Here is a 70,951-nt window from a genome sequence, read left to right as displayed (position 1 = left end):
ACATACAAGTTCTTTCTCTCATCTGTGTTCCTTCCCTCCCCAGCCTCTCCTCCCACCCGCAGGTCATGTGTGGGGTGAAGTGTTCTAATAACTAACATACGTGGATAGCTTATTATTATTACGCCAGGCTCTTCTAAGACCTTTACATATGTTACCTTGTTTTATCCTTACAAAAACTCTAAGAGGTAGGCACTATTATTATCTCTATTTTAAGATGAAAAAGACCTAGGCACAGAGAGGTGAAATAACTTTCCAAAGGTCACACAGCAAGTAAAAAGTGGAGTTGGGATTCCAACTCAGGAAGCTTGTCTTCAGAGCCTATGCTCTTAATCAGTGTTTTATAGTGACTAATAGCTCTCAAAGAAAGAGAAAATAGAAGAAAAATTTTGTCATGTTATTACTCAAAATATATGTCTTGCTTTTGGAATTGTTCATGTTGTTAGTTTATCTCCTTTATACTAGCTGGAAATTCCTAGAGAGGAGGGACTCTGGGTCTCATGGACTGGTGTCTCAGTTACTATCAGTGAGTTTCGGGCCTAGGTAATGTTACTGAGCCATCATCCTTTGGAGGCCTCCTGATTGTGAATTGGCCATAACCAAGCCCACCTTTCACTAGTATTTCTCCTAACTAAATACACCACTTGGCCAAACCCTGGTGCAGGATCAGGCCAACTGTTTCACATGGACTCCAAGAAACCTATGCTTAGCTTTATGATTCAGATTGTGGCTGAGAGTTTTCATTTATCTTCTGCATAACAGAGGAGACGTGTATGTGATTTCTCCCTTTTAGAATTGGAGAAACTAACGTGCCTGAGGTTATTCACCCAGAGTCAACAGGCAGGTCTGTGGTGGAGCTTAGGTGAGACTAACTCGAACTCACTCTCCAGGAGCCCAGTCCAGGACTCTGGACAACCCTGCAGTGATTCTCCCCTAATGCCATGTACTAAGGATCAGTAGATGGACGATGTCATTAACTGACCAGAAAATTCTGGAACACTCTTCCCCTATATTTTTACCTTGACACAAAATAAAATTATGACATTATGATGGGAACACAGGACTTCTCTATTTGTATTTTTAGAACTTGGCTAGATTTTTCCAAGGGTGGACTGGTCAGGCCTCATGTTGAAAAAAAAAAAAGCATTGTGGTGAACCACAATTCATTTTTCGTCTCATTGTAACGTGCATAACAACTGTGTTTGTTCTAGAATCTAGAAAACAAAATAGATGCTGGCTTTAGTGAAGAACCAATAACTTTGTACCTAGACACAATTCCTTTGTATCTAGACAGATTAGCAGCCAAAAACTTAGGAACTTTTAGAACCCCCTTTTTCTTTCTTCGGGGTTAGAATTGACAGATGCTGGGCCGGCCTGTGGCTTAGCGGTTAAGTGCGCACGTTCTGCTACTGGCGGCCAGGGTTTGGTTCCCAGGCGCACACCCGACACACTGCTTCTCTGGCCATGCTGAGGCCATGTCCCACTAACAGCAACTAGAAGGATGTGCAACTATGACATAAGCTATCTGCTGGGGTTTTGGGGAGAAAAAAGGAGGAGGATTGGCAATGGATGTTAGCTCAGAGCTGGTCTTCCTCAGCAAAAAGAAGAGGATTAGCATGGATGTTAGCTTAGGGCTGATCTTCCTCACAAAAAAAAAAAAAAGAATTGACAGATGCTAAGAGTGTGTGTGACTCAAGGGGGCAAGGGATTCATCCAAAATTAATATCTGCTAAATATTTTGTAGTAATACCATTTGTTATCCAGCGGTATCCTTTGCCGCGTTTTGCCATCATCTCCGTTTAAGCCAGGATTGGCCAGGAGCTTACAGGTGTGTGCAGCTTTGGACATGGTGGCGGGGGAGGGGAGCGGGCTGATCAGGGAAGGATGGGGACTTTACTCCGGAGCAAAGTCCACCACCATACTAGGATGAAAGTTCGAATGATTTAGTTCTCTTTGGTTCCAGCAAGCCAGCACACAAGCCACAAAATTTAACTACGAACAACACTGTGGCTACGCTCCCTCCCCATCACCTGCCTTCTGACCACAAGTCCCAACCCACCTGCCACCCCACACACCGTCGCCCCCTTTAAGAGCCTGCTCCGCGGGACTGATGTTCGAACTGCCCTGGCGGCCCTCCTCGGTCTCCGATTGGCCGCGCGAGGCGCACGAGGGCGCGCCGGCCGGCCCGGAACGGTTGGCGGCCCTCCGCGATTGGCGGGCGAGCGGCCTATATAAGGCGTGGGGCGGCGCGGCTGCCCTCAGTTAGCGACCGGATCCGAAGCTGGGTTTTTGTGTGTTGTGGTCGGGACGCGGGCGGCCGTGAGCGCGTCACCGTGAGTCGTTTTTCTTTAGTCTGCTGTTCCGAGGGTCTACCCCCGGGCCGACTTGTGGACGCCTCTCGTCCCCTCCCAGCTTCCGAACGTGCGCCAGGGCTCGCCCCTCACCTCCGCGCCAGCCCGTGAGGGAGGCAGGATGGAGTTCAAGCTGGAGGCTCACCGCATCGTCAGCATCTCCCTGGGCAAGATCTACAACTCGCGGGGCCAGCGCGGCGGCATCAAGCTGCACAAGAACCTGCTGGTCTCGCTGGTGCTGCGCAGCGCCCGCCAGGTCTACCTGAGCGACCCGTGCCCCGGCCTCTACCTGGCGGGGTCCCCGGCGCCGCCGCAGCCCGGGGAGCCGGCGGCCGGGCCACCCGCGGGCTGGGGGGAGCCGCCCCCGCCGGCCGCCGGCGCCGCCTGGCCCGAGACGGAGACGCCGCCGGAGCGCCCCGCTGTCCCGGACGCGCCGCGGGCGGGTGACGCGGAGCCTGCGGCCGCGGCGCCGGGCGCCGGGGACAGTCTTCAGGGCGGAGAGGCGGAAGCTGCTTGGCGCCGCGTGGAGGGCCCGCGCGAGGCGGCGGCCGGGGGAGCCGGGAGCCCCGCCGTGGTCGCGGACCTCTGTCCCGAGGGGCCCCGGGCGGCGCGCCGCCCCTGCGGCTGCCCCGCGGGAGGGGAGGACCCGCTGGGGGCGCTGAGCGCGCCGCCCCGCGTGGACTGCCGCTGCGCGCCGCGGCCCGCCGAGGACGAGCGCTCCGCGCCGCCCGCCGTCGGCCCCAGGAAGCGCGGCGCGGCGGGGGTGGGCGGCGGCCCCGCGGGCTGCCAGGCGCTCGGCGCGAGCCCGCTGAAGAAGCCCCGGCGGCACTTGGAGGAGCAGCCGGCCGGGGCGGCGGCGGAGGAGGAGGAGGAGATGGAGACCGGTAACGTGGCCAACCTCATTAGCATCTTCGGTTCCAGCTTCTCGGGACTCTTACGGAAAAGCCCCGGGGGCGGCCGGGAGGAAGCCGAGGGAGAGGAGAGCGGCCCGGAAGCCGCCGAGCCCGGGCAGATCTGCTGCGACAAGGCGGTGCTGAGAGACATGAACCCGTGGAGCACAGCCATCGTGGCCTTCTGAGCCCGGGGGCCCCGTGCGGGAAGCAGGTTGAGCAGCGGGCGACTCCGACGTGAGGGCTGGGCCTCTCCCGGCTGCGAGGCCGCCGCAGAGACGAAGGCGCCGGGCGCGGTGCGGAGACTGTGGGTGCTGCTGGGCAGCACGGACTCACTGCCCTCGGCCTCGGCGGCCCTGCGGGGACTCGGGGGCGTGAGGCTTATTGGAAGAGGACGATCGTTAACTTTTGTGTCTGTGTATGTGTGTGTCAGTTTGTCTTGTTGAATTAAGACTATTTTGTCCTTCTGGAATGCGTCGCCCTTGCCCCGGGGCTCAGGAGGTTGGGGGCGACAGGGACTTTCCTCTGCCGGCAGCACCGAGAAGGAAGCGGCTAAAAGGGCCGGGGCCGGGGAGTTCCCCATTCGTTCTCGGGGGAGGAAGGGACTTTACACACACCCCTTACATGAAAGCCAGAACCGCACCCGGGCCAGGAGTGGCGTTTCCTCCCAGGATTTCCTAAATCTAGAGGGATTTAGTCTGGAGTAGAGACTTGTGTCCTTTTCTCTCCCTGCCCACCTTTCTCTCTGACTGAAGAAACGTCTGTACCCTGTGATTACTCTGGGAAAGGGGAATGTTAGCGGCCCATGTCTTCCCCACAGGGAAAAAAAGCTTGATAAACTTCACAGGAAAGTTCAAGCTTGGAAATATGGAGTTTATAGAGAAGAGATATATTTTCAAAAGCTCTAGATCAGAACTACTACACAGTGCTTTTAAAAAGTGTTTAATGAAACAAAGTTTACAGACAGAAGCCCTAAGTGGAATGACCTTCTGGGTTTGTATATATGGTGACTCCAGTCTTTGTTGTATAAAGGTTGGGGGAGCTGACAAGGTTTTTGTACAGTTATTTTCTCCGTTGTATTGATTTTTGTATAAAAATGTAACTTTACGTGTCTAACACGTATTAAATATTTTGAAGGAACTTCACTGCCTCCTTGTGTGTAATCACCTGTCTGGGCTGGGAGGGAAACAGGAGGGAGATCTATGGTCTGGGCTGGAAAATTGAAGGTGTGGTTTTTAATATCAGTCATGCACAGACTGGGGACATTGTTTGCTGACTTCACTAAGTATCAAGAGAAACACATTTAAGGTTTCTCCCCCCAGATCAGGGGACTGCTTTTAGATACTAATATCAGTGCCCTGCCAGTTTCTTGAGACCTGCTACTACAACTGTCTTTTCTCAAGTCAATTTAGACCAGTTTGGTTTTCTACAGCCCAATCTGATGGTGTCTAGTGTTAAATAACTTAAGTGCTAACTTTTGAAGCCACAAAAATGGTTCCCAGCCACAAAAATTGTTTTCTCTAAAACTACGTTTTCTGTTAAACTATATAACATAGGTCATTTTTCAGCTTTCTTATTGAAAAAAATCTGACATATGAGGGAAGGTGAGACTGATTTGCCCAGCTGGTCAGGTCCACCTCTGCATTCCAGTGGATAGCAGGATGGAATTTTCAATGCTTTTTTTCTTTTATTGTTATATCTGTAGAAAGTAAATGTATCAGTGAAAGGAAATTGTGTGACACTAGCTAAGGAAGGAGGGCTAGGCAAATTTGACTTATTTAGCAAAACTTCCTGATGTGCTTTTCTCACCCAAATGGTGACATCAGTGTTTGGGTCATGGTAAACATTTAGGTGATGACAGCTAAGTCATCCGTTGATCTTACTACAATTACTACGTTTTAAGAGAGCTTTTGTCTAAGGCAAAATGTTCAATATTTGAAAGGTATTCAATAATCTATTTCAGAAGCAAATCAATTAGAAAATGGTATCTTAAAATATGGTTGCTAGTACTTTAAAAAATGGTATTGGTCTATAACAGCTTATGAGTAAATAGGGTGTTTTAAGAGATGGGAGAAATTGAGGGAAGATTAGACAAAGCTTTAAGTAAAGATTATGAACTTTGAGTGAAAGGAGCATATGAATGGTGCTTTGGCCTTCCTAAAGTCCTGATTATATGAACTGTCATAGCTGAGTAGGCCAATGCTTGGATATTTTTGCAACTGTATTAGTGATTCATTAAGCATAAGGAACTGGCTACTTTATGCTCCCTCACCATAATAATATATTCGTAGAATTAAACATTCTGTAATCAGAGTCTTGTTAAAATTGGTTTTCTTTCAGAGATTATCTCCTTAAGTTCCGTTACAGCCACAAGAGATCCATTGAGTGCTGACTACTTAAACTGAAAAAGGTGTCCAGGGCCTTAATTTTGCTAACATTTCATGTTGCTAGAAAGTAATTATTATGCTTTAACAGCTACCTCAGTGTGTTTTTATATTTGAAAAGGGGTAACATTTGGTGTGTTTAAGAGAGTTGATAGGTTTTGGATGAGACTAAAGTTCTGTTGATCGTTGTTTTCACATTAAGATGAACCATGGGGCCATGTGTCTGCTTAGAGAATGTAAATGGACGTATCTGATAGGGAAATACAGCTTTGTAGGAAATCAGAAAAGATCATTTTTGTTGCAGAATTGTTGCAGAAGCAGTATAGTGTAATGGTTAGAGCTTGGGCACTGGAGCCAGACTTGCTTGTTTTGTATCTTGGCTCTGCCCCTTATTTGCCAAGGGACCCTGGACAAGTTACTTCATCTCTCTGTGCCTCAGTTTTTTCAAATGTGAAATTGAGATAATTGTACCTACTTCATAGGGTTGTGAAAATTAATGAGTTACTGCCCTTAAAGTTCTTAGAGAAGGTACCTCATACATAGTAAGCACTCAATTGTCAGTTATTGTTGATGTAGAAGTGAATTCTGTTTATAAATCAGATATATTATGGTCAAAGAATTGTGTATATTTGTAAGAAAGGAGGGGAAGGGAGAATACATTTTTAAATTATCCTATCTGTGAATGCTGGGTTCTTTTATTCTTCTCTGGACACTTGGCAGTCACAAAACTTAGTTCCATCAGCATAGTTTTGCTGTTCTGTATGTCTTACACCAACCCTGTGACTTTCCTGATTGTATCAAACAACTCTATTTTCAGGGAGGAGTAAGTAGGAGTGAAAACACTCAAGGAGCAAAGATCTTGTTGACATACAGATGCTTTCTGTGGATGAGTAAAAGAAAAAAAATAGCACACAGTTATTTTTAGCCTGAATTGCTTGGGCATAGAATGTTTCTTAAGCTGTGTTAATTGATAGGTCCTGGAAAAGAGCCTTCCCAGTGCCAAGATGGGGTTATCACAAACAACTAAATCAGATTCAGTGTGACTACAAATGAAGCCGTAGTTGTAGCACCTGACCACTCGGAGGGACCTGTTCACTTGAGCAAATTAACCTTAGCTCTGGTCTGGAAAAACAAATTTGACTGCCATGTAAAAAACATATTTAAAGTACTTTTTGACAAGTACTCCAAGAAGACCACATTAATAGTGAATAAAGGTAATAAGTTTTAGTACAGCGCTTCTCAACCATGTCGCTTTAAAGCTGTCTTTCCTCTCAGAAACCATTGATTATACTTGGGGAAAGGACCTAATGATGGAAAGCTTGAACTGCATGAAGGGACTGGATTTTCTCTAAGGCACCTAATGAAGTAGTAATAACCCTTCCATTCCTACCATTCATCACTGATTGGATTTTGGGATAAGAAGTGGAAGGGAATGGGCCATTTAACAACTTTGGTAGAATGCTTCTCAGAATAAAGATGTAGTAAATATTGGGAACAGAATTAATAATGACAAAACTGCTCCATTTTATCACTGCATTAGTCTGAGTCGCTTACTTCAACTTGCTAGGCTTGACAACTCAGCTTAGAGCCTGTGAGATGGGGTCGAAAGGCTAATACCCACTATGACAGAGTTTGATGGACATTTATTTCCTTATACTTTTTTTTTAAGTAGAGTTAGTTCAGTTCACTGAATAACCAAAGAACTTCTGATCTCTTGCCCTAAATATTTTATTCTTGTCCTGTTTGTGAATTTTTTATTCTCCTAGGCTTGCTTTTATCCCAGCAGTTACTGAAAGAAGATAAGAATGAAAAGAAACAGTGATCCAACCCTCCTGTGACTATGAAAGAAGCCATTACTCTTAGGTGCAGAACTCCGGTGGGGAGTGAGGTCTGCTTCCCAGGATTCCTGGCACTCTTTCCAGTAATGAGCAGTTTGTCTCTCGGCCTTTGAACCATTGTTCAAATTTAAAATTCTACCCAGCGGAAAGCCTTGGGAGGAAAAACATAGTAGAAGCAGAGTTGATGTTAGGAATCATTGTGATCTTAACTCACGCCCTGGGAATTTTTCAGTAACAATTCTTGAGAATACAATAGAGAAGAGAATATGTGAGAGCAGAAAGTGTAAAAGATACACACATCTAGTAGAATGCTTCCTTCCTGATCCAAACACAGTTTTTCCCAATGCCTGCCACAACCCCCTCCCCCAGCAGGAATGAGGGTTTTAAAAATAAAATCTCTCTCTAGCCATTGCCCTCTCCCAGAAGAATATAGCCCAAAGTGTCTTTGCTGGACTATATCCTGGGGTTTATCTCAGACCTTTGGAATCCTACAAGCAGGGAGGGAGAAGCCTCCAGGGACTGCATTCCTAAAAGGGCCTTTCTCTCCTCTCCTGACCAGCAGTGGCCTCCACCACTGGATGCTGCCCACTTATGGGCAGAAAGATGCTGCCCACTTATGGGCAGGTGAGAAAGAATATTGGCTATCAGCTTTTGAAAGCTGCAGGAAGAAAGGCTGGTCCCTATCACTATTACTGAGCATCTCTAGCAGGTGATTCTCTTAGGGGATTGGCATAAATAAAGTAGGCCTGTGGTATTTGTTGGTAAATACTTATTTTATATAAAAAGTTTTCTGGGACATGGTCACAAGAAGCCCTTATGACTGTGTGATAATCCCTAACTTAAAAGGATTGAGGCGAGACTCAGCTGCCCCTTTTCCACCCATTTAGCACCAAGTCAGCCCTGGTCCCAGCCTTCTGCTTTCTTGCTATGAACTGGGCCTCTGCCAGACTTCCCCAGCCCAATTATTCCACTAGATGCCAAGGCAAGCCTCCTTTCAGTTTTTCTAGAATTCAGGGATATGCCAAAAGCCATGTGTTCCCTCTTGTTCTTTGACTCGTTCCATCTATCAAGTCTTGGGGCAGGGCAGCTGCTGGAAACTCCCTTTCTCTGAGGTAAAGGAGAACCATTCTATTCCCTCTGCTCAAAGCACTGAAGTTATTGCTGAGATGCAGGATTTCCTTTGGCTATTCCCCGTACTTGATCCCTTTCCTGAATCCGGGATACTACCCATGAGATTTTTTCTCCAAATTGATTCACATCTGCTTGGCTATTTCTTTCTAGACAGTCACAGCATCATCTTTCCCTTTGCGGCATAGATTCTTCCATCAGTGCTGGAGTTGTTTTGTCTTTCCGTCTCTCTGTCTGGGTCTTTCTAAAACTCCCCTCCTTCCACTCTCTCCTGAAGACACATTCATTGTTTGCCTGGGAAAGAGTCTGAGTGCTCAGGGAAGAGCTGTGGTTGAGAATGCTACTGCTGGCTAAGAAGGAGCAGAGTTGCATTTCTTGACCTTGAGACTTGCAGAGTCTCTAGAACCTCTGCGCCCTGGAGATCGAGCCATAGCTGTGGTAGCTGGTTGTCCAATTCTGATGCCTCACCAGACTCCCAATTCCGTCATAATAGTAGGGGTGGATATGGGAGTATCCATCCTAGAATCAGGAGCAGCCACTGAAAACCAGCTTGGCTTGTGGCCAGATGGAGGAAAGGAGAGGCAAAGCCGGGGGAGCCCAAACGTGGGCTACACAGCATTTCCGCTCCTGCTTCCCTTTGCTAGAACTGTGTGTGCCACTTGCTAGAACAGAAAATGAATCACAGAGCTGCTCTGACGGAGAAATCCAAAATCACGTCTTTGCCTTGTCTCCCCCGTCTAGACTTTGATTGATTAATAGAAATTTTTTACAGTGAGTTACCAGAAGTGGGAGTGGGGGAGTAATCACCCACTGGAATCATGCAACAGAGGTGACCAGCAGGAAGTGAGCTAGAGGGTGTGAAGAGATACTGTGGGGTAGGGGGCAGTCATCAGGAGGAATTGCCACTGAGTCAAGTTCTCCTGCTCAAGAAGGTCTGCTGTGGGCTGAGTAAATCCAGGGCAGGAGCGCCCCACCCACTTTTTTTTCAAGTTGCTCCAAAGCTCCCATTTTTTTCAGACAATTTCCAAGTTTTATTTTTGGCTTGGAAAAGGGTGAAAGTGCCTTGGCATCTGCATTTATCTGCTGTCTCTCTCTGTGTGACCTACTTTAGAGACTGAAGTTGCTTTTATTTTTATGGCCACGGGAGAAGTCTCTAAAAGCAAAGATTCAGTTTCAGAAGCTGAACTTAAGGCACATGGGACGCTATGCTGAGGTTATTACTCTATGATTTCTGTGGTTTTCTCCCCCCACCCCACTCCCTTTTCAAAATGTCTTTTAAAAGGCACTCCTAGTCTGCACTGCTGAGAGCAGCTGTACAGATGCGGTGTGTGGGCGATTCTGGCGTGTGGGTTGGCCCAGCTGTCTGCTTCCCAACCTTTTAGTCACCTCGGCATCAGGCATCTGGCCTCCTAACATGGAGCTTGTAGCTCCTTAAGACTTTTGAACTCGTCTATGAGAAAGGGAGACGGAGAGGGGAGAGTCTCCTACTTATCAGTCAGGAAAGAGTAAAGGAGGTCCAGAGAGTGAGTAGGTCATCTTGAAAGGTCAGGTGAAGACCCAAGCAGAGGCAGTGTTAGAATTCACCGTGGACTAGTTCCTTGGGACCCCTCTGAGCAAGGGACTTGTGGACCAGAATGTGAAAATGTGACTCACTACTTGGAGAGTCATTCATCTTTCTTGGTTTCTATTTACAGTAAAAAGAAAAAAAAAAAGTATCCACTTGCCTCACAATTGTGATTTAAAGATAAATTAGTGTTTGTAAAGCAAAGCTAGAAGATATAAACAGCTCAGCCTTGGGTGCTGTCAATTAAGTATTTACAGGAACACTCAGAAGGAACTCATCAATAGTGAATACATAGATGCAAACAACAGGCTCCTGGCCCTCAAGTCAGATTACATTCCAAATAAGACACAAAAACAACACAGAAAACCCCTAGAAAATCTGACAGTAGATAAGTAAGTGTGATTTAGCCCTTTGCTTCTCTAAGTACGGTCCATGGACCAGCAACATGGGTATCATCTGGGAGCTTATTGGAAATGCAGAATCTCAGGCCCCACCCCAGACCTACTGAATCTGCATTTTAACAAGATCCCCAGGTGATCTGTATTCACATTAAAGTTTAAAAAGCAGATATTTCCACTGATCTCAGGGTCAAGTGGGAACTTCTCAGGTTGAGGTCAATCAAGGCCTAGCTCCCTCTTGCCATTTCTTTCCTCACATGCTGCCTCTACCCATATGGTACCACCTGCAAGCTTCTGGGCCTTTTCATATGCTGTTCCCCAGGGGGTCATGACCAACTTTTAGAGACCGTCCTTAAAGCTGAGAGCATAGAGAAACTCTCTAGGCAAGAGAGCCTTAGGGCAGAAGCTAAGGACCTAGTGAAGGGTAAGCGTAGAGGTAGGGGCTGGAGTAGGGAGAGGGCGCTGTCAGCAGGAACGCAGTTTGTGAAGAGGTGAGAGTAGAGCCAAGGGAGATGGGCAACAGAAAAGTCAAGGAGAACAAGAACAAAGAAAATGTCATTGAACTGAAGATTGTCAGCAGTGACTTTTGAGAGAGGTTCGGGTAGAAGATGGGAGAGAAAACCCGATTATAAAGGGAGTGAAGGGAAGGATGTGGAGGCTCTGGCTGTAGCCCCCTCCCCAAGAAATTTGGCATAAAAGGCAAAAGAGAATCAGGATGATAGCTCGAGAAGACACTGGGTCAATTGAAAGGGCCTGTGCATGTCTGAAGACAGAACCAATGGGTGCAGAAACAGCTATATTGACGTGAATGAGGTTTAAATATGTAAAATGCTAAGTATGAGTCTCTTATCAGAAGGAATAAACACTTTCTTTTCTTTCTCTTTTCAAATAAAAGGAGACTGGAGACACTAATAAATCACTCCAGAGACCTTGTTAGCATCAGCAGCCCTCATTCTCTTCCTCACTCCCAGCCCACGAAGACTCTTGCAGCTTAAACTCTGGCATACCAGTTGGCAAGGTAACAAACTGCGAGAAGATCCTGGAGGATAAAGGATTGCTTCCCCAAACGCTAGTGCTGCCTGCTACTAATCTAAAGATATATATTTCTGATGCTTCGTCCTCTTTATATATTAGGAGTTTAAACATATCGGAATGCAGGCATGTGCTATGAGGAAAGCCGGATTTGGGGTTCTTGTTGGCAGAAACACACACACACACACACACACTCTTGTACTCTGTTCTCATTCGGAAAGCCAGTTATGAATGAGTGTGTTTTCCTGGGTAAGAAATTCTCTCTTCCTTCCCTCCCAAGCAAGTCTGACCTCATCTGTCATTTTCAGTATTATGGAGGATTAGTCTGAGGCTGAGAACAGGTTGAGACATGTCCAACAAAGAGGCTCCGGATACTGAGAGAAAAGAGAGAGAAGCTGTGCAGTTTTAGGTCTCTTAAGGCAACTGATGAAAGGTTACGGAGGTGAGAGTAGGAGTGGGAGAGAAGGGTGGACGGATGGAGAAGGCAAGAGAGACAGATGTCTGTGAAGATTTCAAGAGAAACACAAGACTAAAATAAACTCAGAATCAGAAAACAGGAAGAACGTGAGAAGAAGGAAAAGGTAATGGACTGAGCACTGCAGTGTACTTGATAAAACATAGCCCAGTCCAGATGGAGAAATGGCATTATCCCCCAGAAAGTCCTCTGGAACATGGGGGAAAGTGCAAAAGAATTAATAGCTCTACTTGGTAGTGGGATCATTTTGTGCTAAAGCTGGAAGAGAGATTTACAAAGCCATATCATTCCCGGACCTTCATCACAATTTTCTGAAAGGATATGAGGCCCTAACTTGTTAGTCTTTGCATGCCTAGACCACCCAGAGACAAAATTCAACCCAGAGCTCAAAATTCCTCCAGTCTGTTTGCTTTCTGTCCTAATTAGCTGAAGCTATTTCTAAAAACAAACAGATCATCTCCTCTCACGGATTCCCTGGCAGCCCTTTCCCCACTGCTACCTGCATCCAGTGCCTTCTGACTTCTGTCTGCTTCTTCTACTCAAGTTCCTTCTCAGGCACCAGGCCTGCGACCTTGGCCTCACCTGGCCCCCACCTCCCCATCTTGCCAACACATCCAAACACCTGCTCAAGCTTTTGGCATTTCCTCCACAGGGAAGCGCATGTCCATTCCTGCTCTCCAGTTCTGTCACCTTTTTCATTCCTTTCTTCAAGCCCTTATTACTTCAGTCCGTTCTCCCCTTTCCCTCAACCCTCCCTTCCCCCAGCCCTACCTTATAATTAATAGATTACTCATCTTACAATTTAGTTTTGGTGATGTTATCAGTCTCTGACTCAAAAGCCTCTAATGACTTCCCATATTCTCCATGAACTCCTCTGCCTGCCATTGAGCCTTTCATTCAACCTTCATTTATTGTCTACCGTGTGCCACGCACTGGGTACAAAACTGAGCAAGAAACTTTATGTCTAGGGGGGAGAAGAATGAAAAACTCATTACCATTTAGGTGATTAAAAAAATATTGATGAGGGGTGATTAAAAAAATATTGATGAGGGGTGCTTAACAAAGACAGAGTGTCAGGGAAGAGTTCCTGGGAAGAGGAGATTATTTCTGTGTTGAGTCCCAAAAGGCAAATTGTAGTTAGCCAAGTGAGGAGTAAGAGAAAAAGCATTCCAGGCAGCTAGAGCTGCATGTGCAAAGGCCCTGAGGCCAGAGAGCTGGTAGTATCTGGACATTGCAAATGCTTCCTTCTGGTTAGAGCATGGGTGTGGAGTGGGACATGGCCCCAAGGATTAGGAGAGGTCGGACTACAAAAGGCTAGGCATGCCATGCTAGCGATTTGGTTTTCTCTTGAAAGATGTGGAGGAGCCAAGGAAGGCTTTTAAGCAGGGGTGGGACCCAATCAAATTTGTATTTAGATCCATCACTGGCTGTAGTGTGGAGACAGGACGGGGAGTGGAAGAAAAGGAAAGATTGGAGGCAGGGTGAGGCAAGGGCCAGTTAGAGGGTTGTTCAACAATCCAGGTGAGAAATTCCTGGGGCTAATAGCAGCACTGGCACTTCTCCTGAGGCACCTATTGTACATTCCCTTGTATTGTTATTTATGTACATGTTTTTTAATTTCCTTACCTTTCCCTTGGCCACTGGATTGTAAATTCTTTGAAGATAAGTGCTGGACCTTAATCTTATCTATGTAGAAGCCTTTCCATGCCAGGATCTCAGTGATATCAGTTGCACCAGAGAAAGTGAAAAAAATAGGAACTAGCCTATAAGTAGTAGGCAGGAGGGAGCTCACAGCCAAAAGAGAAACGAATGTGAGGTTTCTTTTACTCCGACCCCACACTCCCTGCAGCCCAGCTGGGTTCCCACTCCGGTTTCTGAGAAGCAAATTCTGAGTCACCTCTTTCTTCCTAAATTCTCTTCCCCAAAATGATTTGAAGGCTATAGAGGTATTGGAGTAGGGAAGGTAGCAGCACCATCTGATTCTTTCCCCATCTCACAATACAGGCAAAGAGCAGTGATGTTGACAATGGCCAAGCCAAGAAGAATGTAGCCAGAACAGAGCCATCTGCCTCTCAGCCCTGGGACCTTGCTTCCACTGAGGGTGGAATTTCACTTGGAAAGTAGACAGGGGGTGGTGAAATTAGCCTTGAGAAGCTGGGTGGGAGGGGGGCTTGAGGGAAGGCAAACATCCTCTCAGGCAGTGAGTAGAATCAAATTATTTAGGCCACTTCTCTGGTTACCCTGCTGTCTTGTAGGTAATTGCTTGTTTACTCACTTCCAGTTCTCAGAGGCTGTTGGACTCCTGCTGCTCTGGGAGTTGTGGGCTTACTGACTCCCCTTCTCCCCTCACCTTCTCCACTGTATTGAACCAGCTGGGAAGAAACAGAGACCAGAGTTCAAGTTCTAATGAGGTCTCTAGTGACGGAGGTGATAGTCTTCATTTGGTCCCGGGCAGAGAGATGTTGAAATCCCAGAACCAGCCCTTAAATTAGTTGTTGGCCTGGTGCTCAGAATGAGTACCCCTGGGAGGCAGGCAGGCCTCTGGAATCGGGTTCCTGGGAGAGGGGCTTGAAGCGCAAGTAGCCCTACTGGGCTCATTTCTTCCCCAACCTACAGCCCCTCCCCCAGGGAGGGCATTTGAGTGCTGTGATTTAATAAACCTCTGACAGTCAGAGTGGATTAAAGATGTGATAAACATAAGTATGCAACTGGTACTCATAAAGAAAACAGTAGAAGGTAAGTGAATCCTCTGACTATAACTGGTAAGAACTTGGACTAATGCTCCCCAAAGGGGACAGATAGATATTAGTCCCTTTATTAACTAAGGTCTTCATCTGCATTTCTATTGTGAGGGATGATCATGGATTAGTTTAAGTAAGACTTTTGTGCCTCTGGAGACCAGAATTCTGTGAAAACATTGACACCTTGCTAGTGAAAGCCATAGGTATGCAATTCATATTTTCTCCTAACTAAAGCACATTATTGCTTATTTACAAATGGGTAGGGCTGCAATAAACTAACCCTTAGGCGACCCCCCAGGTCAAACAAAGATAATTGACTGGAGAATGTTAATATGAACCTAACTGAGGAGTTCACCGTTGATTCTCCTAAGGGATATTAGGTCCTTACGGACTCTCAGCCTTGATCTCTGTTCAAGTTCAGTTCTCTTTGGCCACGGCCTTGGGAAGGCAGAGTCCTTGGGTAGGAGGAAGAAGAACAGTATCTCCAATGGCATCTGGGGCATCTCTGCTCCTTCCTTCCCTCCACTGTACCCTGCTCTCAGCAGTACTTGTGGCTCCCCCAAAAGCCATGTTTTCCCAGCATTCCTCTGCCTGGACTGTTTTCCCCATACACTTGCTGGGCCAATTAATCCTTGCAGACACTTCTCCTTGCTGTAATTATTTGTTCACGTGTTTCTTTTCCTGACCAGACTGTGCCCTCCCCACCCCTAAATCACATTCATCTTTCTGTCCCCATAATCTAGACCAGAATCTAGCCCATGGTGAGCATTAGCATTAGTTGACTAGATGTTGTCTGGGGAGACTCAAGGCTTGGTTTGGCTATTCACAATCTGTATGACTTCCAGCAAGTCACTTTGAGCTTTAGCTTCTTCATTTAAAAATAAATCCTGCCAATTCCAACTCACACGGTTACGAATTAAAAATGAGACAACTGTGGAAGTGCTGAACAAAACGCCAGGTGGTAGAGGTGGTAGGAGGGGCGCTCAGCTCCAAGCAAGACATATTTGTCTTAGTCTGCTCGGGCTGCCATAACCAAAAGCCACAGACTGGGTGGCTTAAACAACAGAAATGTATCTTCTCACAGTTTTGGAGGATGGGAGTCTGAGATCAGGGTCCCAGCATGGCTGGGTTCTAGAGAGGGCTCTCTTCCTGGCTTGCAGATGGCTGCCTTCTCATTGTGTCCTCGCCTGGTGGTGGTGGTGGGGAGATCTCTCTTTTCCTCTTCATATAAAGCCACAGTCCTTATGACCTCACTTAACTCTAATTACCTCCTAAAGACCCTATCTCCAGATACAGTCACATGGGAGTTAGGGCTTCAACATATGAATTGGGGGCAGGGGGACACAATTCAGTCCATAGTAATATTAAAAGGGATTCAACAGCATATAGAACCCTTCAGTCCTGCTTCCATGTCCCCCCTTGTAGATCTGCCACCTCCCTGAGTCCAAGCACCCTCTTGTCTTGCTCTCTGAACAAAAGATTGTCATTCTGGTGCTGTGTCAACATTTATTCTAACTCCGTCTCTCTTACTGGGGCTGCTCTTCTGGGCTTGGGTTTTGGTGCCTACATTTGGAGTGTGTAGTAGTTGAAGCTGGCTTTTAGGCTAAGAAGCAAAAAGGAAGTCATCTTGTGTTTTAACGCCAAACTGAGCGAAGGATACAGGAGTGGCCCTGGAAAAACAACTAAATTTCTCTCTGACTGAATTTCTTCCCCCATTCAGAGGAGTCTGGAGAGAGAACCAACAGAGCCTTGGAAAGCGTTTTGCAGCTACAGTATATGAATCATGACTTGTATACCAATTAATAGATGTTCCAATAACCAAAGCATTTGTGTGGCATCTCCTATGGCTTATGAAGATTATTTCCTACATTATCTCATCTTCACAACAATCATTTCACAGACAAGGAAACTTAGGCCTAAATGGCCAGCAAGTCTCATGCCTAAGTCCTCTGACTGTATACCCCTAAACTTTTTCCACCATACCAAGGTAAGCCCGCTACACCACTTCAAAGAAAATATAGGACTCTAAGAACTAACAAAGTCTAACTCTTTATGCTCCTCTACTATGACCATAGATAGCCCAGACTCTTGTTTTATTAGCCCCATATGAATTCTTTCTTCTTGCTCTGGAATTTTATGGAGTTTGAAGTAGAAAAATACGGAATGAGGTGACATTCTTAGAGGAAAGGACTTTACAAACGCAAGGTATTATTTTATGTTCATTTGATTTCCCACCAAATTTCAGAGGACCCTGAATACTTTTTTAGTGTATTTCCTTGAGATGCTCTGCCCACCCAGGACAATTGAATTGATGGAGGCACTGTCTGGTTTTAATCATATCCATTCACTAAACGTTAATTTAGTTCAGAACCTTCTGTGTGCCAGGGGGTCTGCCCTGCAGGAGCTCACATTCCAAATAAGTCAGGGGTAGATTCTGCCCTTAAGAGGGACGGTATAAATGGAGCTCTCTCGCCCCCACCCCCATTTGTTCCGTTGGGAAAGTCTCGATTTTGACCCAATCACGCAGGAAGCTGGAGACACTCTTGAGGATCTGCAATACTCCCTCCTCACCACACCAACAAACAAAACGCTCGAGGGTCATGCACGGTCGAAATCTTCCTCTCAAGGGGGCGGTAATCCCCGCGTGGAGCAACAGAGACTTTTTTCACGGGGTGCAGTGCACTTGGGGAGGGGGCTCCGTGGAACGCACGACCCCTGCTCCCGTGGGCGATTCCCCCTCCAGCCCATTGCCCCCTGGGCCCACACTTCTCGGTTTCTCCGGCCCTCGGGCAGGGGAGGGCTTTATTTTCCGGGTCCCTCTTTTATCTGGCCCCGTAGGCCGGGGACCCTCCGCCAAGGTCTCCTCCCATCCCAGAAGGAAGGGCAGGGTGCTCTGGGAGGATTTCGAGGGGCCAGGAGGTCAGGCGGGGCCGGGGGAGGCTCCGAGGAGACTACAGACCAGCCCGGCGCTCCTGCAGCCTGCGCCGCCGCGGAGCTTCCTCCCCTGCTCCCGCCTTTCCGGGCCGGCCGGCCGAGACGGGGAGGCTTCCTGCGGCCCGGCCCCTCGGCAGCCCGGCCCGAGAGCTGGCCCGGGAGGGGGCCGGGCTGGGGTCGAGCGCGCGGCGCCGCGGGAGGGGCGGGGGAGGGGAGCGAGGCCGAGCTGCGTTCGGAGTCGCCTCCCGCGCGCCGCTGCCGCCGTTGCCAGGGCGACCGGGGGGCGCCCAGGTCGCGGGGGTGGCGGCCGCGGCGGGGGCCCGCGGACCGGCGCAGCGGGCGGGGCGGGGAGGGCCCGGGGCGGACGGGCGGGGGCGGGAGTCGCTGCCTTGTCGCCATGGGAACGTCGCAGCTATTTCCAACCCCCGGGCCGTGCCAGTGGCGCCGTGCCAGGGTGCGAGGGTATTGCAGGACAGCGGCAATCTGCTGCGGCCTGGGACGTAACAATGCGCCCCTTCTGGAGCGCGGGGCCCGCGGGCAAGAGGCCGCCTCATCGCAGGGGCCCTGCGACGTCACGCCTGCTCTCGGGCGCTTCTCGGCGGGGAGCCTGGCGACCCTGGGCGCTCCAGGCTGCACGTGTGCCCCCGCCGCTGCCCTCGCCAGACAAAGCGGCCCCTCCCGGGCGGGTTTCCTTCGCGCCCCCCCTTCACTCGATGGACCCTTTGATTTCTTCCCAGTGTCGTCTTCATCTCTCAAGCGTTCCACCCCTCGCAACTACCTCCTGGAGTGCCTTTTCTTTTCTGCTCGCCACCTCCAGTTTAGCCCTCACGCCAAAGCTTTGCTTTAAAAACGACTGCATTTGACCTTGCCCCTCCCCCGCTCTCATCGCCTCTGGTAGCTTGATACATTTGTTATAAGGGCAACTGCTCCCCTCTTCTATTTTTCAGCTCCGCGTTACCTTTTCGATTGTCCGCTCCCCTTTCTATCAGAACCTATTTTCTGTCCTCAGCCTTTTCAAGACTTCCAGAAACCCTCTTGACACTCTGCCTCTTTCCCGGTTTCCTTTTCATTTTTTCTCTCAGAGGGCTGTGGACAGCGGAGGAGAGATTGCACATGGCTACCCTAGATTGAGTGCCCTTTGTATCTCGCTGACACCACCCTTGTTTTTGCGACCCTGAAATCACATTGTTTGGGTACCGTGGGTGGGGCTGTAGGTGGGAGTGGGAGGATTCTGCTGCTGTTGCTGCCATTAGCAGCCTCTTTGCCTGTGACCTTCAGTAAAGGAAGCTTCTGGGAACTGGCCAAAGACCCTTGAAATGAAACTTGAGGAGTAAACTCGCTTACTCCATCTCTGCTTGGTCACTCTTTGCTTTGGTTCATACACCGTCTGCCTCCTCCCCACCTCTAGACTCCCTTCACCCCTGCCCCGCCCCCCTCAACATCACATTGTTCATCCCTTTGGCACCAACCCTAAAAGAGGAAAGGGCAGGTCCTCCTCCCCAGGAAGGAAGGTGGGGCAGAGTAGCTCCTGCAGGAAGGGAAGGAAAAAGGAGGGAAGGAAGGAAGTGGCCAACAGAAGAAGGTGGAATCCGGTGGGAGTGCTTTGCATTGTTTTAACTTCGTTCCTTTTTTGCTGGGCAAAGTCAAGCCCAAGGCCATCCCAGAATCAAGGTTCTGCTGCCATCTCCCAGAATCCTGGCTGGGACTGCCTGCCTGAGCCTGGAGGGGACAGTCAGAGGTTTTGGTGGACATATTTAAGGGAGGTGGGCAGAGTTCAATGTGTGCTGCAGATTGTAAGCACTTACATTTTTGATGTATCCATTTCCTTTTGTTTCTTTTCTGTCCAACAGAGTCAGCTTTTATTTGGCTTTTTTTTTGGTAAAAAGCCCCAGGGTAGAACTATGCCTCAGGTAAGAAAAATGTATCTAACATTTCCTGAGGATTGTCTACTGGTGAATCTGCTCTTATAGTCTATAATATTTCACATTTACATAGGGCTTCATAGTTTATAAAGATCTGCCACTTAACCTCATCTCAACCATTATTATGACCCCTACTTGGTCCCTTTCACCCACTAACTTGAAAACGCAGCCTTTCAGGGAATAGATATTCATCAATATTGCTCTCTAATATTCCCTCCACTCTTTTTCTGGCCTAGGCCCAAATTGCAGGCCCCAGGCAATGAAGTGCTTTGGTCCATTCTAGGCCTGTGGTCCAGTACCAAAGGTGCTTAGTTATAGACTAAAAGAGGTGTGTCATGTGACTACTGTTTGCAGAGTGTATCTTTGCATCTCCATTCCCTTAATATCCAAATGCCTAGACAACTGCCAGCCAGGTTTCTGGCTCTGTAGGCAGCATCTTGTTCTTTGAAAGCCTCAGAATGAAAAAAATTGTTGCTTTAGAAGAACTTGTCTGAAACCTAGCCCAAAGTTAACCTGCTGTTTGTCTTCTGGATTAGTTAACAGTGTCCTGAACACTGAGCAGAGGGCAGAGGGAGTGGGTATTGGTTTTTCTCAGTCTAGGAAAGCTCATCCTTGCTCTCTCCCGTAAGCGTGTTCTTCTGGGGGGAAAGTGTTATCAACAACATTTTGATGGCCTGAGATGGGGGTGGGGGTCAGGAAGGGAGCCCAACAACTCTAGGATCCTTCTGCGTTTCGTTTGGTTTTAAGTTGCTGTCTTGGTGGTGGAGGAAGGTATGAAGAGGTGGAGACCTGGCTGTGTGGAGTTGGGACAAGTATGGGCAGAGCTGTGGGGCTTGGCTTCCTTTCCTTCTGTCTTACCCAGTGCTTTAGAGGGAATTTGCTACCACCTTCAATTAGCAAACCAATCTGCAAGCCAGTTTGCCCTGGACACTTACTTGGGGCCCTGAGTTAGGGTGCCCCAGGGAACTTACACTCTCACAGAAAACACAAGCCCTGCAAACAGTTCTGTAATCACTGTGTGGAGGGGTGTGGGATGCAGCAGTGGGGAGGGGAGATTTCTGGTAAATAGTAGAAAGGATTTTCTCATAACCAGAGATCTCAACTATGAGAGGGGCTGGGCTTCCTTAGGCATTTGTGGTCAGGGAGATGATCAAGGAGTCTAGGCTAGATGTCCACCTGTCAGAAATCCTGTAGTGCATGTTCTTTTGCTGGTTGGGGAGTGAACTGATGACCCCCGTGGTCCCTTCTAACTCCAAGAGCCTGCAATTTTGAAATACACTAATGATTCTAGGCAGTGTTCAATGAATGGCTTGAGCTTTATAGGGATTCCATTCATCAATTATTTATTGAGTGTGTACTTTGTACTGCTGTTCTGCTGGATGCTGTGGGAGGTTCAGAGATGTGAATGGTGGGATTTAAGATCTTTGTGGTGGCCACTAACACTCAGAGCAAACTGAGGCAGGAAGGATTCCAGGCCAGAGTGAGAGGTTCTGTCTCCCATTACTTCTCAATCAAAGCCCAGAGGTCAGCATCCTCTTACACCATTGCCCTGTGATTTGTTTCTTCCTGAGATGCTGGATTGAAAGATTTCCAGAGCTTTGATCTTTAGGGGAGGGGCAGAAAAGAGAAACCATATTAATCCAGAGAGAAGCACAGAGGAAGTGGGGTCGTGTCTGCAAGGGCAAAGGCTGAGTGAGGATAGAGCCCACCCTATAGGATATGCTGGGATGGAGACAGGAATGAGAACAGGAGGAAAATGAGGTGGAAATGAATGGGCCCCTGTAGGAGGAGGTAATGAGGTGAATCAGAAAAATCTGTCACTGAGATCCAAGAAGAGACCAGGAGGTTTAATCTCTCTTGGTCTTTCTAAAAGATGAGATGTGTCAGTTAGAGGGCCTGGACTTATGAAGACAGATCTGTTTTGTTGGCTCCTACCAGGAGCCTGGGGATGGAGCAGGTGGGGGCTTGCCATGGCTGCTGTGAAAAATGATGATACCCCAGCACTTGGGCAGCCTGGAATCAGCTCTGGGGCCCATCTTTCTTTTCCCATCTTTGGCAGTAGGAGTCCTGCTAAGCGCAAGAGCTCCTTCCCTGGACGGTGCTCGACACCACCGCCACCCCCACCTCCACATCAGCATCACTCTTCTTCAGGAAGAGTCCCAGCATCTGTAGGGACTCTCCGGACCTGTAAGCCAGGGAGAGCGGCCGGGTCAGGGTGGAGATGATCACTTCAGTACGGTGAATGTCTAGGGGAAGGGAGAGCACCCTCCAAGGATTCTGATTTGCTTATCTGTTCAAGGGGAGCAACCCAGGAGTCAGTTGAGAGTCCTTAGCATCCTGGGGAATGGAAACCTCTGCCTTGGTGGTTTATATCTGTGTGTGCCCTGGAATAGCCACCCTCTCCCACAGCCGTGGACACGCTCAGAATCCTATGCCCAGAATGTCCTTCAGGGAGTCATGTCTTGTAGATCCAGAAGAACCTGGGTGTGTGATTCCAAGGGTCTTGTGGGGGTGGGGGGCACTCACATGCCCCTAACCACAACTTCTACTGGCCTGCAGTTTCTGTTGGGACATTGGTCTAGCTTCAGGCATAATCTTCAGGACTCACTAAAATGCAAACGTTGTCTCTGCAGGGATGCAGCTGTGGATCACCATCTGCTTTAAAGAGCAGGCCAGCAGGCACAGAAAAAGGCCTCCTAGCACAGACCAGGAGCCTGAGGGAATGGGATCTAGGACGAGGGAATTTTGCTGGGGGTAGGGACAGGTCAAGGGAGAAAAAAGTCCAAGCACCAGGGCCAGGGTTAGGAGCCATTTTTGCTGTCTTCACTCCATCCCTGTGAGCTGAAGGACTCTGGAGCTGACCCCAGGTCCTGGCTGCAGGCTCAAGGTGCTCGACCACCTCTGAACTATAGGGCCTGCGGACCCTTGACTGTGGTCTGGGTCATCTCAGAACCTCTCTGGGATAGGAGGATGCTGGAATGGGATTTCATTCTACTCTGAAATTGAGAACAGGAAGGCTGCTGCTGGGAGTTTTGCTCTTGTCTGCATTCGGATCATTGCAGAATTCTTTGCTTTGAAGAATGAACGGAAGCCAGGGGCTCAGTTTGACAAGGGATCTGCAGGGGAGTTGAGGGATGTGGTCGTGGGTTGCAGGAAGCTTCTCCTGCCCAGATGATGGATGTGATGGGCCTCTGCGAGGGATGTAGCCAGATGCTGATTGCTTTTCTGGTTTTCTCTCAGTGTCGGAGGTTCAGCTGGAAAGCCCTAGCAAGTATTTCATGCAAACCAAAGGAGGGCCAGAGGCACCTTGCCTGAACTCAGGATCCTCAATGTCACAGACCTCTGGGTGGCAGCCCTTGGAATTCTGCCTGCAAAGGGCAAGGCTGAGGAGAGGAGGGCTGAGTTGGGAGCTGAAAGAGATGAGGTAGAGGATGGATTCTTCAGTCTCAGAGAAATTGACCTTGAGGCTGATGTACTGCATAGTGACCAAGAGTGAGCCCTCTGCCTACTGTGCCTCATTAAGTGTTGAGAGCTGAGTTGTTGACATGTAACCCAGGCAACTCAGGTCCAGCCATTCTCGGATACTGCAAGGCCACTGGGGCCTATCTCTGTGCTGACTGTTTGGCTTTATGTCCATTCTTGGCTGAGATGTTCAAGAGCTAATTGGGCTTAGAGGACTAAAAGAGGCTCGCCTTCACTTTCAGAATTACATACAAATGCCTCAGTATTAGGTATATAAGTCTTTGTGGTCCATCCCCTGCCTATCTTTCCTGCCTCATCTTTTGACACCATCCTGCATGTACGGCACCCTCTAGTCACACTGAATTATTTGTAGTTTTCCAGAGCATGGCATACTCTTATTCCTCTCTGTCTTTGCCCAGGCTATTCCCTCTCCCTGGAGCACACCCTTCCTTTCCCCCACTCCAGAGATGCCTGGCCTTCAAAAGAGCTTGTGTCTCATCTTTTGCAGAGAGCCTTTCCTGATGCCCACCCCCCACCCCCAGCCCCTGGTCTGGAGTAAGATGCCCCTTCTCTGTGCTCCAGAGGAGGTATGCATTCCCTAATCACAGCAGTTACCACATTAGACTGTGGTACTTTGCTCTTGTGTCTCCCTGTTCTGGAGTTTCCCAGCGCTTAGCGCAGTGCCTGATATACAATCAGCACTTGTTTATTTGTTTAGTTGCTAATTGTCTGTATCCCCCACCCCCCCACCAGAATTTAAGCTCCATTAGAGAGCAAGGATCTTGCCCTTGTTCACTGCTAAACCCCAGTGTCTAGCTCATAGTGGGTCTGCAATAAATGTTTATTGAATGAATGGATGGAAGTCACAGACCGTGATTCACATTTGGTTCTTCCGCCGAGCACCCTAGTGACCGTATGTAAGTTACTCACCATATCCAGTATGGTGTGGTGGAAAGCTGGGGTGGGACCTGTGTCCAGAACACTGCGCTTAGGCACCACTTTAAGTCTTCGTTGCCTGGAATCTTATTCCAGCCTCTGCTGCTGTGGCCAGTTCTGTACAGGATTCCCAGCCTTGTGCATGTGCAACTCAGAAATACAGAGGAGTTAATACCCTGTGGGGCAACTCTTGACCAATGGGGAACCAGAGCCAATGGATAAATGCTTTCCCCCTTTCTTCCCGGTTGATGATCCTGAGATACATTTCAAAGTGTCCTCAGATGGTTCCGTAGGATTGGTCAACCAGTTGACCGTTATGGACAGCTTCATAGTGCACCACTGTATTGGCTCTCTCTCCGTCCCTGTTTCTGCCTCCTTGGGTCACATTCGCAAATACATTATTCACATATAAGCTTTTGTCTCAGGCTCTGCTTTTGGGGGAATCTGGGTGAAGACAACCAGGTTCCACTCCTGGCTCTGCTACTTACTAGCTCTGTTTTGGGGTCAAACTATGTAGCCCCTCTGCTTCTGTTGTCTCAGCTGAAAAATGGGTATCATAATGCCACACAAGGTTTGTAACATTTGATAATGCAATATATGTGAGTGTGTCTGCTTCAGTCCCTGAATATATTAGGCACTCATGAAAGGTTTCTTTCTTTCCTCCTGCCTGTTTTTGTAAAAAGACAGGTCTAGGAAGCCTGCTTGGCCTCCTAGCTGGTGAGGCCTTGTGAAGAAATGTTGCCGCGTGTGATCTCCGCTCTGGTGGGAAGGCCAGACCAGAGGAGCAAAGGGTGACTAGGCCAGATGACTCAGGCGTTTGGCAACTGGATCATTCTTCTTTGGAGCATTCTGTAAACATTGGTCAATGGAGTCTTGCAACATGCCTGACAGGTGGGAGGCGAGAAGAGGCAAGGGTGTGGAGGCAGGGAGCAGGCCAAACATCTTGCTCACAGGGGCCAGGGTGGCATGTCTGAGATCCTCCTCTGGCACGAGTATGAGGCCACATGTGCAGGGACCTCTTCATGGGGGTAGGGTAGGGCAGTGTCTTCTCAAGTTCTCTTTCTGTCCCCCACTTGCTTTCCTGTCAACCCCATGCCCTCTCCCAGATGGCATCCTTTTGCTGCAGAGAAGAATTCCATAGTTTTTCATGCTTCCTCCCCAAGCCCCCACCCATGCTTCCCCTCCAAAATAGCTTAAGTTCCAAAGCAATGACAACTAATTTCTGGCCCTACTATAGGTGATGGGAGAGGGATTTGAGGACAGGAGATCTGCCTGGCTCCCCCTTAAGTTATATCTTATATGCCACCTCAGCCTCTAAACTGCCAGGTAAAGCAGTTTCTGGGCACATTAAGCCCATTGGCTACTGGGAAGCTCTTTGGGAAATGACTCAGGAGGGCTGGGTTGGCTTTCTTGGCATTTAGTCATTACCTCTTTGAGTGGTAAGGCCTCGGCTTCCCACCCTCCCTGGCAGTGTTATGCTCTGAGCACTGATGCTCACTGATTTGCACAGGGATCGTCTTCCTCTCTCCTCCCGGGCCTCCTGACCCCGAGGGACCAGGGGGGAGGGGAGGTTGGGGCCAGGGTGAATGTCTGGCCGCAGAGGTGGCCCCCTCTCCTAGAGCCAACACCTTCCACCTCCCAAGGGACTAGATTCCTGCCCTCTCAGAAATCTGGCAGACATCTGGTCCTGGCTGGGCCCTCTGAAGGAGCCCAGGAGGGGAGAGGGGCAGTCGCCTGCAGAAGACAGTCAATGGCTGGGGCTGTGCCACTGCCTCCTCCCTGTCCCGGTGCCTCCCTCTTTTGCAACCCATCTGGGCCCCGCTTCCACCTGGCTAGCGAGACATGCTCTCTGAGCTCCTTACTGAGCCTGTGGTCAGGTGCACTTAGAGACCTGTGGCTCAGTGGCTCAGTCTGCCAACCACCGCTCTTCCCCCGCTCCCACCTCTGTTGCCTGTGAGGCATCTGTCAGCCAAAGCTTAGGGAACTTTCTCTGAAGGGAAGCCACTGAGAGTGAAGGGGAGAAGGAAAATGAAAACACGTGAGAGAATTGTCAAGTTGTAAGTTGCCAGGGACTTTCATCTCTAGGCTCCCAATTCCCAAATTGCTACACGCATCCAGGGATGAGCATCTAAATAGCCAGATGTGCATATACCACTTGCACAAACTCCGTCCCAGCCCCAACCCTCCTTCCCACACCCTGATCCTCCCCATACTCCAGACTCATGTAGTTGACCACAGATTGTACAAGTTGTGTCTTTTATCACAGTGGTTCTCAAAGTGGGGTTTCTGGACCAGCAGCATCAGCATCCCTTGGGAACTTGAAATGCAAATTCACAGGCTCACCCCAGACCTACTGAATCAGAAACTCTTGGGATGGGGCTCAGCAATCTATGCTTCTCAAGCCCCCCAGTGGATTCTGATGCTCTCTGAAGTTTGAGAACCACTGCCTTATCACAAGGTTTGTGAGAATCTGAGCAGAGAAGCACTCTGCTCTGGAAGGGGCACCTGTGACAGTATCATTTGGTTAGTTTGTTTAGTCGGGTGACAATGCCTAACTTATGGAGGCATGGAGACTGTGGGAGGAGCACTGGATAGAGTCAGGACACATGAACTCTTCTTCCCGTTTTTGATTACATCTTTTTTGTGACTTAGGGCAACTCTTTCTGGCCTCCGTTTCCCAACCTGTACAATGAGAATACTACTATCCACTTCATTTTCCTGAAAACAGTGCTTCGAGTATAGGATAGGACTCTTATAAAATTTTTTGGAAAAAGTTCAAAGTGTTTGGTAACTAAGCCTACAATGCTAGATTAAAGAAACAAACAAACAAACAAAACTATGTTTCTGCGATCTGAACCCAAAGTGCAAGCAGAATCAAGGGGCAGGTTAGTGTGTTGGAAAGAAAAATTGAGTAGAAGTCAGGAAGTTTGGGCTCAGATTTCAGTATTGTCACTAACCAGCAGTGTGATCGTGGGTCAGCCACTTTCTGTCTCTGGACCTCAGTTTCTTCATCTGTAAAATGGGAACATTAGACTAGATTGTATCTAATGTCATGCCAAAATGTAACAGTCTAAGATTCCATGACTTTGATTAGTTGACCTCATGGTCTTGATTCCCTGGGAGGCTCCATGATGTTCTGGCCTTTGCCTCATAGAAGGAGAGAAACCAAAGAAAAGAGATGGGGCACATCAGGATGTTGTTGCTAGAGCCAGGGTTCAGGACCCAGGGCATGGAGGATGCAGACAGAAGGCAGAGCTGGCAGGCTTTCTGAAAGGGTAACATGTTATTCTCAGAGACCATTTGCTGAAAGTCTGGGTATTTTTTTCACCCATAAAGCTTAGGTCAGCAGCTCGTAAACAAGGGAGTTCCCAAGAGAGGAGCAAGTGGGCTGGCTTTATAGACTTCTGTCCTCCTTCCTTGTTGGCTTCTTGACATTGGATGGAATTCCCTTTTACTCATCTCCACCACAATTGACAAAGCTGGAGACATAGAGACCAGGAGCGGGGGTGGGGTGGTGGTGGTGGTGGTGGTTTGGGAGACGGAGGGTCCCAAACGAATAGGATAGGGGCATTCTCAATTCTGCATCTATTCCTCATCCTTAGCCTGGCCTTGGGTGGGCCACTCAGAAAGGATAGCAGAGAGCAGACCACCAGCTTCAGGAAGGAAAAAGAGAGCCCAACATCCCCTTAAGACCAACCCCCTTTGCATCCCAAACATCATCACTGGTTCTGTTGGCCCTGGATGCTCCCTGCCTCCACCTAGGCCCAGGGCGTGTGCCCTGAACTTCACTCACCTCCTACCTCCCACTTCTTTGGGGGCCACTCACAGCTTTGGGGAGCAGCTTAAGTGGCAGAACCGGTGTCAGAGCACCCTGGGCACTCTGAGGCTGTAGCTTCTACTCCTGGGAACAGCCCGTGGCTATTTCTACTCCCTTAGTCAGCACAGGGCGGGAAGGGTGAGGGCCTGGGAAAGGCCAGTGGTGTGAGCTTCTGTAGCAATTGCTCCTTGGTAAACACAGTAATAGCAGGTCTGGGATTATGGTTGTTACCCCTGATAATTATCAACTGCGGCTCTTTCCCTGCTAGGTGGGCCACACCGAGCTCATCACAGCACAGGGGGCTGTGGGGTAAGCTCCGGATTTCCCAGCTCTCTTCCTACAGTTGCTAGGCAACTGGGAGTCTGTGCTGGAAGTGGGGGATCTCCTTTAGGAATATCCACCCATGTCTCCCAAATCTCTGAAATCTAAATCAATTGTTCTCCAAGTGGAGAGCTTGGATGACTGACTGCTCACCTGAGAGGGTCAGCGCCTGGTCCGAATGCAAAGATAGGCTGGGCTGGTCGCTGAAGGAGGGGCCTAGCCAGCCCAGGAGAATGTTGGGGAGGGGAGGCTGGTCTGGGGGCAACGCTTTTGCTAAAACACCATAATTGATGTAAAGGGCATGGGGCTGAGTGAATGTGCATTATGGCTGTAGCTAGTTGGGAGGAGAAGCAGTCTGGAGTGTCTGCCTTGTACTGGCCAGAGAAGTCTAAAGGTGATCCAGCAGAAGAGAAGATGCAGAGGGGAGGAAGGTGGGTTTGTATTAGTTGGCTCATTTTTAGTGGCAAGTGCCCATGGGTGTGAGGGAGCAGGCCCTAGTGTCTTTTGCTCCATCCAATCCTCCATAGACCAGTGTTTGAGACCATGGGGAGGAGTAAGCTCTTGGAGCTGCCTCAATTTCTTGCTAAAGGTGATATAATTTTGGGGCTGGTGAACTTTATTAAAGAACCTAATGTGTTGTCTCAGGCATGACTTAGGAATCTACTCCCGAGACCCTCAGCGCCATAGGCTGGGGTAGGTGCAGAGTTGGGAAGGAGGAGGAGGAAGCAGCAGGGACTATTGGCCGCAGACCCTGTTAACCTTGACCCAGAGTGAATGACATTTTCCTGTTGAGTTTTGAGGAGTGCCTCTAACTCTGCTTACCTGGTGGAAGACCCTGGCTCAGAAGCAGAAACCAAATACAAAGGAATTAAAATTCAACAAACTTGAGGGACCGAGTTCCTACCCTCAAGAAGCTCACAGTCTAGGCAGGGAGGTGTCACATGCATACTGCAACTAGAGGTCATTTTTCTTCCTGGGAATGAGCCTCTTACAGCAGCCAGAGGTTGAGGCTTTGTCCTAAGGTGGAGGTAATAAAAACCTGTTTATCTTCGCTGAGCAAGACTTGCCTCAGGGCCTGCATGTCAGAAACCAGGCGCTCTGTTTGCCTGAGTCAGGCTGGGGAGTACCTCCTGGCCTCTGGAATCCTGTTGGGCAGGGAGGCTGTAGGGGAGTGGGGAGAGGCAAGGCACATGCCTGGCGTGGGAGCTGAGGAGGTGGACATGAAGAGCTCCCTTCTTAGTGGCTGGTCTCCTGGCAACCCTGACCATGGTCCTCTCCACCTAACCAGAACTGCCCTGAGGAGGCCATGATGAAAAGAACAAGCTACCCACACGCTTGTGGTAATGGTATTTAAACAAAGAAACGTCCATGATCATGATCACCTTCAGGTTCAACAAGTATTTGTGGAGTTCCCACCATGTGCCAGCTATGGGGCTTGGTGCTGTCCCGTGGCTATCTTATTTAGTACATTCTCTCAACAATTCTGTGAAGTGAGTCTCAGTCTCATTTTACAGATGAGGAAACAGAACCTTGGAGGCCTAAGAGTCCACAGTGACTACTCACCAGACTTAGGACTGAACTCTGTGGTGCTTGCAAGTTCTGTTGGACACCACCTAGATGTCCTTCAAGTATTTCAAACTCATTGAATAAAACCAAGCTCACTAATATTGACTCCTCCTGGGTTCCCTAAGTAAATGGCCATTGATCTAGCTGCCTGAAATATGGAAGATATCCTAGATGCCTCCCTTTCTCTCATCCCTACTTTCTATATTTGTTTTTCTTACCACCCAACATCACTTGAATCGATTCCCTCTTTTTCATGCCTGGGCTAGTGTCCTAATGCAGGATCTAATAATTTATTAGCCTGAACATTACAGTAGCTTCTGCCTGGAGCCTTCCCCACTCTCTCCCATCCAACCTTCTGCTGGAAAATGTCTCTCTGTGACCTTCAGGATAAATGCAAATCCATAATTTTGAATAAAAGGCCCTTTTGGACTGGATCTTGATTATGCGTTGTGCCACACCTCCTCTCCAGTCTTCACATACGCTCCTGTCCCGCAGGCACAGGACCTGTTTGCAGTTCTCCCAGCGTGCCATATGCTACCCCGCCCATGTGTTTTGTTCAGGCTGGTCTTTCTTTCTGGACTGCCCTTTGCCTCAACCATCTCTACTCATTTCCCCTACTCCCATTTGTCTTCCAACCTAACCCGGGCTTCCCCCCTTTCCGCTAGCATTTCCAGATGCCCCAGGTGGAGGTAGTTGCCCCTCCCTTGTGCTACCTGTCCCTAGAATGGAGCTTGGGTCTCTGCTGAACAGAAATGGAATTATCTGATGTTTGACAACTGTAGTGGTTATTGGACAGATGAATAGCCTTAGAAAATAGTGTTTTAAGTGGAGGAGACACTGCAACATACCAATTACAAAAAGAAATTTTTTAAAGCTACATGGATATTCTGTAGAGTTCACTTTTCAAAGGAACAGAATTAACATTTGTTGAAGCCTACTGTGGACTGTGCTGGGCCTTTGCCTATGTCATGTCATCTAATCAACAGTTCTGGGACTGGGGCACAGAGAGCCTTGATGGCACAAGCACAGTCACTCAGCAGCTACCTGCCACATCTGGAGTTCAAATCCAGGCAAATTCTCTGCTCCTTCCATTGCCTCCTGTGGCCTCTCCTACTTGGAGGCAGGTTTTCCAGTGTGGGGATTATCTTTTGGCCATTTTGGGGCCTATCAGGACTGTTACAAGGGAGGGGACAAGGGATAGGGGACTAGGGATGAGAGCGTTACTGATTCCCAAGGCACCACAACTTAATTTCCTGATTTTTCTGGTGTATTTCCATTGCGCCTCACTGCGTCTCCCCTGAAGCACAATTCCTACAGTAGGATTGTTACAAGGTGGCCTGAAGGCTGAGAGCACTGTGATGGATATGCCAGCATCAGGCACGTAGGGCCCATGGCCCGGTGGCCCATAATCACCATGGAGAGAAGCAGAAACGGAGCTGGGCCCACGGGGGCTGCCCAGGAGCCCTGGACAAGGGGTCCTGCCCATCCACCTCTGTCTCTTTGCTCTAGCAGAGTGCCTTGTGCTAGCTGGTGCTTGGTACAGATTGTTGCATGAATGAAGAAATCATTGAGTGAGTTCCAGAATATCATGTTTGTCAAGAAGGAGGAGAAGGGAGTGCTTTCCCTCTTTCTTGGGTCTCTGTCCCTAAGGTCAGGGGCATTTCTACCGTAAGCCATCCCAGGTGCTCTCTCCACTCTACCCTTCTCCCTGTCTCCCTCCCTCACCTCTCTGTTCTAGTCTCATTACCCAGCTGGGTGATTAGCATATTACTTTGCTTTTGCCAGGCTTCAGGGTCTCCTCTAGAATGATTCATTCAACATTTATCCACCAAACATTTAGGGGCTTCATCCGTGTGCTCAGCAAGTGTGAGGCTCTGCAGGAAGAAAAAGGAGGATGATACTCGCCCCGACCTTCTGGAGCTCACAGCCAGTGGGGAGCAGACAGGTCAACAGGCCGTTACAATGGAGTCTGATTGACGGTGAGAGTGGTGAGGGACCTCCAAGGAGACTTGGATGGATGGGGTTCAGGGAGGGCTTCTTAAAGGAGGTGACATCTGAGCTGAACCCTGAGCACTTGCAAAAGTCTGAGAGTGAGAGCCTCCTTAAATTTTGTGCCCTAGATGTCTACTTTGCTTCACTTTAGTCCTGGCCCTGGCCCTGAAGATGGGTAGGAATTGGTAGGAAAGGAGAAGATAGTGACGATGAATAGCCAGAAAGCGCCTTCCAGGTAAGGGATGGTGCAGCGTGGGGCTGTGCCCTGAGGTGCAGCCCCACAGATCCTTCACCCCCACCTCTCCTCTTGTGAGGGGGCGGGTGCGGGGGAAAGCTGCTGGTGCCTGCGCCTTGTCAGTCATGCGAGAGCCAGATCACTGTCCCGCCCCAGTGTTACCAATGCTCTTGTTGGGGAGAGAAGGTGGTTCAAGGTGGCATGGAGTCAAGTGTCATGGGCTCTGACATGTGTCGTAGCACTTTTCAACTTTCCCACCAAAGCAATAAAATAGCCAACACTTACCTAGTGCTTACCATTGCACTTTACACACACGTTCTGTGAGGTAGGTACTATTACAGTCGGCCCGGTATTACAGATGGAAACTGAGGCATCGAGTGGTTGACTAACTTGTTCAAGGTCATACAGGCAGAGCCTGGACTCAAACTCAGGGAGTCTGTTGCCAGAGCCTGTGCACCTACCCACTAGACCGCCCTTCCTAGTGACACCTCTGAACAAGAGGGGAGAGTCGATACCTCTTGGACTGTTTATAAAAACTACTACAGGTGTGAAATTTCTGAAAGAAATTTCTGAAAGTCTTCTTTTATCTTAAAAATTCACGTATATCTTGCATCTATTACAAAACAAATCCCTATATGTTTAATCAAAACAATGTCTCCCACCAAATAATCAAGTAAAATTGGTGCTCCAGAGAGATGTGCTGCATTTCTCCCGATGATGCACCGTGTATCCCTAGGGACACAGTCTGTAGCGGGTAAGGAAGAGCCAAGCACAGGTTTCAGAGCGGGAGGAGCTCTGCCCAGCTGGAGGAGCTGGACAAGGAGGGACTTGAGCGTTTCCCAGTGGTGCCGCATCGCTTTCCACCCTCCACCGCTCACCCTGTCTGCACTGGCAACTCTTCAAAGTCAGGGTGCGCTCTGTGACTTCCCCATGTGACCTTCACCATGAGGTCATCTGGAAAGTGGCTACTCCCACTTTGTGGTCACTGGACTGCTTGTTTGTGACAGCTGTTCCTCCTCCCTCTCCTCCCCTTCTCTTCCTCCTCCTCTCCCTCCTCGTCCCCCTCCTCCTTTTCCTCCTCTCCCTCCTCCTTCTCCCCTTCCTCATCCTCCTCCTTCTCCCCCTCCTCATCCTCCTCCTTCTCCTCCTGTTCTCTTCCTTCTCCACCTCTCCCTTCTCCCCCTTCCTCACTCTCCACCTGCTTCTCCTCTTCCTCCTCCTCCGTCTCCCCTCTCCCCTTTCTCCCTCCTCCACTCCCTCCCGCCCGCCCTCCCCACCCCGTGCTCCTCGTCCTTCTTCTTTTTTCTTTTCTTCTGGAGGAGGCCTCCCTGAGGGTCATGTGAGTCCACACACATGAGGTCAGGCTCTGGGGAGCCTCTTCCATTTTCACCCCAAACATTTAGTTCTCTCCATTCTTCCAGTTCCTCTATTTTCTAGAAGTTTCATGTTTGCTTGTGTTGAACCACTGTAGAAACCCCCTTGAGTGGCCTTAAAAAATCAGAGCAGCTAGCAGAAACCCAACATTTCTATTCTCCGTTCTTTACCCTCCCAGTTTCCAAATAGTTCTCTCTCCTTGGCCAGACAATTGCCTGTCTTCTTTATGTTCCAGACCTGATGAGCTTTCTCGCATGGCTGACAGTGAAGCTCTGCAGGGTCATTTGTATATAGCAGGAGACTCTGCTCCAGCTTCCCTCTCCTCTGATGGCCTGCCAGTCAGCCCATCATCTCTGAGGGCTCCTTAGCATTCATTTATTCATCCAGCAGGTAATTATTGAGTACCTACTATTGGTCAGGTGCTGTTCCAGGCACGAGGGATGCAGTCAGAAACATGACCAAGTTATCTCGTGAAGCTTACGTTGTGGGGGAGGGATGGGGCAGTGGAGACAGGCCCAAAAAACAAAAAACAAACAAACAAAAACCCCAAGAAGTAAATAAATAATATACTTCCAGATAGTTATAAGTACTACGAAAAAAATAAAACGAGATAATATACAGAGTGAAAGAGGAGAGGAGAAGAAACATCAAGTGCAAAGACCCCAGGCCAGGAAAACATTTGAGGAGTGGAAAGGAGGCCAACGCTGCTGGAAGGTAGTGGCTGAGGGGAAGTGAGGTGCCAGATAAGGAGGGAGAGGGCGGCAGGACCAGACCTCCTGGGGCCTTCTACGCCACAGTACGGAGATAGATTTCATTTTACATGCAGTGGGGGAGTAACATGATCACTTCTTGAAGAGGACCACTCTTGCTGTTGTGGAAAACGGATTTTAGGGACCAAGAATGGGAGCAAGGAGACCAATTAGGAGGCTGTGATAGTGACCCAGGTGAGCAGTGGTGGTCGATTCATTTGGGGGCAACAAAGAGGGAAAGAAAGAAATAGATTCAAGATAGGTTGTAGAGAGGCAGCCAACAATGAAGGAGAAAATGCTCTAATCTGGGACTCAGAAGTCCTGGAATTGAATCCCAAGTCCACCACCCAACAGCTGTGGGAACCTGTACGTGTGGCTGAACTCTCTATCCGCTCATCTATAAGAGGAAGATATGGTACCTGCCTCCCCACTGCTCAGGTTGGGGAGAGGAAGAAGGTGAAGGTGCCCAGCAGGGAGCCTGTGGCAGGGCCTCCACCTGTGCTCTTGTGATCGTGAATGTTGGTGAGTGTACTCTGGAGGGTAGCTCCATGTGCCAGAGGTTTTCTGGAACCACTTCTTCTCTATTCTAAGGATGAAAGGCAAGATTCTCACCAGGCTGCTGGGCGTAGGCCTACCCTCAAAGTAAGTCAAAGCTAACTCAGTGTTGACAGTGAAGGGTGCATTTGGGGGTCACTGCCTTTCAAAGTGGGGAAATGGGTTTTGGGCAGGGGCTAGAAGATGCCCAGGGCTGGTGGGAGAGAGTGGCCTGAGGGGCTGATGGTGGCTGGACCAGGCAGGAGGGCTTAGACCTGGGGGTGAGCCTGTCACTGTCCAGAGGGGCAGCTGGTAAAGGCGGCTCTGGACATATGTGCTTGGGCGGGTGAGGGAAGGCAGGCTGGGGAGCAGTTTGATGAACTGACAGGTTTCCAGAAACTCTCAGCAAGGCTGGGTTTTGACCCTTTGTGGGTGGAGTAGGTCCTTGTTGAGCCCTTTCCATGGAAGTTGTGAGAGCAGGGGGCCCACCCCTGGAAATCACCTATCCCGCGCTGGCTTGTCATCAAGTCTGTCCTGTAGCCCTGTGGGAGCCGGCTGACCCTGGGGCAGGGTGCATGGACTTTTATTAAGGCAGGAATCGAAGGTCACTGTGACATGAGCAGTATTCGTGGGCTACGCCCCTTTCTCTTTAGCTTTCTGCAGTCTGGACTCTGAAACCTCGGGTTTCTGAAGGGAAGTAAAGGGAGGCTGACATCAACTGTTTACCTACGGGATGCCTGGCGTCATGCCAAGCACCATACAATACTCATGGCACGGTGAAGTAAACATCATTATCTCCATTTTGTGTTTTTTATATTAGGCAACTGAGGCTCTGAAGGATACAGGCCTCTTTTCCCCAAGTCATGTGACTGGAGACTCCACAGCCCCTGCTCCTACCCAAGTGTCTCCCGGAGAGGCTGGGTGTACATCAGAACCTCCAGAGGAGGGGTCTTGGGATCTTGATTTTTAAACAAGTCCCTCAGACTCTTGCAATGGCCAGCTGTGTTTGGAAGCTTCTGTCCTGCACTGTGCGGCTTTCCTAAAGGCCTTAGTGGGGGCATTTGGATCAAAAAGAGAGAGCAGGCACCCACCTTTGGAACATTACCTTAGCAGGACTGACAGAATCTTAACTGGAAAAGAAGCTCTCATCTGTGTTAACTGGCTTTCTGGCTATGATGCTTGGGGCAAGTCTTTGAACTTCTCTGAGCCTCAGTTTCCTTGTGTGTAGGGTAGGGCTCCAAAGACTTACCCTGCAGGACTATTGAAGGATGAGGGATTCTGTGGTAAACGACTGAGCATAATGCCTAGTTCGGCAACCACTGAGTAAATGGTAGCCGTTAACACTATACACTGCGTCATCAAACCTTTTCTTGGGGGGAATTGGGGGACAGTTAACTCCTCTGTGGCCCACTGACCCGTTGCTGAGGCACGGCCTGTCCCACATAAAGAGCAGACCGCCAGGCACTCTTCCTCCTTCCCAGGAAAGCCCAGTGTCCGCACAGGCCGTCGGGCCCTGGCCCCTGGGGCTTGGACATGTGGTGACACTCTCTGCTTTTCAGCTAGTGAGCATGCCCCCCTCCCTGGGCTGGCCTGAGGGCAGGCTGGGCAGGGGGAGCTGGCAGGGGGAGCTGGCCTCGTACTGAGGAAGCTGGCCCCGTGCCCTGCTCCTCTGCCAGCTGGGCGGCTGGGCCGGGCAGCAGCTTGGACTAGCTCGAAGGCCCAGCAGGGGCCTCTGTGGGGTGGCAGCCTCCCTGAGCCCCTCAGCTAGCACCAGGCCATCTGGTGCCTCTGTCCCCTTTTGTGTGCCTGGTAGGAGAGAGGGGAGGCAAAGGGGAGGAGGCAGGTTTCTCTGGCCAGCTTTCTTGGGAACTGAGGAGAAGGAGGAGCCTGAGGTAGAGTGGCACAGGGCCTGGGAGTGAGGTGGAGGGCCCTCTAGGCTCAGGACTCGGGGGGAGAAGGGACGGAGGGAGACTGAGGATGAAAGGGGGCTGGGGGAAGGGAGAAAGCTCAGAAGGAATGGGTGCTCTAGGGACCTTGGTAGGAAAGATAAAAGGGGAAGAGAGCAAGAAAGAGAAACCTGTGCGGAGAGGAAAACTTGAGTGGTGAGGAAGAGGGAATAAAAGTATGCAGCAAAGAATAAAGTCTAGGAGTAGGAAAAGGCATACGAAGTATCTCCAAGTCCAACGTGTGACGTTGCTGCTGTGTTTCTGTTCTAGGAAAGAGGAAGTGAGAGTGTGTGGGCTGGGGGCCCTTCCTGCGCCCGGCTGTAGGTGAAGGGAGGGGGTGGCTCAGAGCAGCCTGGGTTTCCGGTCCGAGCAGCCTGGGGTCCAGCCCAGCCCTGCCCAGCAGCTGTGAAGGTTGGGTTCCTGTCAGAACTGCCACCAACCACAGACTTTGGAAAGGGATGTGATGGTCTCTAGGGGTGGGGAGAAAAGTTGTATTGACAAATATGCCTTTTGATGTGGTTCACTTGGGGAGAAAAAGTGTGTATTCCTGAGACCGTTAGGGAAGTGACTAATGAATTTTACATTTGGAAATTCACCGTGGCTCTGCGGGAGCTGGTCCATCAGGTGGTGGAATATCCCTTCTCCTCCATGCAGGCCCCTAGGTGGCACCACATGAGTGAAGCAGACTTAGAAATAACAATGATGAGTGTGCTGCCCTGTGTTTCTCTGGTCTTCCCCTGGTCTCACCGGCTGTTCTGCGTTCGGTGATGTCATGAAGGACACAGGGAATGGTCTATTTTCTCTGCTGGGGACAATACAAACTGGCCTTGGGTTGGAAGCATCCCTCCCTGTGGCACGTCTCCCGTCCGACTCTGTTCCTGGAGCCCTCAGAACTGAGCTCGCCTCCCCTCCTGGGGTTCCTCCGTGCAGCGCTGCCCCCTCCTCAACCCTGGCCCTGAGACGTGTGCTGGCCTTCTTGCTCTCCCAGAGACCTGGCCTGTCCGCTGCATACGGTCTTATCAGCGTCTGTCTTCTGGTCCCATCTGGAAAGTGGGACTAATCCCCATTAACTTCCTTGAGGCGGGGACTCTGCACTGAATTAATTCATGACCGAGGCTCTGGGAGAGCACATTAGGCGGTAACCAAGCTAAGTGTGATTGATTTAGTGCAAAGAGGTTCATTTAGCATCAACCAACGTGCGATGGTTCTTTTTCTCCCCCAGTTAAAGTCCTTTGAAGATTACAGGTTGGTGGCTCTGGACACACTTTGCAGCCCTGGTGGTGAGGGTACCAAAGTGGATGTACATGTTGTGGAGCCAGCCCTCTGGGCTCCGATGGGCTCAGGGAGGAGCCATGAGGAGTAGGAAGGGCGATGGGCGAAGCACAGAGAGGCTCGTGCACCTCGAGGAAGGTCAGGCTGTAGCTCAGAAAACCCCCAGGGAGGAGGTCAGCAGATGTAACTGATGGACAGCGGAAAACAAGCAGGGCTCCAGGGGAGGTGTCCGTTCATGTGTGTCTGCAGCCGGGCTCACAGCTGGCTCAGCTGAGCCACCTGAAGAAGTAGTAGAGGCGACTTTGTATCGGCCGCTATTTATTGAGCGCTTACGCTGTGCTGTCACAGTTAGTCCTCACTGCAATCCTGAAGGTGAGGAATCCATGGCCCAGGGAAGCTAAGGGGCCACTCAGCTAGTAAAGGGCAAAGCTGCTGTTCAAACTGTGGCCAGGGGACGACACAGGCTGGGGCTTTCCACTGAGCCACACTGCTGGCCGGGCCTGATGGGAATGCAAAGGAAGGAGGGGTCAGGAGTGGCTTCACGGAGAAGGCTTTTGAAATGGTCCGGAAGGATGAGCAGGACTTTGACATTTGGAAAGGTGATGCTTCTTCTAAATGGAGAAAATAGCAGGCCCAGAAGCACAGGGCACACTTGGGGAGTGGGGCAGAATGCAGAATGTAGAGAAGTGTTTGGAAGGAGATCTGGGCAGAGAGGCCAGTTGGAGCCACTTTGTGGAGTCTTAATGCCACTGTGGGAGGTTGTGTTTTCTTCAGTAGGGGGTGGGGTCCGATGAAAGCTTTGATGAGGGGAATCACACGGTCAGGGCTGTCTTGGCAGTGGTCTGAGGGGGGTAACTGAAGGGGAAGAGATAGCAGCAGGGGCCAGGGTAGAAAGCCACTGGGTGGGCAGTGGGGAGGGCCAAGATGCAGGGTGTGCGAGCGTGAGGAGGCCACGTCTACAGGGACACTGGGTGGAGGATGGGGCCAGAGAGTTGGGGGCCTGGGAAGAGTAAAAAATGACTGAAATGTTGGCTGGGAGGATGGTGGGGTTATTTATAGAAATGGGGAAGTCACAGAGAGGAGGCGCTTTCGGGTGGGGGAGGGGATGGGAAGGAGATTTGAGTTTGAACCTGGCGAGGTCAGCTGTTGGCTGGACTTCTAGGTAGCCAGAGTGCACAGCAGGGGCTCCCTGATAACCAACTCTAAAACCTCGTCTTGAGCATTCAGCTTCTTCATCTCCCCTGAGGCGCCGAGCTCACAGATTGGGATTGTTGGCCTCACATTTTGTGCCTCTCGGTGGCACCAGAACCTTGGAGTTCCTGGGAGCTGTGGACGCCGGTCACCATCTGGGGCTGAGGGTCAGAGACAACAACTACACAGTGCCTGCCCCAGATGTGGTCCCTCTGACCTTCAGGGAAGGTACAGAGGAAGAATTTCCTGGGAGGAGCGTTCCTGCCAGGCCTACTCCGTCTGTTTGCCCCAGGGTAGACCTCGTCCACCCTTCTGCCCTCCAGGCCTTGTTGGAGTGAGAGCAGCCCTGCCTGGACACCAGTGGTGGGAACACAGAGGCCAGCACCAGGGTAGGAGGGTGCGTTTTGTCTCAAGGGGCCATGGCGATGAGGAGGGAAGAGACCGCTTCCTTCTGCTGCCTGTGCCTCTGCACGAGAGGGGCGGGAGTGGCCGCCTTGCTGTCGACTACCCCTGTTCCTTCATTTCAGCAGTTCTCTGCCTCTTCTCCAACACTCACTCCACCTGCACAGGGAAACAGTCTTCTGAACCCAAATTTTGGATTTGGTTTAATCCTAATTCTTAGCGAGAAGGAGAGCTCTAGGAAGAGGCAAACTATAATATGAACGAGATCCATTCATCCATTTTTTACATCCAATTAGCAAGTATCTAATGTCTACTCTGGGTCAGATAAAGGACAGATAAGCTAAAGTCCCCACCCCTGAGGAGCTAGGAGTTGGGAAGCACAGATGCGCAAACCAGCCAGGACAGCACAGGAGGGGCCCATAACCCAGATTCGGGGGAATCAGGATGTCCTCGCCGAGAAGCAGGTTTCAGCTAACTCAGGAGGAAAAAGGAAACTGTCCGGTGGAGGCGGAGGGGAAACTGTTCTCTGAAATGGGAACAGCAGGTGTACCCTCAGAGATTCTGATTTCATAGGTCTGGAGAACGGCTCAGGCATTGGCATTTTAAAACCGCCCTAGATGATTCTAACTTGCAATCGGGGCTGAGGACCACTGACCCACCCCTGGTGTATTTGCAGACTGGCGGGGGAATGATGATGCTTCCTCTCCCCCGCTAGACGGAGACTCCTCGGGCAACCACTGGCCTTTGCTCCTGTAGGGGAGGAAAATCTGTTTTCTTTCCCCCACCCACCTGAGGTGCATGACTGGGCCCTGCAAATTAGACTAACAAAAGACAGATGAACAAGAGGAAAACAAACAGAAGTTTATTACGCATCACACATACACATGGGAGCACTCAGTGATGAGTAACTCAAAGGGGTGGTTAGAACTTGGACTTATATAGCATTTTAACAAAAGAACAATACATTTGTAGAAAAGTGACAAGACAAAGGGGAAAGGTTGTAGGCTTCCAAAGGCAGCAAACTGTGGGAAGGTAAATATATGGGGGAGACTAATGGAAGATGAGGACTAGTTAGTAGAGTTTGTGATGTAGGTTCCTCTGCTGCTCTCTGGGCTAATAAGGGTCTAGAGTTGTCTCTGGTGATTAACTTCTGACCTTGCTGCTAGTGAGGGAGGGGGAACATCACCAATTTATGCCCTGCTTTAAGGCAAATAGAGGAAGGGCAGAGAGCTTTTGTATTTTCTTTTCCATTGCCTCCAGCTCAAAATAACCCTTATGCCCACGTGATATATTTTGGGGTGGTGCAATCTGCACCCTTCACTCCCGAGGCCTAGCGGCCCCCAGCACACAGGTGCACAGGGAAGACAAAGATGAGTCCCCGGAGTGTAGCCAAGGTGAAGTAATGGCAATGGTCTCATTGCAGATGGACATGCAGTTTAGGCTGCTCTCCTGGTGTTAAATGAGCAAATTGTGGTTCCCCCAGAAGATGAGAGACTTGTTAAATGTCACTCTACAAATGACAGAGTTGGCACTTAAGTCTCAGTTTTGGGAATGCTGCCTCAAGTGTTTTTTCTGGCTTTGTGTTGACAATGCTGAACTTTCATGGGGGAGGAATTGGGGAAGCTGCTGTGTTGTTCCCACCTTTACTCTGTCTGCCACGCCAAGTGTCCTTGTGCCCCCAGCCACTTTCTCCCATTTGCCTGATTTCATCGTAGGTGATTTATCTTTGGCTTTCACCATTGACCTCTCCCAGGGCCTGCTGGCAATTTCAGGGATGCTTGGGGAGGCTCATGCTTTATTTGCCACCCTTGCCAGGAGCCAGTTTCTTCAGAGCCTTGGTCTCCTGGCCTGGGAGCCTGGGGGTGGCATGCCTTGCAGGAGGGGGCAGCCAGGGACAGGGAGCAGCAGGATTGCTAGTGGTGTGTTTCTGCCAGTGTGTCCCTGGACTTCTGCATTTCTGTGGCAGCAGCCCAGCCTGAGGCAGAGGGTGAGGTAGACATGCCTGGGCATGTCTGGTGGGGCAGGCTGGCCAGGAGCCCACTTGCATGAAGACAGCAAGATCCTTGGGAGCCGTGACTGGACTCTGAGGTGTGGTAAACTGGGCCTGGAGAGAATGCCTTAGTCAGAGGAGAGGGGAGTAGGGGTGGGTATTGATGATGATGATGTGATGGCGGTGGTAGTTGTGTCCTTTATCGAGCACTTCCTAGATGCAAGGCACCGTGCTTCGGTCCTTTATGGGAATTAGATCATTTCATCCTTGGAACAATAGCTGGAGGTGAGACGAATACCCACTTTCAGATTTTACATTTCAGTGGTTACCAGAGGGGAAGGGGGGAGGGAGGAGGGCGAAAAGGATAATTCGGCACATGTGTGTGGTGATGGGTTGTAATTAGTATTTGGGTGGTGAACATGATGTAATCTATGCAGAAATAGAAGTATAATGATGTACACCTGAAATTTATACAATGTTATAAACCAATGTTACTGCAATAAACAAAAAATTTAAAATAAATAAATACAAAAAAAAAATACCTTAAGCTGAAGACGCCACACACAAAAGTCACATATTGTATGATTCCATTTGTACCAAATGTCCAAAATAAGCAAGTCCATAGAGAGAGAAAGCAGGCTTCAGCGGCTGGAGAGGGGCAGTTTGGGGGAAGTGAGGAAGGACCGCGAATAATTTTCTTTTTGCGGTGATAAAAACGTGCCAGGATTAGATAGTGGTGATGGTTATACAACTTTGTGAATATACTAAAACCATTGAACTGGACACTTTAAAGGGGTGAATTTTATGGTGTGTTAATTATATCTCAATAAACAAAATTTTAAAACAAAACAACAACAACAACAACAAAAAAAGATTTTACATTTCACAGTTTATAGAGGAGGAAACTGAGGCTCATACCTCCTGTCAGCAGTGGAGCCCCCATGTGTCTGAGCTCCTGACCACTGTCCTCTCTGGAAACCTTCTCAAGAGCCCTCCTGGAGGGGCCGGCCCGGTGGCGCAAGGGGTTAAGTGCACGTGCTCTGCTGCGGCGGCCCGGGGTTCGCTGGTTCGGATACCGGGCGGGCACCGACGCACCGCTTGTTAAGCCATGCTGTGGCGGCGTCCCACATAAAGTAGAGGAAGATGGGCATGGATGCTAGCCCAGGGCCAGTCTTCCTCAGCAAAAAAGAGGAGGATTGGCATTGGATGTTAGCTCAGGGCTGGTCCTCCTCCCAAAAAAAAAAAAAAAAAAAGAGCCCTCCTGGAGACATCCAGAAATATGGGTGGCTGTCCCAGGGGGGCCTAGAGCAGTGTGGCTCAAAACCAGCCAATCATGGGTTCCTATTGTTCTTGTGGCTCAGACTGGCAGGATCTGGGAAATCTTGGGTTACATTTATAGGTCTTTAAAAACAAAATTGTTTTCACCCTTGACTCTAAAATAATATACTTTCTTTAGCCTTTGCTTGTAAGGAGGTACGGCTCTCTTTAAAAGACTCTTTTAAACAGGCTTCCTGCTATGACTCCTCTGGGCCATTCTACTTGGAATTGGCACAAAAACTAACAGCTTAAACCCTTCTGGGCGAAACTACAGAAGAAAATAAATCCTGGAGTGTCGTACTTGGCTACAAGCTGAACGTGAGTAAGCAGCAGAGATACTGATTTGCAGGAAAAGGCTGATTTGTGGCGGTGAGATGTGTGAGAAGGGCATGAATGAGCCCCCCTCCCTCAGGTGCAGTCACTGCCTGGGTGTTGTACTCCCAGGGTTTATTTACAGGTCACTTGTTCAGAACTTGGAACCCCTTCCTTCCCAGCATTACTGTTACAAATGGAGGCAAAATTCTGAAGCTGGGCTGGAAATGCCCACCTGTAGCTCATAAAACCTCCTATTTATGATGAAACAATAGCAGAAAGCAATTTAGCTGTGATAGGCAGTTAATATTCACCATTCCTTTGTTATGACCAGAAAATGCCCCATTGATACCTTATGAGGGGAGCGATGATGGCATGGCCAGAAGCACAGCTTCTTTCAATTTTCAGGTTGTTAGTATTTGGCGCACCCCTGCCTCTTCCTCTCCCCATCCCTACTGGATCTTTCTAGAAGACTTTCAGCTCTCCCCCAAATCATTTGCATGTGTGTGCACATGTGTGTGAACACACACACACAGCAGGATACCTCTCCCAGTCCCTGGCCTCTGTCTGACACACTTCTCCCCCCCCCCCCGACTCTCGGTGTGAGATCCTTCTTCATGCACTTTCTTAACGTCTGACAACAACAATATGACAAAGGTCAGACATCCCTCCAAATTACACCTCCCTCCAAATTGTATCTCCACCCTTCCACTGCCTTCCATCTTCATTACCAACACCCTGGTCATCATTTCTTGTGGAGACAAGAGGGAGAGCCTCACTGGCTTCTTTCCTGCCCACTCCCTCCCCTGCCCCATCCCCAGTTCCATTTTCCACACAGTAGCCAGAGCTATCTTTGAAAATTTTCATCAGGTCATGTTCCCCGCCACCAGCAGAGTGAAATCCAGCTCTTTCCCTGACATGCCAGGCCTGCGTGGTCTCCCTGCCTCTCCCACTGCCCTTCTCTTTTGTCAGCCTCCACACCCCCGATTGCTGGGAAACACCAGGCTCAGCCCTGGCTCTGCGCTTTTGCTCTTGTTTTCCTCTTAGTCTGGAATGCTTTTCCTTTCTGTTCTGTCTTCTCATCTGGCACCTGTCAATTTAATATTAGCCCTCACCTCAGAGAAGTCTTCCTTGATCTCCCTCTCTAAAGCGCCTCCTTCTGTGCTCCCTTACACGATCTACTGATTTCCTTTGAAGAACAGAACGCAGTCACACTCTGCGGTGCTGTTGCTTTTTACCTGTGTCCTTGTATATTGTGCATCTCCTCTACCAGAATGGACTTTGAGTGCCTGGCTTTGCCCAGCCTGTTGATCCCCATAGCTGTAGTGCCCAGAACAGTGCCTGACAGTGAGGGTGTTCATAAATGCTTGCTGAATGAATGAGTGAATCTAAAGTGTATTACAGAGAGCAAATGAAAAACTGTTCCCATGACAGGGAAATTCTACAGAGTGTGAAGGGGTTTGGGGAGGTAGATGCTGCATAAACCCACAGAATCCTGCTGATTGGGGGCTGGCTCAAAGTCGAGGTCAAGGCAGAGTTGTGGGAGGCCTTAGTGGTTGTGGGGCATCTGCAGGGTTGGGTGAGGAAGAGGTTAAGAAGCACAGACCCTGGCGTCAGTGCTGGACGGGAGTGGTGTAGGGCTGACGCTCCCCGAAGGCCGCGGGGGAGGTATGGTAGCCACTGGTTTAGACCGTGTTGCCTCTAGGCTTAGAACAACTTGGGCTGTGTGGTTTAAACACAAACAAGCCCCACTTTCCCATCCATAGTAAGTGGATTGAGAGTGGTATGGCTGAGGTGAAAATAATCGCAGTTTCATTGGTTTTAAATATGCTAATGCCTGTGTTGAAAACACAGTGAGTGAGCAGATGCGAGCACACCCTTGGGGGTATGACCTTTATGCCACAAGGTGGGCTGACTAATGAGAGAAACAGACCCCCATATGATAACTCACGGATGTATTTATGGACAGTCAAGTAGAGATCTGGGAGAAACAATTCAGGATAAAGATTTGGTGGTGAGGAGAGAAGAATGGATGGGGATGGGAGGCAACAGAGGTAAGTTCTTTTAGATGTTTGTTTTGAGCCATGGGAAGAAATTAGATATTATTTTTGAGATATTAGAATAACGGGTTTTCACTCTCAGTAATGAAGAAGATGCTCCTACTCACTGAATCAATGGGTTTGCGGCTTAGGCGAGCCCCCCACATCCTAGAGCAAAGAAGTCTTGCTCAGTTTTGCATTTCAAACTAGATGTCTGAAAGTCCATAGCAAGCAAATACTCAATAATCTTGAGAGCCTGGTTGTTGAGAGGGAGAAGGTGTTTTATTTTCCAAGAAGATCCCTCTTCTGTATCTGGGGCAAAGCTTAGGGACCGGAGCATAGAGCGATGTATTAAGCCATCGTGTAGAGAACAGAGAGTTTGACACAAAGAAAGCGTCTGCCCCGCAGGAAGGAAGAAAAGCCCATCTGACGCTGGGAGAAACGTGGAGCATGTGGAGCCAGACTCAGGAGGGGTGAGGAGTCAGGGTAAGACGCTGTGTGCCTCGCCCACCACCCGTGGACTCAAGCTGGGGGTGGGCAAGGTGCTAGAAACAGCCCAGATCGGGTGACAAGAAGTGGAAAGTAGAGGGGCTTCTGCCCCACTTCACATTTGGATCACTGGAGGGAGAATCCCTCGCGGGTGTCTGTACAGGACCGTCTCGGCAAGGTAGAAACGCTGGCAAGTTGTGTTTCAGCAAAGGGAGGGTCTGAGACAGTGGACCTTGCTTCTACATGGCCTGCATGAGGGTGTGTCCAGAACTTCCCAGGTGACACTTGGAGGTGCGTAAGGAATTAAGAGCCAGCATGCCTGGTGAGGGGTGACTGAGTCAGGGGGACCCATTGGCAGAGTCTCAGAGTGAACACCCAGAGCTGAGGCCAGAGGGAGGGTGTGGCTGAGCCCTAGTGGATCAGAGGTGCCAGGGAGCACTGAGCAGCGGGCCCACGTGGCAGAAGGATGGCCAGACTGCCCAGGAGCACTTGTTAGTCATTGCATGAAGAGAAAGGTCATGAACATCTCCAACCCAGCTGGACAAGGGGCTGGAGAGGATGTGGCTTAGGGACAGCACATGGGAAAGGAACTTAAGGGTTATCATTCACGATCAAAATGAGTCCCCTGCATATTGAGACCTGTGAAATAAACGAAGGGGTTATAGTCTGGTCCTAGTCTTCTCTGGGCGGGTCAGCTCGCTGCTGGAGTGTTGTAGTCGTGCTGGGGTCTCCCTGTGAGACTGAACAGACAAACCAGACCCCATGCACAGGAGAGTGTGAGCAACTGTCACCTGGGAGGAGGTTGGAAGGACTGGAGAACGTGTGTCTGGAGAAAGACAACTCAGGAGGCACACACCGCTCAGGTTCTCTGTGTTCCCAAGGGCAGAAGCAATGCGTGGACGTTACAGGGAGAGATTTCAGCTCTAAACCCAAAAGAACTCTCCAATAACTCAAGGCAGGCAGGGGCTGAATCAGGACGTAATGCACTTCCTAGAGTTGGTGTATTCAAGCAGAAGCCAGGACATTATGCAGGAGATTCAGACATCTGCCTGGGTCATAGACCTGGACAGCCTTCAAAATCTCTTGCAACCTTAAGATTTTGTGAATTGCTGAATGAAATTCTAATTTTATTAATTTCTGACTCAGAGGAGAATCTTACTTTGAGTCAGAATATCTGAGTGGAAAGATCCCAGCTACTTAGTGTCAGACAAATCTAACTTCTGAGACTGGCTCTGTCACTCACTAGCTATGTGACCCTGGAGAATTTCCTTCACCTTTCTGAATCTCAGTTTTCTTGTAAGACAGCGATACTTACCTGGCAGGGTTTTGTTGGCATTAGTGAAACAATATAGTAAAAGATCAAAACATAACAGATTACGTGTGTGTATGTGTGTGTATATGTATGTGTGTGTAAATGTATGTGTGTGTATGTATGTGGTGTGTATGTGTTGTGCGTGTGTGAGCAGGGAGAGTACTGGACCTTTGCAGTGCTATAAAATTGCAACACTGACTACTGGTTAATTTTCTTCTTCTTAAGACTAGATTCCAGGGCATCAGGTTTAATAAAAAGCTGGAATAGACTGATGTAGTGTGGACAGATTCTGATTTGAATCCTCTTAACAGGGAAGGGCCAGGTCTGACAGGGGGAGGAGGAGAGGCATCTATGACTGTGGTAGGGAAGGGGCGAGAGAAAGTCATCCTCTGAGGGCTACCAACAGACACCCCCAGTCCTGTTCCTGGGTTTCTGGCTGTGGGCTGAGTCTGGCTGTGTGTGGCCATCCTCTCTGGGAACAGAGCGGGCCTGGACAAGGCCCCTCCTTGCCCCAGTTGACTGTCCGTGTGGCACCACATGGAGCAACCTTCAGTTGCGAAGTGGGCACAGGTTTTCTTTTAGCCTTCCCTGCCTCGGCTTTCTGTGCTTATTCCCCCCAGCCCCATCTCCCTCTTACTTAATCCCTGCTAATTCCTCTGTCACAATTTTTCCCTTTAGAAACAGCTCATCTTGTTCACAGGGAGGTATAAGTGACTGCAAAGCTAAAAGTGCTACCTCTCCCAGGGACACTTGCACTTCAACTCTAAGCCAGGTGTGATTCTGCACAAGGGCCTCTCTTCCCTGGCCTGAGAGTACGGGTGGGAGGGGCACGGCTGGCCCCACCCTGGTGTGTCTCTTTGCAAAGCTGATACGCTGGGCCAGGTCCTGACTGTCTTGAGTACTGGTGGACAGTGCTGAAAAAACAGATGCAAAGCTTTGCCTGGGGGTGGGGGAGTGCTCCCCCCTCTGCTGGTTGGAGGAAGTGAGTGGGTTCTGCTTGCCGCCTGAAGCTGACTCAGTGATTCCTGGAAGGTGGTGATGTCACGGTGACAGAGCGATTCCCCTCCCCGGCCAAAGTCAACAGGAGAGTGAGTGATGAGTGTTTCTCATTGGCACCGAGGCCTGAGGCTCTCTTAGGAGTGACCAAGTCCCCTGGATCTTAACGCCACCTACATTAATAGCTCCCTTCTCCAAATTCTCAGAGCTAGGATCATCTGTCTGTACAGTGACCTCATATTCTGGGCAGTCTTGATTGATTTTAAGCAGTCCGCCTCTTTGTTTTTCCATATAAACAAGTCATAGAAAATCATCCCATGTCGGACCATGCCTCCTGGGGCTTTGAGAACATGGAGTTACAGTGCTTGAGCAAAAACAGTACACCTGATGGTGATAATATGTATTTTTGTCTCTTTCATCAGTTCCACATCTGCGTGTCTTTTCAACAATATTAATAGCTGCTAAGAGTTGGGAGCTGCGTCCCTTTATTTCTTTTGTCTCCTCCAAGACTCCCCCACGGGGCTGAGGGTGTGGGAAACTAAAAACGCTTGGGGTGGGGTATCCTCCCCATCTTGTCCTTGTGAGGCGCTCTCTCCCGTTATACTTCATGGGGGCAGGAGGCATCTGCAACAAGAGCCCAATAGATAGATGAGAAGGAGATTCCTTTTGATCAGCACTATATTGAAAGGTAACCATAGTCCTGGTGTGTGTTTGGGAAAATCCTGGCTGGACTTGTTGGGGCCGGTGGTGCTTTCAGAAAACCACTCCCTTGTTCACCAAAGACTCGACTCCCTGGGAGGTCGCGTGTCAGCCCCACGTGGAGTAAAATAGGTCCTTTGTCAGCTGGAGTCTGAATTCAAACGCCTCCTCTGTGGTCCTTCCCAGACTGCTCAAGCCTTTTTCAGGAGAGCCCCGGCTTGGCCTTACGCTGCCTGATGCTGCCCCCTGCAGGCAGTTCAGAGGCACAGCCTTCACCACTGGGCTTGCCAACTCTGAGCCTGTGCCGCCCAAATGGGGGCTTTTCATCACCTAAAGTTGTCAGAGCAGCTAATAGTGCATGAACAGAGAGAAAATTAGGCTTCTCTAAGTGAATTGGGTGTTGAAAGACACTGCGATAAGCAGTGGAGGCAGTGAGAATGACTAATGGAGATTTAAATCTGAAATGAGCTGGCAGGATGGGGAGAAGATGGCAGAGGAAACCCACATTTACTGCAACCATCTCATTTAAATCAAAGCTCGCAACAACCCTGAGAGGCAGGTGTTCTGAGTCCCTGTTTAAGGAATTATGGAATTGAGTCTTAGAAAGGTTAACTAACGTGCCCAAGGTTATACAGGGAGTAAGTTGGGGAGCCAGGACTTGAACTCAACGACCCCAGAGCCCTATGACATCTGATGTCCCGTCACCCCAGCCAAGAGAGCAGAGTCCTGCCCAGGGGGAAGATCCCTTTATCTATGGCATGAATGGGGTTCTTTGGAATGAAGGTGAAATTTCAACAGCATTCTCTTCACTAAGAGTTTTAGCTGTAGGCTCTGTGGGGTGGTTTAGAGATGCTGGGAAGATCGCCCTACCCAAAAATATCCCCCAACTTGCCCGTCACATTGCCTGGAACTTTACTATAGGGCAGTCATTCCTTTGATGACCATTGGCTAGGTGTACTCTCTTGTTAACTGGAAATATGATTCCTAAGGGAGTCACAGGTTGAGGCTTCCATCTTTATTCCTCCTCAGTGGGGATTAGCTGGTCAGATTGCTTTATCCCTGTGGTAGAGAATTAAGGGTGAGGGGCAAGTGGAGGACGGTGTGGGGAGGGTGTCTCTGATTTTGTTCCTAGATGTCCTGGAGACTCTGCAAACTGAAGAAGTCCCAAACTCAATGCTTCATCGTCTCCCCAACCTTGCTCCTTTCTTTGACATCAAATGGGCCCAGAAATCTTCAAGTTATCCTTCACTCCTCCATCAAATCGGTCATGAGGTCCTGCCTGGCCTGCCTCTTAAGTCGTGCTTGAATCTTCCCCGTGCACACCTCTGGTCTCTGGTCCTCTCAGGCCCTCATCAGCTTGTCCCTGGCTTCTTTCTGGCTCTGGGCCATCACCATGTAATCAAGCTCCAGGGCAGTGGTGGAAGAGAGATTTCTAGAATATAAATCTGATAATGCTACATTTCCTCTTAAGATCCTCCTCCTGGCCTGAGGAGTACAGACTCCTTACTATTTCATACAGGTCCCTCAGGACTTCATTGCTACCCCTCTCTCTAGCCCTACTCTCTCTGTCTCCTGTCTGTACCTCCCTCCATCGCCCTCCTCCATCCCATTTCCCAGCCTTATTATCTGAGGTGTTTCCTTTGTTATCTTGAACGTTTGTCCACATCTCCATGCCTTTGCCCATGCTTTGTTTTTGTTAGGAAAGCCCTTCCCCTTCAGTGATCAGCTGACCACTCCACAGTGAAGTCATTCCTGACTCCTACCCCCAGCCCCAAGGAGGAGGCAAGTTTTTATGTCTCTGTCTCCCTGGAAGCCTGGATGTACAAATGAATGAATGAGTAATTGAAGTCAGCTGATGAGTGGGCTGTCTGTTTCAAAGGATATGCTGCTGTTTTTGAAATGAATACGAAACAAACCGTGGCTTCCTTTGCCAATGCAGCTATGATGCACTGAATGTGTATGTGTGTGCATTGGTGGGATATGCTGGCTCTGTTATGATAAATTATTTGATGAGCCTTGAACTTACTCACACAAGCAGAATAGTTTCAGAACATTGCCATGGAGATGAATGAGGACTCAAGCAGCGGGGTACCACTTAGGCAATGACAGATTTTATGGTAAATGGGCTTAGATACACCTTTATTGTCAAAAAATCACCCAGCTAATGGGAAGAGTGCTTCTAGACAGAATAAAACCTTGCACCCCCAATGAACAAAAAGCCCCCGAAGTTAGGAAAATAGGAAGTAGCAGGTCAGGAAGAAGATAGATTCTTAGCGATAGACCGAAAGACAAAAGGGGAATAAGGATGCTGGAGCCCTGACGTGATGTTGGAGTTCCAGATGTTATCGGAAAATAAACAGAGGGAGAAGATGTTTCAAGTATACAATTACATTAAAGAATATGAGGACAGAATCCTGTTGTGTGAAGTGATGGAGTATTGCAAAGAATATTCAGGGCTGGAGAAATTTGTCTCTTGGGACTTGGCAAAGTGTTAATCATTTATTACATAATTAGAACTGAAGTCTTCCAATTCTCCTTAATCTGCAGAGAATGGCCTTCCCTGTCGGATGAAAACCTGTTCTTTCAAGGGCCAGTTCAAATGGCACCACCCTGAGGATGAAGCCTTTCCTGACTCTCCAGACGCGGTTAGCAACTTCCTCTGTGTGGCTCCTGGGGGCTGCTCTTTCCTCTGCTCACTGTGTCCCCCCAAATTCATATATTGAAGCCGTAACCCCCAGTACCTCAGATTGTAACCGTATTTGGAGATAGGGCCTTTAAAGAGGTGACTAGTTTAAAATGAGGCCGGCAGGGTGGGCCCTAAGCCAACCTGACTGGTGTCCTTCTAAGAAGAGAAAATTTGCATACACAAGAGATGTCAGGGATGTGCCCGCACAGAGGAGAGACCATGTGAGGACTCAGCGAGAAGGCAGCCATCTACAAGCCAAGGAGAGAGGCCTCAGGAGAAACCAACCCTGCTGACACCTTGATCTTGGACTTCCAGCCCCCTGAGCTATGAGAAATAAATTTCTGTTGTTTCAGCCACCCATCTGTGGTATCACATATCCCACACTCAATTTTCCAACTGTTAACATTTCACTCTGTTTGTCCTATTAACCTCTCTTTCTCTCTCGTTCTCTCTCTCTCTCTTTATGTATGTGCCTGCACATGTATATATGTAATGTATGTATGTGTCTCTCTGTGTGTGTTTCTATATATTCATCATTAGTCTTTTTCTGAACCATTTGAGAGCAGATACGATGCACTATCGCTTCTAAATACTGCGGTGTGTATTTCCCTCAAAAGAGGGAATCCTCACCCAAACAAGGGTTTTCTCCTACATACTCACCACACAAACCTCCAGATCAGGGAACGAACTTTTTGACACATCACTACTGTCTAATCCACAGACCGCCCATTCACCATTTCTGGGCTGTCCCACAGTGTCTCCTTCTCCTTTCTGGTCCAGGATCACACCCAGGAACACATGTTGCATTTTCCTTGTGCCCCTGTAGTCTCTCCAGCCTGGAGCAGTTCCTTAGTCTTTCCTTGTCTTTCACGTCTTCATCTCTTGTGATGAGTATGGGCCTTTCATTCTGTAGGATGTCCCTGGGTCTGTCTGGTATCTTCTCATGACCAGGCTTGGGTCATACTTTCTAGATAAGAATACCCCAGAAATGAAGCTGTGCTTTTTCTGTGAATTACCTGGGGATGGGCAGGGGGAAACATATGATGTCAGCCCATCCTACAACTGGTGATATTTATCTTCTTTCTTTGTACCTTTTGACCACCTTCACCCAGCTGGTGATATTTATCTTGATGACTCGTCATGTTGGTGTCTACCAGGTTTCTCCCATGTGAAGTCACCATTTCCCCCCTGTTATATTGATTGGCGTTTTGAGGGGAGATATTCCTGTTCTTTCTCAAACTTCCATCTACAATCTTAGCCTTCACTGATGTCTCCTGCTGGAATCAACCACCACTCTGACAGTTGCCAAATGATTGTTTTCTATTTTCGTCATTCCTTCTCCTTTTATTACTTGGAAGGCGACTGCAAAAAAGAGCTTTCCCATTTTCTGTGTTTGTTTATATATTTATTTCAGTAAGGAATCTTATTTTATTCAATAGGTTATATTCCATTGCTATCCTTGTTTGTTTTTATGTTCAACTTGTCCCAGTTATGGCCAGTGGTCCCCTAAGGATGGCTCCTGTATCCTTCTGACATGTCCCCATCACTCTCAGCACTTTCTTACTTTCTGGCACGACATCATGTCCCAGGTTCATCTTATACTTTTCTGGCTCCAGCCTAGAATTAGCCCTGTCTTGAAGGAGCCCTGCTTCCTTTCAGTGGAGGATGGTATTTAGAAACCAAGATCTGGGCACTTAGTGTGTTTCTTGTTATTGGGGTGTCATTACTCCTAGCCCCTTTCAGTGAAGAGATCTGGGAAATATATGTATGCATATGCACACACACATGCATATACACACACAAGTCTATAACTATTTCTATATCTACGTGTGTTTATACATTAAAAAAACCCCATAAGTTGATACTTATACCTCTAATTCCAAGCCACCTTCAAGGTTTTTTATAGCTCTCTCCCTCTCCATATTTGTAACTCCCTTCTCCAACCTGGCTCTCATTATCTTCAATGTATGTACATTCATGCACCACTTAGCATTTTGGTCAATGACAGACCACATATGCGATGGTGGTCCTAGAAAATTAGTACCATAGAGCCTAGGTGTGTAGTAGGCTATATCATCTAGGTTTGTGTAAGTACACTCTATCACGTTTGCACAATGACGAAATCGCCTGAGTCATTTCTCAGAACATATCCCTGTCATTTAGTGACCTGTGACTGTACCGATTAGCTCAATAAGTTTACTTATTTGCTTAACGTAACCAATCTCCCAATCATACCAGCTGTGCCTCTTTTTACCTCCACTTCCTGTCCCCACTCCCCAGTGCCCTGTGTCCTCGGGTTCCAGCAGGTATGCCATCAGAGCACCTCCATATGGATCTCCCTTCTCTCCCTGTCAGTACCCCATGGGGGCCCAATGCTGACTCTTCCATGCCAGGAAGGGAAGGGAAGGAAAGAAGAAAGAAAGGGAAGAGAAAAGGAAGAAAGAGGAAGCCTGTGCGGGTTGTTGTTTTTTTAAAGATTTTCCCTGAGCTAACATCCGTTGCCAATCTTCCTCTTTTTTTTTTTTCCCTCCCCAAAGCCCCAGTGCATGGTCATATATCCTAGTTGTAAGTCCTTCTAGTTCTTCTGTGTGAGCCGCTGCCACAGCATGGCAACTGACAGACAGGTGGCATGGTTCTGCAACCGGGAAAGGAACCTGGGCTGCCAAAGCGGTGAGAGCACCGAACTTTAACCTCTAGGCCATCAGGGCTGGCTCCTGTGCCGACTGTTTTAACTGAAAGCTAAAAGGAAGGAAAAGGAGATGCCATTTCACCTTGCCAGCAGTGCTTTATCAAGTGTTGATTAATAAGAAAGTATGGATAGATGCATATGCATGGATGAATTGGTAATGAAGATTGTTTTAATAAATTATCCAATCATTTACGTTGAAAATATAATACTCTATTGATGTCCCTCTCTTCACAAATGCCATAAAACCTGATAGGTGTGGTGGGATGGGAAATATAAAACAGCAGTGAAAGGGTCAAAGTGATATCTAAAGGACAACTGACAGGCATACATCTCAGAATTTTGAGGACAAATTAAAAAAAAATTCATCCTTTGAAGCTGAAGCCAACAGAAATCAGCCTCAAATGAATAAGATCTGGAACTCGTGAGTGGAACCATCTTGAAAGATGACTTGTAAGTGGCTACTGGATACAACCACGGTGCTTTCCAAGTCTCCATCAAGGAGCCTGGAGAGCCTTCCAAAACCTATCTGTGCCGTCAGTCATTCGTTCAACACTAGTCATATAGGCGTCTGCCAGGTTTGTCCCCGGTAAAGTTATCATTTCTCTTTTGGAATTGTGTGTTAGTCTGCTAAGCACTGGGGGGATGTAATAGGGGAGAAAATACTGTCCTCTTATTCGGAAAGTTCATAGTCTCGTTGGAGGGACAAACCAGTAACCAGGCCATTTTAATACATGTGCTAAGTGCTTTGAAAGGAGTGCGCACCCATCTCTGACTTGGTGTAGTGTGTACGGAAAGGATTCCCAGAAGAGGTGACATCTAAGCTGAGGCCTCCAGGGCTAGTGGGAGTTAGCCAAGAGAAAGGGTGTGAGAGAAAGGTAGAGGGGAGAGAATATTATAGGATGAGTGGCCACATGTTCCAAGGTCTAGAAAAATGAGAGCACGTGGAGCATCCAGGGAGGATTCAGTGTGACTGGAATGTCAAATTCAGGGGGAATGGGGGGATATGAGACTGGAGAGCAATGCAGGGGCCGAGTCATCAGAGATCTTGGAAGCCATACTTAGGCATTTGGACTTCATCCTAGGGAGAGTAAGACATCCCTCGAGTGTTTTAGGCAGACATGTGATATGATCATAGTTCCACTTTCAAAAACTCCTCTGGCTGTGTTTAATGAGTTAGCCAAACTTGAGGTTAAGGGCACAGTTCCCACAAGCCTGCCCTCACTTCAGACACCAGCCCCAAGTTTGGGGGTCCCCAGGATGACCTTCACTTTAGGGCAGCTGTCTGCAAATTCAGGGTTTCCCATGACTACCTTCAGATTTGATAATTTGCTAGAACAACTCACGGAATTTAGGAAAGTGTTATATTTAGGAGCAGAGTTTTATTATAATAAAAAGATACAAATTGGAATCAGTCAAAGATACAATTGTAATCAGTAGGGTGGAACCTGAGAGGGTTCCAAACATGAAGCTTCTGTATCCTCAGGATGCACTGCCTCCCAGCATTGCTGTGTGACAATACACATGAGTACTGCCAACCGGGAAAGTTTACCCAAGCTTCAGTGTCCAGAGTGTTAATTGAAGCTTCATTACCTCGGCGTGATTGATTGAATAATTGCCCACATGGTTGAACTCAGTGTCCAGGCCCCCTCCCCTCTCTCAAGGTCAGGCTGATATCATGTGGTCTAAAGCCCCAACCACAATCAGCAGCCAGCCCCCACCCTGATTCATCCATTAGTGTAAATGAGGCGCCCACTTTGAATAACAAAGATACTGTACTTTTCTCAGTGTAGAAACTGCAAGAGTTTAGAGGTTACCACCCAGGAGCCCTGACAAAGGCCAGATCTCTGTTTAGGTGAGGCCAGATTTCTTACTATGAACTGTGGTATGGCAATTAGACTGAATGAGAGCAAGTCTTGGGGGGAGCAGGGAAACCAATTAGGTGGGTGCTGCAGCTATCCAAGGAAGAGAACATGGTGGCCTAGACCAAGGAACAGCAGAGGGGATGGAAAGAAATAGAGGGATTTCAGATGCAGAAGGATAGACTGTCAGGACTTGGTGCTTGGCTAGATAAGGTGGTTGAGAGATGGGGAGGAGTGAAGGATGATGGGCAGGTGTCTGGCCTGGATAAACAGCTGGTTTAGGTCTGCTGTTTGCCAAGAGCTCCAGATTTGCGGTTTCCTGGTCAGTCAGCCTAGCACAATGCTTGGTACATAGTAAGATTTCAGCAAATATCTGTTGAATGAAAAGTGAATGAATGGACCTATCTTCCAGCAAAGGAGGAAGTGACTGGATCCAGAGTGTGAGGCAGGCAGGCTCAACAAATGTTTATTGTCCCCTTCTGAAACAGGGCCACAAATGAGCTCACCCATCTTCAGCAACTGGACATGTCCCAGGATTGCGTATGTGTGTGTCTATGTGTATGTGTGTGATAACAGGAAGTTTGATGCAAGTTGTGAATTTTATTGTCCTTTTGAAAGGCGGAAACACACAATACTATACTGGAGATGCTCAAAGAGGGATGTGTGTGTGCCTGGAATGGAGTTGGGATGATTGTTGGGAGGAAATTTCTTTTCCCTCTCTTTATATTTCCATATGGAGGGAGTTTGATTAGGGGAACACTCCTGGCTTCCCGCTGTCCCTTACTCTAGTCTCCCCAGTAGTTTAACTGCTTAGTGAACTTGGGAAAAGGCGCTGAGGGTGCCTGGCTCAGTCATTCCTGCCTCCGGAGAGTGTAGTTATCATCAGCTTTCAGCTGGGTGCTCAGCTGAGTGTGCACGCCCCGCAGTGGGCGGCCTGCAGTGACACAGTCGTGGCAGCCCACGGGAGGGCGAGTGTGCCTCATCCTAGAGGCGGTGTTAGGAAGCCCACTGCTCCTGTGGACCTAAGTCACATTCCCTGAATCAGGTTCACTATTAATAAATTCATGAAAGAGGGATGGTATCTACCTCTGCCCAACACTGGGCTCCCGGCGGCAGAGCAGAGGTCTGTAACCTGTGCTGGCCTGTCCTACCCTGCCCTGGATCCCTGGGTAGTGGTTTCATGACTCCCTTACAGCCTGAGTTCCTGTTTGTGTTAGTCAGCTCGGGCTGCTGTAACAAAATATGAGGTGGCTTAACAACAGAAATTTATTTTCTCACAGCTCTGGAGGCTAGAAGTCCAAGATCCAGGTGCCCTTGGGGTTGGTTTCTGGTGAGGCGTCTTTCTGGGTCACAGACAGCCGCCTTCTTGCTGAGTCCTCCTCACACGGCCTCTTTTCTGTGCCCGTGCAGAGACACAGAACCGTCTCCTGTAGCTCCTTCTCTTCTTACAAGGACCTGTTGGATTAGGGCCTCACCCTATGACCTCATTTGACCTTAATTACCCCGCTAAAGGCCCTGTCTCCAAATACAGTCACTTTGGGGGTTAGGGCTTCAACACATGGATTTTAGGGGGACACAATTCAGTCCATAACACTGTTCTTTTAAAGAGCTTCCCAGTCTCTTTTCATGATTAGGAGATAGTTATACAGTCTGAGCTGGGATTAAGTTAACGGTCACTGGATTGTAATTTAAACTGGTTTTAAGAGCCGTGAGCTTGGTGCTTGATAATTGCTGGTTGACGCCTTCAGGAGTGGGATGCTTAGGTTTTGTGTCATACTGGTGTCGGTGAACTTTGGGCGTGACACCAAAGGTCGTGGGCAATATTTTGGTGCCAGTGTCGGCCACACCCACATGCATCTGGGCCTTTCCCGGTGCTAACCGGCAGGTGCTGTATGTTACATCACAAAAATCTTCCAAGGCCGAATGACTTAAAGCTGGGGACAGAGGTCACCTTTGCAAAATTATTCCTATGTCATTCCTGAAAAGTCTATGCTGCTTGTTACGGGTTGTTGTGATGATAAAAGGGGTAAGTTGCTGGACTGCAAAAAATACTACAAAGTGGAAGGAGGGGCTTAAATATTTAAAACTATCAAATGTTGTCAAAATTATTATTTTGATCTAGGCTTGAGAAGTCATCGCATCTTATCCCACGATGCTGGCAGGTGAAATGAGGTTGATATATCTCCAAAGAATTTGCCAGCCACCCTGGGCAGCATCCTCCCTGCTGGAAGTCCACAGCCCCATCACTGGTCACAGACAGCCCAAGTCTGTTCTGGGAGCCAGATTTAGGGGAGCTCTTAGCAGTGCCAGGTGATAGAAGCAAAAATAGGGCCTGTGGAGCAGGTAGAACTTGGTTTGAATTCTGCCTCTGCCGTGTGTGACTTTGGGCGCATAACTTAACCTCTCTGAGCTTCTCTGAGCCACCATTTTCTCATCTGTAAAATGGGAATGAGAACACCACACAACACTGTCGTCAGGATCAAAGAAGATGGTGTACGTGGTGTGTACCAGTGCCGTGCCTTGTGGGCCTTAACATGTGAGCTCCTTTCTCTCGGACTCTCCTGATTGCATCAGGATATTACCCGGCCTGGTGCCCACTTATTTCCTCCACGAGGCCTGCTCTGACCTCTGCAACCCAGAGGAAACTCTCTTCCAAGCTCTCTGCCTTATCACCTGCATGGATCGCATCCTGCTTTTCTAGTGAGGTTTCCATTTCTGTGTCTGCATTTTGCTTCCTCAACTAGACTGTAATCTCTTTCAGAGCAGAAACTTTCGTCTTCTTTTTATGTTCCATTTTTGAATCTTAGCACAGAGCCTTTTTGCATGTAGCACTTGCTTGAAAAATAGGGATCCACTGGTATTTCACCTACTTGTGTCTCCTAAAAACTGCTCTAGAATCATGAGCTGAACTCAGCCTATGTGAAGTTGTTACTACAAAGGGACGTGTTTATTCATTTATCTGTTTATCTCTTGTCCCTGCCATGACTCACACAGCCAAATGAGGACAGCTGCCTTATAAGGAGGCTCTTCGAAGGCTCGTGTTCCAAGGAGCCTGTCACCTCTCAAAGCATTTTTGGAACTCCTGCTTTGAATTAGTGCCAGAGTCGGGCAGTGAATCCTCACACCTCCACGAAGGAGTTATTTTTGGAGACAATGAAAGTCGTCTTGGCCAAGTTTGGTAGGTATGGTCATTCAGGGGGCGGGAGGGGGTGGAGAAGGAGGCACAGTGGACTGACAATCAGTTCATATTTAATTGGGCATTTCCAATGTGTCAGACACTTTACATTCACTGTCTTATTTTAATCTTAATATCACCTCTGTTAAAACACACTCTCTGGACAGGGACTCCACTACTTTTTTCCCATTACTAAGCTAGCATTAGGGGGCCAGGAAGCAGGCAGGCCGACATACCTGAGTGACCCCTCTGCACCCCAGAAGAGATGAGGGGCATGGACACCTTCTCCAAAGACAACAAAGCCAAGAACAGCGACATTTGAACTGGTGGGGGCAGGGAGGGTATAGGGAACGCAGGAACCCCAGAGGAGCTGAGAAAACCCAGCTGTTCCTGCAACTTAGGCAAGTGCAAGCACCAGAGGGCTCCCCTGGGAGAGACCAGCCAAGGAGGGAGAGGAGTGGTCGTGACGGGGACCCATGACCAGGGTGAAGATAGTCAGCAGATTCCCAACCGAAGGAATTCCTTTTGTGCCTTTCTTTTTAACTTTCTTAAAATTGTATTCATGCTTGCTGACTATAAAAGGAGTTTATGTTCATTGTAGAAAACTTGGAAAAAATAGAGAAGCATCAAGAAAATAAAAATTATTTCTAAACGACTGCTCCTCCTTGAGATCTCAGGCCTTGCTAAGACAAGGCTGCTGGGCAGATGGGCACACAGGGGGTTATTTACAAGGTCTCGTCCTTCTCACCCACCCACCCCCCCTCTGCTGGGCTTGAGAGCAGCCTGCAGCCAGGACATTCCCTTGCAGCCTACTCAGGCTGCTATATAAAGCCCTGCCCTTCTAGCGGCTGGATCAGGCCGTTCCTTATCTCTTGGCGGCAGGGTTCTGATAATCTGCCCAGTTGGCAGGTGCTCTGAGATGTGCCAGTGGGCTCTGGCTGCTGCTATCAGGGCCTCCAGCCCCCATGTGGTCATCTTCTCTGGTTCCTGCTGAGACTTGGCCAACGGCACTAACTGAAACCTTCAGTGTAGGAAGTCGTTTGCTCGTTTTATTAGAGGGTAGTTGCCAGATGGCTGAGATGAACTTGATGGGCTTGGCATGGGTGACGGGTGTGTCCAGCACATGCAGGCCCTGTGGTCAGTGACCTCTCCTGAAGCAGCTGTGCCTGCCTTCTACTCTCTCAGCCCCCGCTCTGATTTCCCTCCTCTTTCTCTTCATTAGTGCTTGGCTCCGAGTCTTCTTCATCCATATGGCTTCTGCAGGCCAAGGCTTTCCATGGCTGGCGCCTGCTGCGTCTCAGTTCCAGAATTCCAGGCTGGACTGCTCCCTAATGGAGAGCGGACTGTGGCAGATGTACTCTCTCTGCCTGGAAGATAAGTTTTGCCAAGGGAGGCAGAACCATCTTATTGCTGCAAGTTGGGGCAGAGGAGAGACAAGAGAGGCATCCCGAAAAAATGCATAGGCTTTAAATCAGACAGAGCCAGTGTGAAATCCTTGCTCCTCCCCTTAAAAAGAGGTGTGATCTTAAGCAAGTTATGTAACCCCTTCGAGGCTTGGTTTTCTCATCTTTGAGATGTAGAGCATGATATCTCTATCCTAGAACTCATGCAAAAATTAAATAAGATGACATATAAAGCACTGGAAACAGATATTAGATGGTATTATGGTAGCTATTATAATTTTTGTAAATAATATTATTATTTATGACCCTGTGGGTGGGAGAGAGATGGTGGCTTTCTTTTTTCCCTCTTAGATTTGAGATTTAACGGGGAACTCTTGATGTTAGTTGTTAAGAAACCCATCTAGGCAAATAGGTGAATGTTTCCATTGATATTTAAATGAGTTTTTCAAGTTCTGAGAGAATCCTTTCAAAGCAACTTCTGGGCCCTGAGGAGGTCCTGGTTCACCTTTGCATTGGCTTAAAGAGAATCAGAAGGACCTTATCCGAAAAGGCAAGTCGTTGAACTTACCGCCTGGTCAAACTTTAGTAGCGAAACATTCCTTCTGTGAGCCACAAGGCACTTCCAAGATGGAATGATTATCTATAAAATAACAATAGGGAAAACATTACTTATCAGAACTTAGGAGGTACAGTTAAAGCAGTGTCCAGAGAAGAATGCACAGTGGGATTTTGTGCGTCAACTGGATTGGGCCACAGGGTGCCCAGATATTTGGTCAAGTATTATTCTGGGTGTATCTGTGAGGGTGTTTCTGGATGGGGTTAACATTGGAACTGGCAGACTGAGTAAAGCAGATTGCCCTCCCCAATGTGGGTGGGCCTCATCCAATCAGTTGAAGGCCTGAACAGACTAAAAGTCTGAGTAAGAAAGAATTCTTTCTCTCTGCCTGACTGTCTTTGAGCTGGGACACTGGTCGTCTTCTGCCTTTGGATTTGGACTCAAACTGGAACTTACACCATTGGTTCTTCTGGGACCAGTCTCCAGATCCTGGGACTTCTCAGCCTCCATAATTACATGTGCCAATTCCTTATAATAAATTTCTTTAGATAGCCTATGGATTCTGTTTCTCTGGAGAACCCTGACTAATACACATAGTCTTATAATAAATTAATAAAAATTAAAGAGGGATGAAAAAATGAAATAAGCATCCAACTGAAGTAGTTAGAATGAAGGTAATACACCTAAGGAAAGCAGAAGGAAGGAATTAACAAACATTAAAGCAGAAATGGATGAATTGTAAAACAAAAAGATTCTTATAATTAGTAAATTATAATAAGTGACTAATAAATAAATTCAAAGCTAATTCTTTGAAAAAACAATAAGGTTTATAAATTGTCAGCTAACCTTGTCAAGAAAAAAGAAGGAAGAAGGCACAAAGAAGAAATGCTAAGGGGGAAATAACCACAGGCGGAGGGAATTAAAGAACCCTTAGAGACTATTTTGCTCAACTCCATATACATAAATTTTAAAACTTGTCTAGTAAAAAAAAATTAACCTTACTCAAAGAGAGATCTGGCCTTTGACCTTGGCTCCTGGGAGGTAATCTCTAGGTCCTTGGAATGTCCCACCTGATAAGAGTGTCTTTGTTTACCTGGGGCCTCCTGCCACACCTGACAGTCTGACAATGTGATTTATGACGGGAGTTTTGGGCCATACAGTATTCACTTTGTCTCTGAAGGGTTTGGAGACTAAAGGTCAGCCATGTGGCCAGTCAGTCAGGTCTATGTGTTTGAGCCCCAGTAGGAGCTCTGGACACCCAGGCTCAGGTGAGCTTCTCTGGTGGGCAATGCTCTGTGTGTATTGTTGCATATTGTTTCTGGGGAAAGTAGCACTGTCCACAGACAACTGGAAGCTCTGTGCTTGGAAGTTTCCTGGGCTCTGCCCTGTGAATGTCTTTCTTTAGCTGATGTGAATCATATCCTTCCAGTGTAATAAACTGTAACCACGAGTACAACAGCTTTTGTTCTATGAGGCCTTCTAGCAAATTATTGAATCTGAAGGTTGTCTTGGGAACCCCCTAAGTTTGCAAAACCTGATATATTGGATACTTTTCTGGGAAAATATAATTCACCAAAAATTGACTCAGCATCGTATTCAATGACATATTCAATGTCAGTTTTGCCTTAGTTAACCTAAAAATTAAGTACCAATGAAACTAACAGCTCATAAGGAAGAAGCTGAAAAATGACTAGGAAACTATCCCTATAAGATATAATGCATATTATAAATCTAGAATAATTAAAATAGTGTAGGACATCTTATAGTTGGAACAAAATAGGAAGTCCGGAAATAGAACAAAACTTATTGGGAATTTAGCTTATGATAATGATGGCATTTCAAATCACTGGAAAAAAAGATGAATTATTCAATCAATGGTGTTGAGACAACTGGGTAGCCATCTGGAAAAAAATTAAGTTGGATCCATACCTCATTTCTTATATCAGGATGCATACCAGGAACAATCAGTGATTTAAATTTTTAAAAATGCTAGAAGGAACTATGGGAGATTAAAAAAATAGTCAAATGACTATTTGGGAATGGGGAAGAACTTTCAAAGTCATTTCAAAGTATGACACAAAATACAGAAGCCATAAAGAAAAAAATAATAACTTCTATTGTATTATAAATCATGTATGGAAAGACTAGTAAAAGCAAATTCTAAAGAGTAATGTCAAACCAGGAAAAATCTGGTAATGTTCCTCATACATAGAGACCTTTACTAACCACAAGAAAAATGACTATATGATAAGAAAATGGGCCAAAGATGTGAACAGAGTTCACAGAAAAGGAAACACAAATGATTTATAAACATACAAGAAGATGCTTCTCATTACCCACAATAAGAGAAATTGTAAAATGAAACTACAGAGAGACAGCATTTGCTATTTTTCACTTACCAAATTGACAAAGATAAAAAATTTGTTTAAACACTCTGTTGGTAAAGATTTGGGGAACAGAAGCTCTTATATGTTGCCAGTGGAACATTGAATCTATACAACCTCTTTGGATGGCAAAAATAACAAATGCCCGTACCTGTTGACCAGCAATCTACTTCTAGGAATTTATCCTAATCACTTTTGGGCAAAACATAGTATGTATATTTGGGGAGATGTTGTTTAAGGGTACAAACTTGCGACCAGTAGATAAATAAGTCCTGGAGATCTAATGCACAGCATAGAGATTATAGACAACAATACTGTAATATAAACTTCAAAGGTGCTAAGAGTCTAGATCGTAAATGTCATCACAAAAAAGAAATGATAATTATGTGACGTGATAGAGGTGTAAAATATGTATAGTATGTACAAACTTATTCATTGCAGCGTTGCTTGTAAAGGACTGGAAACCACCAAAATGTCCATCGAAAAGGACTGGCTAAAGACTTTATGGTGCAGTGAGGCAATGGAATACTATGCAGCTCTAAATAGACTGCTGAACTCCCAGATACACTTGAAAGTGAAAAAAATTGGGTGTAGAACAGTGTGCACAAAACAGTGTGCTGTCATTTCTGTAAAACAGGAAAGAAAAGAACATCCCCCTCAGTGAGAGCTTATATGTATTGTTTAACCTCGCCCCAATCATAAGAGGCAGGTACTATCACTATATTCTGTTCTGCAGATGGGGGTAACTTGGGCACAGAGAGGTTGCCCAAGGTCACATACCAGCTGGTAAGGGGCAGTGCTGGGTCTTGAACTCAGGCAGTCCAGTGCCAGAGTTTGTACTCTTAGCACCATGCCACGTTCCTTCCTATGGACACGTGCGTCTTTGCTTGTTTATTCATGAGCTATCTTTGGGTGGCTAAGGGAAGGGTATGGGAGGGCGTATTTCACTGTATTCCCTTTTGTACATTTGACTATTGGACCATGTGAAGTATTATCTGTTAATACATTTAAAACAAATAAATTTCTGATTGGGAGCAGGGTTCAGGGGAGGGGATATACTGCACGGGACCCGGGTTTCTGGAGGCAGATGTAAAATTCCATCCTGGGTACCAAGAATTGAGGGTCTCTGCCTGCCATGCTGGGGAAACTGTGGGCTCACCATGGCTCTGATCCACCCATGGGGCCCTTGTGAGAGTGGTGGCCAGAGGTGAGCAAGGAGATGCCCAGGCCTTGCCCATTGGAGGGCTGAACCAGCCCGCCCTGCCTCCTGCTGACTCTGGGTCCAGGGTCAAGGAGGTGGGCATCAGGCTGGGCTCTCCACTGGGGCCTCTGCTATGATCTGAGGCAAGTCACGTCTTCCTATCATGCACCCCCAGCAGAATCCTGCTTGCTCGTTGTCCCCCCAGGCCATCAGCACTGTCTGGCTGGGCTTGCTTGATGCATCTCAGGGCAGTGGGATGGGGCAGGGTCTATTTTTAGTGTTGCAGAGAAAGGGTTTCTGCACAGGCAAGTGTTCTTGGAAATGGAGGTGGTGCTGCCGGAGGAGAACCTTCAGGGTTTCAAGCTCTTGGACTTGGCTCCAGCTCCGGATAAGCGGCCTACACATCCATGCTGGGGAGTCACCGGCAGCCAAAGAGAGAGGACTGGGGGCTGGGGAAGCTCGTGCTTCCAACAAACGCTCACTGGGAGAGGATTTCCTTTCTCTGTTTGCCTGGGCACAGCCTGGCGCTGAGGTGAGACGGTGTCGAGTGTCAAGAGGCCACCCCTCCAGAGCAGCAGCTCCTCCTCAGGCTGTGATGAAGGAGCCGGAATACCTGCAACAACCATACAGCCGCACAACCCACAACAACCACGACTGCATCAACCACAACCACATGACCACACAACTACAACTGCAATAACTATAACTGCAGCAACCACACAGGCACACAACAGCAACACCACAACATCTGCACAGTCACACAACACCCACAGAGCCACAGCATCCTGTGGCAACCACAGCATCAGCCACCAGTTATTAACTATGTCTTAGGTTCTGACTTAAGACCCTGAAAGGGAGGTCTCCAAAGCCTCCCCACAGGTCAGCCGAGGCCCAGGAGGCTGGGTAACTTCTCTGAACCTTCAGGTAGGACTGGGTGGGCAGGAATTCGGATCCATTGAGTTGGCTCATTCCATCGTCTTGTCCTTCTCTGAGGGACGGCGTGGTCCCTTGAGGACTTCCAAGTCAACTTGGCTCTAAGCCCTAGAGGAGGGGACATCTTTCTTGTCTTCCTTCCGGAGGATGCCCTGTGACGCTCGGTGCTGAGCTCTGAGTGTACCTGGCCCTCTCTGGGTGAAGGGGATGGGACCAATCAGGTGGCTTTCCTCTCATTCCAGTGTCTCATTTGCTCTGGCATGTCACAGGAGGGAGCAGGTCCCTGGCCTTCTGAAAACCACTTTCCAAAAGGGGGGCAGCAAGTTGTTGAACAGAACACCCTGAGCAGTCAGCACAATCTTGTAGAAAGCCTTGGTCTGTACAACCCAGCGCAGGTGCCAGTGGTTCAGCTCAATTGAAGGCATGGTCCCAGCCCACGAGGGACCGACTATGTGTGAGGAGATAGCACTGTGCACAGAGAGACAATTTAGACTCTCAAGGCAGCCGCTGCTCTGAGGGAGGGAGTGTCACAGATAGCCAGTGCCATGGGAGTGCTGGGGGAGGGGCACACTGATGCTTGGGGCTCTGGGAAGGCTACCTGGAGGAGGAGGGGCTTGATCTGGCTCTCAAAGGAAGGATTCCACTCACCCAATAGAGAGAAAGAGGAGAAGGCAGTCCAGGAAGGCGAACAGCGTAGGGGGTGGAGGGCTTCTGTGTGTGGGAAGGAGGACACAGGATGACTGAGGGGGTCAGAGGAGGAGCATCTTGGAATGCAGAGTCCTGTGGGCAATGGAGACCACTGAGGGTTTTTGAGAGGGGTGGGCAGTGATGTATGCAGGGCACGGTCTCAGGATGATTTTTTTAGCAGCCCCGCATGAGATTGAGTAATAGGATGCTGAGGGTGTTGTGGGGTAAACAGGTTAGGCCAACCGAGAGGCTGGGACTTAAGCTAAGTGTCCCCAGTGGGAGTGGGGAATTAGGGAAAGGGTGGGTGGGAAGGACAAGGGAGAAGAAAGACAGGATCTGATGACAGCTTGGATTCGGGAGGATGAGTCGAGGATGGCCGCTGCGAGGGATGGCGCTTGGGCTACTGGGTAGAAACATTCGGAGGGGTCCTTAGTTTATGTGGAGAGGAGAGCACTTGAGGTGGCGTTGTGGCTGTGGCGTGGAGAAGTCCAGAAGGCAGTTGGCTATGTGGCATGAAGTGGAGGATGACCAGGGCTGGGGTGGGGTGGTGACAGTTGGAAGAGCAGAAGGGACCATGGGTGAACAAGTGCCAGAGAGAAAAGCAGACAGGTAGGTGGAGGACCAAGACCCAGCTCCCGACACAGGAGAGAATGGAGAGCATGAGGCTGAGTGGAGGCGAGGGGAAACCAGGCCAGAGTGTCGGGCTGTCGAGTGAGGCTCGAGCTGTCCGTGTGCCCGCAGAGGTCACCTTTCTCCTGGGTGCCTTCCCCCCTCCTTCTGCTTCATGGCGATTCCCAGCTCACTGTGTGGTCACAGTTGTTGACCTGTCTGTGCGCCCACTTCCCTGGGAGCCCCGAGAAGGCCGGCCCCGCTCCCCCAGCTTTGTACCTCTGTGTCCAGAGCAGGGCCCAGCACTCAGCAGGTGCTCTGACAATGAAGGAAAGAAGTTACCTGGCAGTGGGACGGCCCTGAGATCTTTGCTGCTGGGTGATATGTGTAGTCCTAGGGGGATATCTGAGCAGCAGACTGTCGTCAGGAAGCAGGGCCCCAGGCCCCCGGGCCCGGGTGGGCGGGCAGTCCCTCTTGGCCAGAACGCTCCAGCTTTCTCTCCTGGGCTGCTCAGGCAGCAGCATTTCCTTTCCCAGATACCTGCTAGGTACCGGGCACAGTGGGGCAAGTCCATGGTGAACTGAGGCTGGTCACCTCGTGTTTCTTTCAGTTTCTGCTTCTTGTTAGGGGCCCAGGATGAACTTAAGGCGGAAAGGAGAAGAGGCTGACAAGGCAGATAGTCCTCGCCCCAGGAGAGCCCGAGGACCTAGACAGCACTGGCAGGGGGAGCAGGAGTGGATGGGGGGACATGACTGGGATCCATGAAGGAGGAGAGGAGGAAGTGGGTTTGGGTCAGAGTTTTAAGTTTGAAGCCAGTGGTGAGAGGAGGGGGGCACTGGTGACCTCACGTGTGTGGGGTGGAGAGCCACAGTCCAGGAACTATAGGGGATGGGGAGGGAGGGGTGAGGTGAGGCTAAAGAAAGACTTGAAGTTTCTGGTGAGGAGGTGGGGTTTATGTAATCAGCATTTGGGAGTCACGAACACAGGAAGATGCTTAGTCAACACGTGGCGACTTAGCAAGACAACTCCGTCTTCCACAAGAAGGTCTAGGGTGGGAGCCACCAGGGCAGGCGGTCTATGCAGGGCCTGCTGCAAACTCAGGCGTTAGCCTGGGTGGTGGCTGAGGAAATGAGCATCCAGGACCCTGAACCTGGAGGGGCAGCAGGGTGAGGGGTGTGATGGATTGTGCCTGGCAGGCAGGGAGCAGGAGCACCGCCGGATGCCGGTGGGTGCTGGCGGGGCAGGAATGATGAGGCGGGCGGTGGGAGGTGTGAGGGAGCCAAGCTGACCAGGCTTTAGAGGACACTGGGGATAGAGGTGGGGGTGGGCACAGGGAGAGAGAGATGTGAGGGGATAAGGCTTAATAGAATTTGTGTCGTCTGGGTCATTTCCACGTGAGGCCATGCACCTGAGGAACTGACCTGTGTCCTCACACGGCCTTTAATTCTGTCCACGTCAGGAGAAGAGAAAGCTCCCCTCCCCCACTCTGGGAGAATCGTTAGTTTTGCTGACAAGTACTCTATGCTTCCTCTTTTCTGACTTCAGAGAAGAGCTACACTCTTCTTTCAAGGAAAGGGGAACCAGTTCCCAAAGCTGCCAGAACAGCGGCCTCTGAAGTTTGCCAGAGTGCTTGTCCCGGGTGCCGAGAGGGGCTGACAAGCCTGTGTCCCCAGATGGAGCCCGTTGGGCAGCACGAACGTTTTCCTTTGTCTTACCCAGTTCCAGGCCAGTGGTGCTCAGCTGTGGTTGAACAACAGCACCTCCCCTCAACCCCCCATCAGGAGCTTTAAAAAGTCCTATTGCCCAGGTAGCAGCCCAGATGAACGGAGGACGAATCTTGCCGGGAGGGCGGGCGGGCATGGGCATGTTTGAAAGCTCCCCAGGACATTCCTGGCTGTTTCCACGCTTGGGGATCCCGGTCCAAACGTGTGGTTCCCGTAAATGCCTCTTTATTTACAGCTTGAAAACCCAGTTCTGGCTAAAAGCCGGGCAGCGGTTCCTGATAATATAGGGTTTAAAATGAGGCAAACTCAGCTCAGGCCCAGGGCAAAGGTAACTAGAGCAAAGGTAATCACCAGCATGAAATGCTGCTGAGTTACATTGCGTCCACCTCCTCCCCGTCGAACAGCTGTTTGTACCTGGCACAGGCCTCCTGTTCTTGTTCCTAAGGGTCAGAAAATTCCACCTGCACCTCCCTTCCTGCTTCATTGGCTCCCTGTCTTTGCACAGACCCAGACTCTTATGCATGTGTCTTAGCTCGGGCTGCTGTAACAAAACACCATAGACTGGGAGGCTTAAACAACAGACCTTTATTTCTCACAGTTCTGGAGCCTGGAAGTCGGAGATCAGGGTGCCAGCATGGTCAGGTTCTGGGGAGAGCCCTCTTCCTGGTTTGCAGATGGCTGCCTTCTTACTATAGCCTCACATAGCGGAGAGAGGAAGCTTGGGTGTCTCTTCCTCTTCTTATAAAGGCACTAATGTCATCATGGGACTCCACCCTCACAACTTCATCTAAACCTAACTCTCCCTCAAAGGCCCACCTCTATACCATCACCTTGGGGATTAGGGCTTCAACATACGAATTCTGGGGGGACACAAACCTTCAGTCCGTAGCGGCATGATTATCTTGTCCTACCCAAATTTTTCTCATCCTTACAAAGGAGTTAACAATACCTAGTTCATAACCTGACTTTGAGGGCTGAGGGATTTACTACTCGGGAAATGCTTACTATAATTCCAGGCTCATAGCTGGAAGCCACATATCCTAACCATTATTGTTGTTATTGTTCAGATAGATTGTGCTTTTGTTGTTCAGTTCTAAATTCTTGTAATTCCATTGTGATTCCATTCCTTGGCAATTCTTTTACCTGGGGACCATGGGCTGTAATTTCTTTTAATTATTGTAGGCTTGAAAAAGTATGTATATTTTTTTCTCACTCTTGAGTGAATACTAGTTTAGCTGGGTATAGAAGTCTATGTTGATTAGTAAGTTTCTCTCAGCACTTTGCAAGAGTTCCATGTTTTCTGGCATCTGTGGCTGATGATGTTGCTAATATCAGTATTTCCTTCTTTTGTAGGTAGTCTCATTTTCTTGGTTATAACTTTTTCTTTATCCTTACATGTCTTGCAGTTTCACTATGATGTGTGGGCCTAGATACATCATAGGGATAATACAATTCCTATACATCCATATCTAGAGTTCTTGGTGAAGTCAAACTCTAATACTGGAAAACTTCAGGTATTCTCTCTTTGGACATCACTTCTCTCTCATTCCTTCTAGTCTTTTCTTCTGGAATTCCTATTAGCTCTATGTTGGTGCCTGTCAGTCTACCTTGTATCTCTCTTGACTACTCTTTCATATTTTTGAAAAATACATTTTCTGTCTTTGTGTTGCATTACAGGTAGTTTCTTCAGTACTGCCTTCTAATTAATGATTCTGTCTTCCACTATGACTTCATAGTGTTTATCTAATACTACTGAGTTTATGTATTTCAATGCCTATATTTTTCATTTCAATTGGTTCTTTTGTATAACTTGTTTTTGTTTGATTTTGCCTATTTGTTGCTTCATAATTTATGTTTTTATATATGGTTGTTAACCACTCCTTTATATCTTCAAGGATCCTAAACATTTCTTCACAGCACTGTTACTACTTGGCATATTATATAATTTAAAAAAATTGTCTGTCTCTTCCACTAGAATGTAAGTTCCTCGTGGGCACTTTGTTTTACTTGTTATTATATCCTCAGCACTTAAAACAGTATCTAGGACATTGTAGGTGGTTAAAATATTTGCTGGATAAATAATGTATTCTTATTTTAAAAGTCAATATCAGATTGCCTTACTGTTTTCATTTCGTCTGAAGTGAATTCACTTCCTGCCATTGCATTTCTTTAATTGCAATTTTTGACTGCCTTTCTTAGTCTTTCTCCAAGGGGAGTTATTATTAGTAATTTTGATCTCTCTTGTGCTTACCCCTACCCAACCTAGTGGGTTTTGTGGGAGATCAAAATTGACCACCCTGAAATATATCTCTTTACTTTGATGATTTTCTCTGATGGACATTTGACCTCCCCCACTAACTGCCTAAAGGAATTGAACTCTGGGTGTAGACAGACTGGCAGTGTCCTCACTAAGCCCATTCTTAACAAAGTTCTGTTTACC

At 48.6% G+C, this 70,951-nt stretch overlaps 1 protein-coding gene and 1 long non-coding RNA gene across 2 annotated transcripts; both read left to right on the top strand.

The window, feature by feature from the left end:
- Nucleotides 1–2,274: 2,274 nt before the first annotated feature.
- IER5 (immediate early response 5) lies at nucleotides 2,275–4,379 on the top strand. The gene has a single exon (XM_058539929.1). The coding sequence runs from the start codon at nucleotides 2,470–2,472 to the stop codon at nucleotides 3,424–3,426; it is 957 nt and encodes a 318-aa protein (XP_058395912.1). The 5' UTR covers nucleotides 2,275–2,469; the 3' UTR covers nucleotides 3,427–4,379.
- Nucleotides 4,380–41,210: 36,831 nt separating this feature from the next.
- On the top strand, nucleotides 41,211–61,441 carry LOC131404837 (uncharacterized). The gene is made up of 6 exons (XR_009219859.1): nucleotides 41,211–41,539; nucleotides 42,948–43,076; nucleotides 51,153–51,250; nucleotides 56,328–56,379; nucleotides 58,834–59,017; nucleotides 60,237–61,441. It is a non-coding gene; the product is annotated as an uncharacterized LOC131404837 (long non-coding RNA).
- The last annotated feature ends 9,510 nt before the right edge of the window (nucleotides 61,442–70,951 follow it).

This window comes from Diceros bicornis, chromosome 4 (genome assembly GCF_020826845.1).
Source record: "Diceros bicornis minor isolate mBicDic1 chromosome 4, mDicBic1.mat.cur, whole genome shotgun sequence".
Classification (NCBI taxonomy): Eukaryota; Metazoa; Chordata; class Mammalia; order Perissodactyla; family Rhinocerotidae; genus Diceros; species Diceros bicornis.
The sequence above is the reverse complement of the archived record's forward strand: the minus strand, read 5'-3'. Positions and strand labels throughout refer to the sequence as shown.

Excerpts from the sequence above, each read along its gene's own strand:
- IER5 (XM_058539929.1), top strand. The coding sequence starts at position 2,470 with ATGGAGTTCAAGCTGGAGGCTCACCGCATCGTCAGCATCTCCCTGGGC.